The sequence below is a fragment of the Triturus cristatus genome, chromosome 6 (genome assembly GCF_964204655.1).
Source record: "Triturus cristatus chromosome 6, aTriCri1.1, whole genome shotgun sequence".
In the NCBI taxonomy this organism is placed as follows: Eukaryota; Metazoa; Chordata; class Amphibia; order Caudata; family Salamandridae; genus Triturus; species Triturus cristatus.
This window is the reverse complement of record NC_140589.1, coordinates 1,761,279,025-1,761,351,113: the sequence shown is the minus strand read 5'-3', so window position 1 is coordinate 1,761,351,113 and position 72,089 is coordinate 1,761,279,025.

Here is a 72,089-nt window from a genome sequence, read left to right as displayed (position 1 = left end):
TGGCACTGTAGCGCATCTTAACTGTCACTGTGGTAGGCAGTCCATTTTTAAACAAGCTTCAGTATTTGAGAGGAGTTTGAATGTTTGACAGTTAGCACTTGAATTCTAACATCTGCACGTGACAGGGAATCTTTGCGCTTTCACAACTTCACTGCTTGATCGTTGATTAGTTAAAGAAATTAGGCTGAAAATCACAAAGTGAAACTAGTTTATCAACTTTTCACATAGCTGCTCATTGTACTGTGTGACACCTTCAGCCACTCCTAGGCTTTCCATTCACCACAATAGTTCATTCAGCAACATATGTTTTTTTCAATTTATTTTTTTACATTTCCAATACTGTAACTACTTGTATAACGCTGTGATGGCGCTTTAATAAATGCGCATCGCAGCACTATACAAGTATCTTAACTTTTATTGACCGCATTGAGTTATGTCATGGGTTGCCATAACTTAACAAACTATCCAAAAGCAGTGCAGTGTTTTTTTAATCCTCTCAGTTTTATTAAAAATCACAGTTTCCATTTCTTTCCTTTCGTGCATTTATGGCCAGTACTCTTTCACAGTTCGTACCTGCACCCATTGTACCTTGGACTTTCTTTGAAATCTTTGTAAGTGAATGACATTGACTACGTGGAGCTAGGTAGTACACAGTGCACAGTTGTCCTGTCAGAATATGTATTAGAATTACCAGTAGGTAGCAGGGAAAGCTGACTGGAGCCAAGATACCTGACGCCCTATGTCCTGTAGAGATGACCTGTGGACTGGAAAGTAGATCGTGGTCAAGAGACCTAAACATGAGACAGGAGATCTGAACAGGGAGAGCTGACGACGGGCCTCTAGATCACAATGACAGACCCACTGGAAGAGTTCACAGATAAAAGGGTCCTCTGACCACAGTACCTGAAGTGGTAGTACCATAGGAAATCCTGATTTCTTGGCAGCATGGTCAAAGGCCTCTGGACTTTCCCTTGCTGCATGCCTGACACACCTGTATTACTTCAACCCTTTAAATGATTTGAAAACCCTTGCTTCCTTCTCCATCGCTCAACCACAATTCCAGCAGTTCTGCACAGTTCACTAGAAAACAAATTATGAAAACAACCACCAGTTATTCACCTTTAATCTCCGCGCCACACAGGACTTCATTAAGGCTGCAAAAGCTTGTAGACCAGCATGATCACTGGTAGACCCATGTGCAGCTCATATATGTAAGAATATCCTCATTAATAACTCTGCAACTAATCTAGCCAGAATTATCAACAACTCCTTGAATAAAGGCCTCTTCTTAAAATAACTCCCTAAAACAAAGAAGCCTTCAAATAAGGTCTCCTTCTAAGGTCCAGACAATAAAAACAGTGGCAGCTGGTGAACTTTGAAAGTGGTGAGGCAAAAATATATCACTGTATATTATCAAAGGAGTGTGAGAAGGGAGCAAGCCTGACTCCCGGTGGGAATTGGCAGGGAGTTTTAACACTTAGAACATTTTTATATTGTTATATTGATTTACATGTCATCTACTAAATTCTTCTATGTAATTGTTTTATAGCACTACTCATCTAAGTGTAGAGTGTCAGAGTGCTTTCATCACACAGAGAGGCACACTAAATTATACAAGTGTTTAAATCAATGTACAGGAAATGTTACACAAGACATTGAGTCTTACAGGGTGTAGGAATCTTATATCATCCAAACTTCTAGATGTTCTATGTTAAGAGTGAATGGCTGGGAGGACCATATTGTTAGAATATAAAACGCAATGCAGTTGATTGTAATTGTCTGTACTAACAAGTCTTTATAACTTCCCAAAGGAACTCTACTTTATAATCTTAGAATAACAACAGATTGAGAAAAAGTAAGAATGTAAACCCATGACTACAGTTTGCATGCAGCACCTTCATGCCAGTAAATAGATCACTGTGCAATATTAGAATATTTCAACTTACGAACTGGAAGTAACAAAATGGCCTCAGTGTCAGAAACAGTAGCCCACTTACCTAGCTAAATGTTCTGTGATCTGCATGTTATACAGTGTGACCGAACAATGAGTAGAGAATATCTTTGTTAAACGTGCACAGAAGAACGATTGTCATATAAGATTTAAACTTATAGAAAACGTTTTAAATGAAGGATTCCTTTCCATAATTTACTTACCTGCGTGTTTCTGCATGTCTTGAATGACTCCATTCCATCTTTTCATTGCAACGCCAGGAGCATGCTGATCATAGTCTTATCAGTAATCAGGTTAGAGCTGAGTGTTAACCCTCTTTTCACTCCTGCTCCATCCTGACACCTGATAGGGCCTGGGGCGATTTGGTCTCACAGCCCGTGCATGCATCGATTCTTAGACAAGTTGCGCTGCAAAGAGCATACGCAGCATGTCTATGGGTTGCAAATGTGTGAAGAGGGCTGAAATGAAAAGCGCTCTTTACACATGCACCCCCACTGCCCTGTGTTGCTCCTCTGTGCACTTCCGTTGACACCTTCACAGAAATGAAAGCAAAATGAACTGACAAATCTGTCAGTTCATCCGTTTGCATTTTTGGAGGCTGAAAATGCACAAAGTAGCTTTTCTCTCCTCCTGCGTGCTGGTGATGGGAGGTTGTTACCATTGTGCCCCCTATGGACCAGCCGCCACTGAATAACAAACTGTTTCTAGGCAAAAAGATTGAAAGATCGGCGTCAAGACCAATAGCTACATTCATTGAAGTAAGTAACCTTCTCCTAGATTACCAAAACAGATTCTGGTGTGGTACCAAAGCAGCACTGACTTCGCACAGGATGATTTAAACTTTGCAATGGATTTAAATGGAGTACCGGCATGCCTATTACTTGACCTCTCCCTTGCCTTTGATTCTGTCCATCTCTATATGGACTTGGAATTGGACAAATCTTCTTAAAACATAACTTTGTATCTGTAGTTAGCTTGACCTCTGCCATTGAGAATGGCACCTCTGCCCATTATTCTCCCTACAAGTCAACTTTTTTTCTGCTCGTCAATAAGGGCCTGATGCATTCCTACCTGGATGTGGCTCAATATGCTTACATATATGGGAACTGCTCAATGTGGCATGCTAACAATACCCATTGGATTTCTTTTAGTGTAGCACATGTGGTGGGCAGTGCATTTACATACAGTAATATTACCAAGTCAATGGCAGACAATTAACTGCGGAAGAAGGAATGGTATTTGGTGAATTAAACCTGTGACTTACCAGTTACTCACCCCAATGTAACATGTGGTAACCCGCAAAACAGTCCTTAATTCGTAAAATAATAAAGACCAGGGCACAAAGTTTTACTCATGGGCCTGTGCCTGGCAATTTCAAGTGTCAGGAGAGCCGAATACCAAGACTGCCTATATGTGATTCCACTGTGTGCCACTTTCATCCAAAAGCAGGTGCTCCCTGTCCCTTTATCTCACTCATGCAGATTCTTTTTCTTTTTTGGTTTCTACCTTTGTCATAATTTTTCCATCTTTCTCTTTCTCTTTCCCCCTTTTATGTTTTTCTCTCTCTTGTTCTGGATCAAAGCCTGATGAGGAAAAATTAGCGCAGGACACCTGTACATAAGGACTGCCTCATCCATGAATATTTTGACAAATCTAATTGGGTAAACTAAATTGTGCCTACAGTCATTATTGGGGCAGGAGCATATTTCTGGATTTGCAATTATAAATATTTCACAAGCAAATTGTCCTGCACAGAAGGAATCAGGGATTTGGCAAAAAGGGTATTGTCCTGAAATAACTTTGCGAAAACATGTTGTATGTGCGTCGTATTCAAATGTATAAAAGCTGTTTTTTAGTTTGTCAGTGCACTTAGTTTTTCAAAGATCACTGTGAGTAGCCTAAGAACAGTGTCAGATCTACAAAAACATGCTCCTAATAATATCAAGTTTGTCCAATATGTTTAAATTGCACAGTTTGTCACTTGTATTTCTCATATTGGCTATGAGGATAGGTCCAACACTACTTCTGGAGATGCTTGTCCTGCCCCATTGTTGGACATATAAGTCCCCCTCCCGAAGTTTGGCTCTAGTTGCACCCCTGATCCACACCAATTGTCAAATGCTATCAGATCAAATCCTGTCACCACCACATCAGCACCAACAAGGTTTCATCAAACACAGGTAAAGCCCTAATTGCAAACCACTTTAATTGGAGATAAACATTTTGTTCCTCCTATGCATTACCATAGGGAGACACCGTAGTTGGAGCAGAGCTCTCCACATGGTAAAGAATAAGGAAAAGTAAAAAAAGTTTATTTAACTCGAATATAAATATGAAAGTTATTTTTATGTTAATTATTAATGTAAATTCATTTTAGATATTAATCTTAAATGTTAAACAAAGAAAGCGACAGAACTATTAACTTAATTTTGCAATTCATCTTTAATTAATGGAACTGTATCCAATTAAATCAGTGTAATGTTTCTGAAGTTTAAATTAAAAAAACTTAATTCCCACTTAAAGAAAAAGATGTACATTTTTATTATGTACTAATAATTATTTAAAGTGATGTATAAGTATTTAAAACTAATTTAGTAATACTAATATAAGGTATTGTTCCATTAATTTTCTAATTCAAAAATAAGGCATTCAAATAGTTTGGAAATAAGGGGCATATGTATCAAGCCATTTTCCCGTTCACAAACGGGCCGATTCTCAGAATCGGCCCGTTTGTGAACGGGAAAAGGCCTTTTGGGATGTTTCACCCCAAAAGGGCATCTCAAATTGCGATTTCATTGAAAAATGCACTTTTTGCATTTTTCAAAGTGCCATGTGACGCACATATATGCCCTTAGGGCATGTATGTGCGTCACATGTGCACACATACATATTTCAGGGGTTCAACATGGTGTCCTTTTGACACCCTGGCACCCTTGAAATTGCATTCTCATTTTGCGATTCTCAAATTGAGAATCGCAAATTGAGAATGTCTTCCCATTCATTCCTATGGGCCTCCTAGCCCATAGGAATGAATGAGAAGAGAAGGTATTCCTTAATTGTGATTAGCAATTTGCTAATCACAATTAAGGAATGCCAAGGAATCGCAAAACATTTGCGAATGTTTTATTACATCCCATTTGCGATTCTTAAATAGCGATTCCCTAAAAATCGCTATTTGAGAATCGTAATAACGGAATTTGATAAATATGCCCCTAAATGATTAATATGTACTATTGTTATATACTTTTGAAGCATTAAATTATACTTTGATATATTTTTTACTATTTTAAATGTTTTCATTTAATTTAAAAGGATTCCTGTGAGATTTTATTTTAATTCCCTACCTCCATTATTTTCAAAGGGAAGGTGTTGCTATACCAGTGGCTGGCCATTTGTGCTGCTGGACTTGCTACTGTTTTTCTTTTTTTTTAGTAGTAACTTACACTGAGATTTTGTGAATAAAGTGTAATTACTCAAAAGTGTAAGTTACCTTTGTGAATAATCAGGCCTTCCATGTTGATTTGGGGTTCAAGGTTGTAGCATTCAGGACAAGAGTTTTGATGCACAATGAACATCCCTACATAGTTCACAGACTGCATGGTTGAAGGTGCCTAGGAAGAGAGATTCAGAGGTGGAGTAGAAAATCTGGGGTGGGAAAGGGCAAGTTGCATTCAAAGAAAGAGGGAGAGTTTTGTTGCGACTGAAACCAAAAGCAGTCTGGGAAAAAAGTTAAGACCAGCCCTGCACTGCAGGACACTGTGACATTTGGTGGGTGTGTGGAGGGATCATGGGTGGTTGATGGCAACCCACTCAGCTGTGACAGCAGCCCCACACCTGTACTCCGCCGTGGAAAAAAACCCCAGAATAGTTAATGAAAGGTACAACCTGCTAGCATCAATGAGGAGCAGCCGCGTCCCATGTAGGTAAGATCGGTGGGGCTGAGTGGCGGGGGGTGGGAGGGGGATTTCCACAATGGAAAATAAATTATTTATTTAATTTTCCCTCGTGGTTGTCTGTTGAATACCTCCCCTCAACCGGGCCCCAAGGCACTTACCTGCACGGGCCGCTTCTGATGAGGACGAAATAAAAGTATTCAGGGAACAGAAAGAGTTGAGTGTCCCAGGAGGGGGGCAGATCAAAGATTATTTCTCTTAAACCATCATGAGACATTTGACCCAAAACCACTGTTCATTGTCATGTTCTTCCTAAATCCCTTTTTTACTTTCATCCAACTAAACCGCATTTTATGCTCTAACCCTACCTTATATATAAATGCAAGGTATAACTGATTCCTGACATCTGCATTAAAGCAATACAAATACTTTGTTACTCCACTAGTTGGCACTGCATAAGTTAGTTAGGAATGCGGGTGACACCTCCAAATTGTGGGTGACTTGACGGGTCTTTTATTGACAGTGGATTCAGGAGACCAAAGCAAATTGCATCATTTCCAATTGGATACTGTAGGAGATCCTGGAACAGTCAATGTACCATGTTCTGCCTGCGGTTCTATATTTGCCATCATTGGGGATGCTTAGAAACAGTCTAAAGAGTATTATTAGGGAACCAGGATATTTGAATTTTTTATCAAATCCCAGTCTATAAAGCAGAGGGAAAAAAGCGCCTCTCAGATATGCCCTAAATGTTGGTGTTAATAAAGGAACAAATCAGTAGACATTTAAATTACATTTTCAAATATAGGCTGCTCAAAAGGGGACAAAAATGTTTGGTGTTTCCATTTGACATTGGTGTTACATAAGTCAATAAACCAACATTAATTTTAAAGTAGTGGTGTGTTTTCCTTCCTAAAATAATCTGGACATGAAATTGACTCGTTTTTACCAGGGTCTTAGTGACTTGCTGGATGTCTCAGATTGGCAATGCTGTGTCTCTTAAAATGTAGAACCAAATTTAGAGTGCGGCAGACGGGTTACTCCGTCACAAACACAAACATGGGAAAAAAATAAGTAGACAAAAACTTTTGTAAGTTTTTGTCTACTCTTTTTTTTCTGTGACTTTTTTAATGAATTTATTGTAAATTGTCTTGAGCACTTAGTCCTTGTTTAAGTAGGCTTTGCATAGGAACAACATGTCTTGACGAAATACAAAAAATAGCCTCGATATGCATCTAATGGCAATCCAGGGATAAATAAAAAATCCATCTGGTAAGCAAAAGTACGTATTATCCATGGTGTCAGAGGTAACATTTTTTTGATTATATTATTGGGATTCCAACCTCTGTACTCCTTAACAGAATCACTCCCCTGTTTTTTATAGCACATTGAAATGTTTGGCACAAAGTTACTGATTAACTGTACACTCACTGTATCCACTGGTTTCTAATTTACGCACACCTAACTGTTTGGCGCAGATTTACTAGTTACCTATGCACATATCATTCAGATATTGGTTTCATTCAATAGGGACTAGTGATATTGATTTGTCAATTTTTCCTTGAGACTAGAGGTACCTGGGGGGAAATATGCACTGTCTCTTACAGACTATAATTTATTTACTATTTCTAGGAAAGTGCAATTACATAATGCAGAATGTGACTCTACCATCATTTTCCCTGTGTCAGCCAGGGAAACCCACAATTATTTGGGGTAAATGCAAGAAGGTTTTCCTCAACTATACAAGAGCATATGGTACCAGTCTCAGTACTGAGAGGAAGAATTTGGTACTACTCAACAGTCTTGGTGTAAAGCGGATAGAGGTTGTGGAACATTTACCAGAACTGGAACAAGAAGTGGCACATAATTTTATGAATTTGAGATCAACGTTAAACAAGCATTGACACTGCCAATAGGTCTGGCTCATAAACAAAGTCAGTGATGGGCTTAAGCATTAAATTAGTTATCATACATGCATTATGACAACCATACTTACATTACATATGTATTTATCCATCCAGAGACTCATTCTTGCATTCACTCCCTGACACAACCACAATGAAATACACACATACATTCAACAGCATATGCATGATGAGCATATGCTCTGAAAGACAAATCAAATTAAACATAGCAGCGGGTGGCCATCTGGCAACAGTATTGTATATAGTGTACCCTTTTCTTGAAATTCCAGCTTGGCCGCCTGTTGTCCATCTTGGAAGGTAAAACCATAATGTACTATGGACAGTACCGTAACGTGATATTTGACTGGTTTTGAGAGAGTGGCCAGGTTGTATGTGGAGCACTGCAGGTAAAATGAGCAAGTGCCTGTTAGCACTGTCTTGTGATCTGTAGTATACTCAACAAACAATATTTAAAAGGGGACATGGATATAAATGAAATGAGATTTATAAAAGAAGAAAATTAAACACTAAAGGACTGGCCCGTCTTCCCTGGCTCTGGAGTGCAGTTATTTTTAGGTGGATGTGCTCATGATATCAGACAAAATGCTGTCACTCACAGAGCTAGAGAGCAAATGGCTTAAGTGGACTGGCCTATTGCTCCATACTGTATACTGTAATGGACGAAAGCAGAGTGTAAAAGGTTTGAACCAAAGCATCTCCATTTTTATATAGAGAGGCTACATGAGGGGTAACTGTGTAACCTAGTCCTATATTGCCATTGAGAGGTACTGGTATCATTATAAAAGACTCCTGGTGGCCAGCCGCTCTGGGACCTCCCCCCCATAACAATGGACCACGCACGCAACCTCAGCATCCGACTGGACTCATCACTCACCATGAACCGTCAAATCAACCCAGTTTCGTCAGCCTGCTTCTACACTCTCCCCCTGCTTTGAAAGCCATTCAGATGGATCCCCACAGAATCCAGAAAGATGATCACCCATGCACTCTCACCAGCAGACTTGACTACGGTAATGCACTCTACGCTGGCGTCACCCAGAAACAGCTCAAGAAACTACAGAACATCCAAAACACCGCAGTCAGACTGGTATTCGACATCCCCCACCGCACACACATCTCACAACACCTTTGACAACTCCACTGACTCCCAGTCATCAAGAGAATCACTTTCAAGTTCCTCACTCACGCCTACAAAGCTTTACATGACATAGGATCAGCATACCTCAACCACCGCTTCACATTCCACGTACCCACCAGATACCTTCGATCCTCCCAACTCTCCCTTGCCTCCCTCTCGTGGATCTATAAGACCAGAACTGGAGGAAGGTCATTCTCCTATCTCAACGTCAAGACCTGAAACTCCCCGCTGCCCCTCCACCTCAGGCAATCCGCATCACTGACCCAATTCAGGAAGGACCTCAAGACCTGGCTCTTCGAATAATCCTCCACCCAGTCCGACCAGCAGCCTCCCTCCCCAGCACCTTGAGACCCTCACGGGTGAGAAGACACGCTATGCAAAACCCGGATTTATTTATTGATATAAACCACAAACGCATGGTACCCGTTGTATATTTTTTTTATATGATATGATTAATTTCCATAATTAGCTTGACAAAACTGTATTCAGTTAACTTTAAAATTGTTAACTGTGTGCAGTTAACAATGGGCACTGATTGGAATTAGAATGTTTGATTTTTCTTTACCTTTTTTGAATAAAGTATCAATAAACTAATTGAAAAAGTAATTTAGGAATGTCCATCCAATGTTAGCAATGTGCAGGTTTCTTTATTCTTCTTCTTAATTTCAAACAAAGCACCCGGCAGCCAACGCGTTTCGTTCTTTTTACACAAGAACTTCGTCAGGGCGATTATACTGCTACTAGTTGTTTTTGACATGAAGACACAATCTTCAGGATGGCTCAGCTAAGAACTCTCCCTGCGATGTCAAACGCTCTAGTTTGATTCGAAACACCTCCTGCTGCTCGATACGTCACGTCTCCGGCACAACAGCCATTTAATAGAGTATCGCTGCCAGGTCAGAAAGTACACCTGGCAATTCAGTACGATAGGCATAACAGCTTTTATATTCCACCTGTGATCATGGATTTAAGGTGACGTCGCAGGGAGAGTTCTTAGCTGAGCCATCCTGAAGATTGTGTCTTTAGGTCAAAAACAACTAGTTGCAGTATAATCGCCCTGACGAAGTTCTTGTGTAAAAAGAACGAAACACGTTGGCTGCCTGGTGCTTTGTTTCAAATTAAAAACATATATGTGTGTGTTGTACAACAACTTATTTACATTTGATAATGTAACAGCTATGGGGCATAGCCATGGGGGCATGCTTCTCCCCCAGTTATGCATGTTTACATGTGGGCTGGTGGGAGAAGCAGGTCCTCAAGGTGAAGCACCACTTAGGTTGGGCTAATCTTGTGGTACAATGATGGCACTATATAGATGATGTGTTTATAATATGGTGTGGGACACAGACACAAGCAGAAGAATTTGTCACTTAAATCAATATGAACACATTAATTCTCGAGTTCACTGCACATATCAACCCATGTTGCCACCAACTTCTTAGATGTCAACATTTATGTTTCTCCGGGTAAGAATGAAACTTGCTTGTTCCGCAAACCAACAGCGGGCAATTTAATCTTGCATCCGTCCAGCTTTCCTCAGAGACACCTTATCAATAGTATCCCCTATGGGGAATTCCTTAAGATTCGTAGAGTTTGCAGCTCTGATAATGATTTAGACAAATACCAGCAGGAAGCCAAACATAGATTCCTTCTTAGGAGTTATAGTCACAGTATTTTTATAAAAAGCAATAAAAAAGCCAATGGCAAGGATAGAAAGGAATTGCTCAACCCAATTGATATTGTAGGTTTGACTGAATACAACCCCTGAGACAACAGAAAAGATGATAAGGAGATCACTGCTAGGCTTATTACTACTGATAGCAAACAGGCCGACAACATTAAAGCTATCATCAACCAGCAATGGCCTATAGTACTCACACATGCCACACTTAGACAAACTCTACCAGATAAGCCAGAGTTCACTTTTCAGAGAGCCCCATCTATGCGGAGTGAACTAGTTAAGAGTAGTCCTGAAACTGATATTAAGACCAGCTGGTTATCGCCTATGCATGGCTTCTTTTAATGTAGTACCTGCCGTGCTTTCAAATTTGGGATCAACACCACCTCTTACTGCGCAGCTTTCTGCAGTAACCCCGTTGAATTGAAAGGGCATTACACATGCAGAACTGACTATGCAGTATATGTCCATCATTGCACCTGTGGCATATGTTATGTGAGCAGTACCAAACTACAGGTGCATGTCTCAATTTTGCAACACCTGCGAGCTATTGTGAATTCTGACCCGGCGTACCCAGTGGCTAGACACTTTAAATCCACACATAATAACAATTTAAACTGCATTCAATATTTTGTTATGGAGGCAGTACAGGCATGCATAAGAGGAGGGAATCAAGAAAAGACCTTACGTCAACTCAAATCCACATTATGGTACTTGATACCAAATCCCCTATGGGTCGGAACACTAGTGATGATTTACATAATTTTCTTTAATCACTAGGTGTTCTCAACAATCAATTAATTTTTTTATTAATTAATTTGTAATTGTGTTTTGCTGTTCCTGTGCAATATTGAACCCTTATTGAATTCCATCCAGTACCGTAACAACTCCCGAGCTGCTTTGTTCTCTTTATATAATTTTTAAATATTTTTATAGTTCCAATTAGTGAACTTTAGAAACACTTACTATATAGCACTTTACCTAATGGCACTTTAGACATGATAGCACTTTATGTAGGACATCGCTACTGCACCTTAACGAGGGGTTAAGTGCAATAATAGCCGTGGCTATATAATACAGCAATTAGTTTGATATTAGCTAATAGCAACATGGATGTTAAAAAATGCATTATATGGCGGCCTTATCATGGAGAACATGCCTTTATCAACAATGTTTACATACATATGTATTTGTCAGGGTAATGTTGAAACCTACTTAAACTCTTGAAGTATCTGCACATGTTCATAATCAAATCGCACTATGAACTTTATATTATTCATGTTGCTGATAACCCCCTAGGATAGTTATTATGATGATTAAGTATGATATTTTAACTGCCTACATTTTGCATTATTTATCAAGTATTAGAACTTTATATACTAAATAGTTAAAACTTTGCAAATTGAGCCTATTTAGGAACAATAATTATAACAATGTCTAATTTAAAATGCATTTGTTAAAAGATAAGAGAACAACTTTTACTTACATTCAAAGGTTTTAAGCATTGTTGACTATTTATATCAATATCCAAGCCGTTAATTATGCATTTGCACATTCACTTTTTACAAATGAAGACCATGTTCATATTTATCTATATAATTTAATTTTTTCCGTTATTATTTTGAATGCAGGTTGCGTGGTTATCAAAAAATGGTTTGTGGGGCTGAAATCACAATTTTCCCAGCATTTAGGGAATACCAGACTTTTGTCAGAAACCCAACATTTTTTACACAGTTTTGGCATTTTTCTGGGACATAGCCTATTTTTGCTATTTTTTGTGCTTTCAACCTTCTTCCAGTTAATGGTTGAAATGGGTACAAAAGCAATAATGGATCCTGGAAAGCTATACATTTTGGAGAAGTAGACAAAATACTGAATTCAGCAAGGGGTCATTTGTGTAGATCCATCAAGGTTTCTTTATAGAAACTAACAGTTAAATATAGAATAAATTGAAAATTTGTTGAAAAAAAAAGCCTTTTGTGTCAACGTTTTCACCTGTAACCTCTTCTAATTATGACAGCTCTTTGAAAGCAATATACCGTTTCATCCGCTGGACATTACTGGTTGTGGGGATATATAGGACTTGTAGGTTCACCAAGAACCCGACAAACTCGGAGCCAAAAACTGAGCAGCAACTTGCAATGGTTTTTTATTATGTACCGGGTACATAGTAATTATTCTGTAAAAATGTGTACATGGAAAAATCGGTATGAAAGACACCTATGTAGTTCTGAAATGGTAACAAAATATAGAGTTTAGAAACAGTAGATATTTGCACATTTCCGAAATTGGGAATACTCATACTAGCATGAGAATTATCAGTCATTTTTTAGAATGACTTCTTTTTTACACAATGTCTTTCATTTGAAAGGCAGAAATGCATCGAAATTCAATAGGCAATAACAGTTCCTTTACAAATCTGAATTACGCTAAGTCTCCCGATAAAAATGGTACCTCACTTGTATGGGTAGGCATAGTGCCCACGACAGGAAATGGCTCAAAACCCAACATGAACACACCACATTTTCACAATGCAAAATTACCCATTTTTAGCAAAGTGCCTAGCTGTAGTTTTTTTACCCTAGCTTTACCGGCACCTTGGAAAACCTAGCAAACCTATACATTTTAGAAAATTAGACACCCAGGGGAATCCAGGATGAGGTGACTTGACTGCCTCCCACCAGGTTCTGTTACCCAGAATCCCTTGCAAACCTAAAAAATTGCCAAAAAAAACACATTTTCCCCATATTTCTGTGGTGGGAAGTTCTGGAATCTGCGTGGATCCACAAATTTCCACCCACCCCGCGTTCCCCAAAGTCTTCCGAGAAAAATGGTACCTCACTTGTGTTGGTCAGCCTAGTGCACGCAACAGGAAACGGCGCAAAACATAACGTCGACACACCTCAATTTCGTAGCGAAAAATGACCCTTTTTTGGCAAAGTGCCTAGCTGTAGTTTTTGAACCATAGCTCTGCCGGCACATAGGGAAACCTAGCAAACCTATACATTTTTGAAAACTAGACACCCAGGGGAATCCAGGATGGGGTGACTTGACTGCCTCCCACCAGGTTCTGTTACCCAGAATGCCTTGCAAACCTGAAACATCGCCAAAAAAACCACATTTTCCCCACATTTCTGTGGTGGAAAGTTCTGGAATCTGCGTGCATCCACAAATTTCCACACACCTCGTGTTCCCCAAAGTCTTCCGAGAAAAATGGTACCTCACTTGTGTGGGTCGGCCTAGTGCCCGCGACAGGAAACGGCGCAAAACGCAAAGTGGTCACACCTCAATTTCGCAGTGAAAAATGACCCTTTTTTGGCAAAATGTCTAGCAGTAGTTTTTGAACCCTAGCTCTGCGGGCACTTTGGGAAACCTAGCAAACCTATACATTTTTGAAAACTAGACATCCAGGGGAATCCAGGATGGGGTGACTTGACTGCCTCCCACCAGGTTCTGTTACCCAGAATCCCTTGCAAACCTAAAAAATTGCCCAAAAAAACCCATTTTCCCCATATTTCTGTGGTGGAAAGTTCTGGAATCTGCGTGGATCCACAAATTTCCACCCACCCATTGTTCCCCAAGGTCTTCCGAGAAAAATGTTACCTCACTTGTGTGGGTCGGCCTAGTGCCCGCGACAGGAAACGGCGCAAAACGCAATGTCGACACACCTCAATTTCGCAGTGAAAAATGACCCTTTTTTGGCAAAATGTCTAGCAGTAGTTTTTGAACCCTAGCTCTGCGGGCACTTTGGGAAAGCTAGCAAACCTATACATTTTTGAAAACTAGACACCCAGGGGAATCCAGGATGGGGTGACTTGACTGCCTCCCACCAGGTTCTGTTACCCAGAATCCCTTGCAAACCTAAAAAATTGCCCAAAAAAACACATTTTCCCCATATTTCTGTGGTGGAAAGTTCTGGAATCTGCGTGGATCCACAAATTTCCACCCACCCATTGTTCCCCAAGGTCTTCCGAGAAAAATGTTACCTCACTTGTGTGGGTCGGCCTAGTGCCCGCGACAGGAAACGGCGCAAAACGCAATGTCGACACACCTCAATTTCGCAGTGAAAAATGACCCTTTTTTGGCAAAGTGCCTAACTGTAGTTTTTGAATCATAGCTCTGCCGGCACCTAGGGAAACCTAGCAAACCTATACATTTTTGAAAACTAGACATCCATGGGAATCCAGGACGGGGTGACTTGACTGCCTCCCACCAGGTTCTGTTACCCAGAATCCCTTGCAAACCTAAACAATTGCCAATAAAAACACATTTTCCCCACATTTCTCTGGTGGAAAGTTCTGGAATCTGCGTAAATCCACACATTTCCACCCACCCCGCGTTCCCCAAAGTCTTCCAAGAAAAATGGTACCTCACTTGTGTGGGTCGGCCTAGTGCCCGCGACAGGAAACGGTGCAAAACGCAACGTCGACACACCTCAATTTCACAGCGAAAAATGACCCTTTTTTGGCAAAGTGCCTAACAGTAGTTTTTGAACCATAGCTCTGCCGGCACCTAGAGAAACCTAGCAAACCTATACATTTTTGAAAACTAGAAACCCAGGGGAATCCAGGATGGGGTGACTTGACTGCCTCCCACCAGGTTCTGTATCCAGAATCCCATGCAAACCTAAAGAATTGCCCAAAAAACACACATTTTCCCCACATTTCTCTGCTGGAAAGTTCTGGAATCTGCGTGAATCTACAAATTTCCACCCACCTCGTGTTCTCCAAAGTCTTCAGAGAAAAATGGTACCTCACTTGTGTGGGTCGGCCTAGTGCCCGCGACAGGAAACGGCGCAAAACGCAAAGTGGTCACACCTCAATTTCGCAGTGAAAAATGACCCTTTTTTGGCAAAATGTCTAGCAGTAGTTTTTGAACCCTAGCTCTGCGGGCACTTTGGGAAACCTAGCAAACCTATACATTTTTGAAATCTAGACACCCAGGGGAATCCAGGATGGGGTGACTTGACTGCCTCCCACCAGGTTCTGTTACCCAGAATGCCTTGCAAACCTAAAACATTGCCAAAAAAACACATTTTCCCCACATTTCTGTGGTGGAAAGTTCTGGAATCTGCGTGCATCCACAAATTTCCACACACCCCGTGTTCCCCAAAGTCTTCCGAGAAAAATGGTACCTCACTTGTGTGGGTCGGCCTAGTGCCCGCGACAGGTAACGGCGCAAAACGCATCGTGGACACACCTCAATTTCGCAGTGAAAAATGAACTTTTTTTGGCAAAGTGCCTAGCTGTAGTTTTTGAACCCTAGCTCTGCCGGCACCTAGGGAAACCTACTAACCCCACACATTTCTGAAAACTAGACACCCGGTGGATTCCAGGGAGGTATGGCTTGCATGGATCCCCCAACGTTTCCTTACCCAGAATGCCCTGCAAACCTCAAATTTAGCTGAAAAAATCACCTTTTTGACACATTTTTGTGTGGGAAAGTTGTGGCATCACCGGGCTGACACAAATTTCCTACCACCCAGCGTTCCCCCGGGACTCCGGATAAAAACGGTGCCTCCCTCGTGTGGGAGGCCCAAGACGGCGAGGGACAAGAGGCCGAAAGATGGGCGGGGACAGCCTAAGTACCCCTGTCTCCTCCCCCTCCCCGGAAGTGAGGTCGGCCAGACGTCTTCCCTGGACCTGGCCCAGGGAACTAGACTGGCGACTCCAGTGCTTTCCTGTGGCACTAAGGCGGCCGCCCTGTTGAGGGGCTGCTGCGCAACCCCCCGGGCAGCCTTGACAAACTGCATAATTTATAATAAGGTTGGGCTAATGCAGAGGTCTTTAAACTAAAGGCCGGACCCCCCCCCCCCCACCCCCCCCCCTCTTGCATGAATCGATCTCAGGGATCTGGGGAGGCGGTGGGAAGAGGGAGGCGTAAGGCACAGGCCGAGAGGAGCGTCAAGCCAGAAACCACTCTGTAATGAGCCATCAGAAACACCTTTTGTCATTGTGTCCTGGCTGAGACTGTGTGCCAAAGATGTTGGGGGACCCCAAAGAAGACTCAAAGTCCTTCCCCTCCCCCAATTCTGATAAAAGATCCCACAGTGCCTGCTTTTACACTCAGGATGCCCATAGCAGGCTGTCTATCATGCATTGATTGCATTTTTAAAAGGAATGCCTGAACATTCCATGTTTGTCATTCTGGGGGCCCCCGATTATATATTTTTAGGGCTCGCATAGTCTTGTAGTGCAACACGCTGCTTGCTTTGTGAGGCATGCAGTATACAATATAGTGGGGGTAACCTCCGCCGACTTTCCGAGCAACTTTTTAATTGGCTTAAATTGTAAATGCTGCATTCTCATTGCATTCCAGCTTGTTAGTCCCTCCTCCTGACCACCATGTCGCCATGGTGAGCACCTTTTGGAATCAATTCTACGAGGGCTCTCATGCACGCGTCTGCAATGGACAAAGATGGCTGCTCTCGCCATTTGTCCATTGCAAACAGCATGCGCGTGTCCGTGGGACTGTGGACAGTCCACCGCCATCTTGTGCCGATAGCTTCCCGTTGTCCATGGCAACCAAGCTTCTTAATCAGAAGCTTCGTCGTGTTAGTTTCCTGTGATCACCCTCCTCCTGTCATCCCCTCCTGTTGGCCATGTTCTACATCCCCCACCCCCTTGTTCCGTTCCTGCCCCCCTCCCGCTGTTGGTTGTCTCAGGGATTGGGTATCAGAGAAGGGTCTCTCTTCCTCTTCTCTGCTGGTGCTTTCTTACCCCTTTCAGGTTCTCCTGCCCGCTGTGGCCTCCTCACTTCCTTCCTTGTAGCTCTCTCCCTCCTCTCCCTGCCTCCTCTTCGACCCCCTCTTGTCTTCCTCTCTGCCCTTTGAGTCACCTTCCTCCCCCCTTTGACTACTGTGTGTCTTCCTCTCCTTCTTATTTCACTTCCTCCCTCGCGCCACCTCTCCCTTCCTGCCTTTTCTCGCCCACCATCTATCTCCCTCTCCACCGGGAGGTCCTCGCCTTCCTCCCTTCATTCTCGGGCTCGTTACGCCTTCCTCTCTTCTCCTTCCCTCCCCTTCTTTAACTGGCTCCTCTTCCCCGCGTCGCCCCTCACTGCTCGGTGATCCTCAGCAGAGAGCAGCTCGCACGGCCACGAGGATGGAGAACGGGGTGTTCTGTTGCTTTGCTTTCTACGTGGCGGCCTTGCTGCTCAAGATGTTCTGGCTGGCGATCCTTACCGCCCAGCTGCGGCTGCGCAGGAAGGTGGGTGCCCCCAGCAGACACCCTCCCCACCCCCTACTGGCATGTGTGTGTCAGTGTGAACGAGCCTGACACATCCTGCTGGCATGTGTGTCTGAGTGTGACTGTGGCCAGATTGTGCGTGAGGTCGTGGGGTGTCGGGTGTGTGGATGAGTGTGACTGTGGCCAGATTGTGCGTGAGGTCGTGGGGTGTCGGGTGTGTGGTTGTCGTGTGAGACTGTGGCCAGACTGGGTATGAGATCTTGCGGGTGTCAGAGTGTGGTTGACTGTGTGTGTGACTGTACATGTGATTGTGTATGCTTTTCTGTCTGCCTCGTTGTCTGCGGCAGTGCCTTCTATCTGTGTGTCCCCATTTGTTTATGTGTGTGCGTTTGTGTATATTCACCACTGAGGATGTTATCCAGAGTCTTTCTTCTCAGCCTGGAGCTGACTGTTGCCTTCTCCTCTTTGTCGTTCCCGTCTCCACAGTACTCTCTCTGGTTGGTGCAGCCCTTTAACGTGTAGCGCTTTGAAGCCCTATGAGGCGCTGCACAAAGACCGCGTAAAGATAAGAAGCGTGGAGTTTTCCTGCTTTCGTTGCTCCTCGTTGGCTGTGCTGCTTTGTGCAAGCGCCGCGAAGCATCTGTTGTTTTAGTTAACACAAGCCCCTCCCCCACCTAGTACAGTTGGCCTGGTCCCAACAGGAAGGGAGGGAGGGGTTAATTAATTAGGGTGAAAACCTTACTCGGGGTAATGCAATCACCGGTAAGTAATTAAAGCAGTAACTATAGAGCAACATAAGCTGTAACGAGAGATGAAACAATGCAGGCTCCCAGGAGCACAACCTTACACCACACAACCCACACCATACAGTAATTAAACCCCTAGCATTGCGTTATCATGTGAGTACGTCACAACGGGGGTGCAAATATTCATTTCTTTCTTTTCTCCAGCCAGGACCTCTGCACACAACCCTGCACTGCATTTGCTTCTTGATTCACCACCTGCACTTCATCGGATTAAAAAAAGTTTTCCTGCTCAACAAATCTTATTTTATTGGAGCGTGTCGCGTTGGTGACGCTCCTGCCAGACACTTGCAGTAAATGCTCGCTTCAGACTTCCAGGAAGTGCCGGTGTCAGCAGGGCCGTTTCTACCATTAGGCAGGACTAGGCGGCCGACAAGGGCGGCAAAAGGGGGAGGGTGGCAAAATAACCTAGAAACGTCCCTGCGTGAGGTGCAGAAGAGGGCAGGGGTCGTTAAGCCCCTCTCTCAAGGTGCAGGGATCCCCAGTACTGCCAAGGGAGTGTACATGTGAGGCGCGGTAAGGGGCTCACCAATTATGCCACTATCAGATCGCACGCGCTCAGCCCGGGGTCCCTCTTTTGTCTCAGTTATTCGCATTCATTATTAAAAGGCGCCGGAAACAAATGTGTCTGAAATCCGGCTGCAAAAGTTGGTCGGTTGCCGGGAGAGGTGCCATATATCAGACTGGGGACAGACGGGGATGAAAGAGCTCTGCGCCACCCTGGAGCTGCGCGGCGTCAGCCATTCAGTGCGCCAAGAAGATTATACCAGTGGATCAGGAGTGAGGAGCCAGGCGCTTGCTACTGGTGTTTTCTGGTTTCGTGACGCTCTTAATAATGTTAATAACATGCTACTAATTCCCAAATGGTTTTAGCAAGTAAGTGCTTATCCAAACTGAGGCCAAGTATTGTAGTTTTTGCATTTGGTGGAGATTGTTCGTGCTATGATTAAAGTAAAGTAACTTTTGTAGCGTTGTTCTAGGTAGCACACAAAATTAGCAACTGTGTAATTTCCACGTATAATGTGATTGAGCAACAGTGTAAAGGCACCTTCAGAGTGATAAGAAGCAATATATACCCTTAAAAACATGGTAATTAATATAATAAATATTAAATAAAAACGTGTTATGATACTTTTATCATAATATTAATTAAAAAGGAATGCAACAAGTGTACAAACACGTTTTGTTGATTCATTAAAAAAAAAACAGTGTAATAATACTTTATCGAAATGTTTATCACATCCCCAGTACTAAGTAAACTATTACTTTTATTGTAAAAATAGTGTAAAAAAAGGGAAATTAAATATTTTTTTATTGTAAATTATTTGCTAACAAAGATATCAAATTATTTTATTATGACGAAAGTTCTAAAAATAACAACGTGAAAGTACATTCAATTGTAGTAACTTTAACACAAAACCAATGACAAAGTTAGGTAATACTTGTATTGGCATACTATTAAACAGGCGAAAAGAAAATGGGAAGGCAGGATTTTTGTAAGAGCCACAACAAAGTGAAATTCCACTTTCATTGAAAGGAGCTGAAGATATTCTCTGTCAGATACTTGATAATAGGCATTGTGTGTAAATAAATATAATATTCACTGATGCATACACAGCCTGAATTATTAGTAATAATATTAATTAATTATTCATGCTCGCCTTGAATACATCTCTCCTTCCCAACTTGAATATTGAAATTTAATTTTACTGCATCAACCTATTTACCCATTGCATCTTACAGTCGGTGAATTCATAGCTCAAACAGATAGACCTTTAGAAAGCGCCTCATGAAATCCAAGTTCACCCAAAAAGCGCCTGGGGCTCTGCAACCTGGCTTCCCATGCACTAGCACACTGACTGACGCTCTTCTTTCTGGTCACTTGATCAAGCGAAGACTATATCATGTGATGTCACAGAATGCTGTTACCCCCACCCACCCAACCATCCCCCACCCCGTCCTTTTGCCACCCCGCAAACAAAAATAATACAGTTATTTTCATATAGCGCTTTACACAATGCATATACAGTTTCCAAAGGCTGCAAATAACAGGTGTCACGATTGCTCTATTTACCTACCTCGGCAGGATGGAAGACCGAGTATGCTTAGCAAGGATTACGAACTTGTAGCTGATGAGTGATGGTAGTAAAAGAGAGGGGCGGCATTTTTCAATTTTCGCCAAGGGCGCCAAAACACCTAGAAACGGCCCTGAACGCATCAATCTTTGATGTCAGAAGAGCTGCCCAACTAGGGACTGAATTGCACAGTGTGGAGTTGGGAAATGTAAGATCAGTGCATCACTGAACTGTGTTATCTTAGGCAAATTCTTTATTTTACAGAACCTCCTTTTTGTCGTTATCACACATGAAGGCTGTCCTGTTTTCAGTGTGTCCTTTCTGTGGATTTCAATGGTGAAATCATTGCTAATCGGTGTTTATTTGGTTGTCTGAACCTGCAAAATAGAAAACAAGCATTGAAAATGCAATAGGTCTCGCCTTTAATTAACTTAAAGCCATTTGCTTTGCTGATGGTATTGTATAGCAAAGCAAATGGCTTTAACTTAATGAAAGGCGAGACCTATTGCATTTTTAATGCTTGTTAGGACAGGCGATGTGCACGTGTACGGCTCCTTTTTAGGTCTCGCATAGCTATTGCGTAGCAATCGCTATGCGAGACTCTAGTAAGGGGCTCCCAAAAGTGCTCCCAAAAGTGGATTGCATGGCGAGCACGTGCACAATCACGTGCATCGTGCCACCATGAAATCCACTTTTGGGGAAGCGCTTCAGCCCACTGGCGCGTGCACTGGCGACGGGCGTGCGGTTACGTGCACAATGACAAGCAGAGGCGCCATATGGATTTCCTCTCTCGTCATGGTGTGCGCACATCGCACACCACTCGCCAGCCAGCCTGCTTTCACTTTTGCGGGTTTGTGTTTCTAAGTAGTTTCCAGACATGCCAACCCTCCCGATTTAGGCGGTAGTCTACCGATTTCAAGGCTAGTCTCCCGCCTCCCGATTCTTGCAAGCAAAAACCCGATTCCTCGGGGGTTTCAGCTGACAGGGCTTGGTATTGTGTAACGTGCTAATTCTTCCAGGAGTAGTCAGAGTGGGGATGCGGGGGCTCTAGAAGGAGTGAAAACCAACAAATCCCCATTAACAAGCAAATGGTCTTTTAAAGAGCTGTGAAGTACTCGGGCGGCTGTATGTGTGCCCGGAAGCTGTTTCAGCCCGGGCTGCCACACACAGGGGGGGTGTATGCACTGCCAGCAACCTGCCAGGCCAGTGCACAACACTTGCATCACCCTCTCTCTGCCTGCCATTGCGCTCCATGCTTCTGAAATGTAAGAAAAAAACGTGCATTTGCGGTTCAAATGTTCGATCCTGCAGCAGCTCACTTCCAAAGCCCATACATGACAGTAACCTGATTCAAGCCCCCATTCTCCCAATTTTTTTTTTTAAATCTCCCACTTTGCTCTTCTGAAATGTTGGCATGTATGAGTTTCATGTGATTTCCGCACCACTCGCGGGCTTACCTCCTGCTCCCCCTCTCTCTTCACGTGGCCACTCCCCTTCCTGTATGCGAGGCTCGCCGGGGCCGCGCTTGTTATTAAACCCGCCTCTACTGCTGGCTGCTTTTTCAACACACCCATGTTTAAATACAACCACAAATTCCATACAGTGACTGCACCACATACACAATTGCACGGTTTTCTAGCCGGAAAAGGACCTTCAACAAACGCTGGTGCCGTGCACGTAGTTTGCAGTTTATAGGGTTTCATATTATCCCTGCTTGCCTGACTCCGTCAAAAACTCACTGCCTGACATATCCTTCCGCCTCTAGGCAAGCTCTTCCCAACACGCCTCGTCAATCAAGCAAGCAGCCCCGTAATAAAAGTGCACGAGGGACAAAACCAGAACTGCTTTCCGTTACCAGACGCTGTTCTCGGGACAACCATAACTTTTCCTGGCTGCTAACAAAACTGAGTGAAGAACAACGTGACTTCAACAACAAAGGCGGGCCCTAATTATGACCCCTCCCCACTGGATGCCGAACAGGACCCGCCTTTTCAGCCCCTCTCCTAGCGCTGCAACTTTGCTCCTTGCAGCCACCTTTCAACTTCGTTATATCGCGTGAGACAACTTAACAGTGAGCTTTAGAGGCATGATGGCAGGGCTTTAAGTGGGATGAAAAAATGAGGGGGCGGTCTCTCTCAAAGGGGCGTGGCCAATGTAATTAAGGTCGTGGCTTAAAAACACAAACTAAAAGTCTGTGCTTATAATAGTGTGCCGCCCGACTTGTATTTTGCTGTTTCGGTCATTGCATCTAGATATATAACTCAACAAGTAACATCGTACCTACAACAAGTCAGGACTAATGGCTTTGTCAATGGTTGTTAGTTGCATAAGATAAATAAACAGCAACTATGGTTCGTATATAATATTGAAAAAGCTTCCACCGAAACCCGGTGACACCAGGACAATGTTCCTGCTCCCGAGTTTCAAAAAGACAAGGGAAAACCAGAGAGAAAATGACTCTTTAAAGGCATGAAGTAATGCCGTAACTTCTCCACTAGTGAGCAGTGTGTGAGCAGGTGCGCATTCGATGTGCCTTCTGTCACTGCAGTCCGGGGAAAAACGGAACGCCTGTGCCAGGGCACAAAACAGAGCCCGATAGAGACCCGTTTGGAGGCCCCCTTTAAAACAAGCATTGGCATAGCCAATAGGTCTCGCCTTTGGGGCCTTATAAGTGTTTAGCCATGCAACAGTTGCATAACTAAATACTTATAAGGTCCCAAAAGCGAGACCTATTGGCTATGCCAATGCTTGTTCCCGTCGGCTCCAGATCAACTCGGACAGGAGATTTGCACGCGCCTGGACAGGACATGTGCATGGGTATGGTGTGCGGAAACGGCACACTTAGTTATTTCCACAAGCTCTCCGTGCACGCTCTCTCACAACGTGCACTCGCAGGACGTGCTCTTGGAGTGCAAGTTCCCCCCGCGATCCCCGACTCCTTACACAAGAGAGGGAAAGGTGTCTCTTCTGCCTAAGGCACACTCTCTGTAGAGTGGCGGGATGGCGGCTGAAATGGGAACTGCTTGATTGGGAAACAAGGAAACCCTACCCACAAGGAGCCTGGGTATTACGTGCTATAAGGAGACAATGGCTCATGCGGATTAATACTTATCAATATAGTATATAATCTCAAAATAATAATCAAAAAAAGAAATGGGGAATATAAAAGATGTCAGAAGAAAAGGCAAGACCATACACGCTGGTTCTTATTTTGTGAAGAATGATCTTCGTTTATATTACTAGAATTTCGACACAAGAGGTGTACATAGATATACAATACAATTTTGACATTAGACAAACAAATTACAAAATTAGTGTCCCAATAAAGAAAACCTAAACAAACAATTAACATACCATATAACATACAAACAAGGTTTTGATTTCACTTTACAAAGGCAATCACATATAATTAATAATTCAAATTGACAACACTTAATTAATGTAGGTGTTGATTAGTGATTTGCCTATCGCGTCAACGGCGTTTCGACCCTGTTCCAACTTAGAGGGTCTCGTCAGGACTGTCTAATATAGGGACACCTTAACGTCCAGGACTGGTGTGTATACAGTGACACCGTGTTCGAGGTGAAAAGGTTAAAATATACTCACAGGTACCCGGCCGGGTGCCCTGTGAGAGGAAGCTCACACGGAGGCAGTAGCCCACTGTGACTCGATGTGCTCGTGATTGTGCGTGAAGTGAGGATACTTCTATATTCCACACTGGGCAAGGTTCCAAACTTTGGTATAGCTGTCACCTCGTGGAGAAATGGGAACTGCAGCGCAATATGACAAAGGCAAAAGTGGTAATAATTGTAGTGATGGAAAGTTGCTCTTGCACAGTCTGTGGTAACTACAGTTTTTGAAGACATTTTGTGGAGTGTAAAGTAATGCCCAATGTGCACAGCAACCAATCAGATTTAGTCTGGTTAGTACAGTCACAGATCTCCGGAACACTCTATGTGGGTAGGAATCTGTGTTATGCCGGATGAGGTTGACAGCTCTGACATGTTTGTAGCATGTTTATATTAGGTCTTATGGACCAGGAAAACAACTGAGTGAAGGTCACGTTGACATCACCTCCAGTGACAATGTTCACATTGAAACTCCTTGCTGAAAGAGTTGTCTCATACACTGATACCGTATCAGCCACATGTTCTCGCAATGACCAATGGAGAGCAAATGTACTGTTGATTAGCAGAATGTGACCATCAACTTGAACTGCAGATTGCAGCACTGATGGGTCATCAGACCGTTCTCCCAGGTTGTTTTTCACAGCAAGAAACTGCAAAGCTTCACAAGGAAGCAGCTGAAATTGATCAAAGAAAAGTCTGTAGAGTCACTGTGGGACCTTTGTGTTGATTTCAGGAATTGCACTGTGGCGTTTATACTGTTTGTGATTTCTTGGTCTCTCTTATCTAGGAATTTAGAAAACAGCATGCCTTTCTTAGTGATAGTCTGAAACTAAGAAATCTAACAAAATCAGACAGCAGTTCCTTCGGGAATGCAAGGGCAACAGATATAGTGTTAAGTAAACATGCGAAAAACCCTCTGATGAACCGGAGTGGCCATTACAATTACGATTTTAACTGTACATACGTTGATATGATATTTCTGAATACAGTATTAGAGATAATGAGAATCCTCGTCTGTTCATTTTGAAAAAATGTAAGCTTGAAGTACACCAATTTGACGTGTGTCCGAATGGACTGTAGGCCTCGTGCAACACCTCTATGCATGAGGTCTCTAAATGTTGTCTGGTTGTTATTGGTCTCTTGATGAATGACCACGTTCATCTTTCCCAGAAGCCTTTGCAGCGCGTCCAGTGAGGTGATTGCATTTTCATTGGCTGCCACATTCAAGATGGCTAGTCAGAGCATCAGCATATTACAAACTCCTCATTTCACAGTAGTTTAATTCATCAGTGTTTATCGCACCATTCTCACCTAGAACAAAGTTTGATTCGTACAGGAGTCCTTTGGTGGGCCACTTGCATGCACATTTAAGAACACGTCACTGGTAATGAAACGGCATTGTGACAGAGCTTTAACAAAGGAAGAATTGATGAGTTGATAAAAATAGAATAGGGGGGACATACAGCTCTACTTTCAATTACAAACAAGCATTTGCAATTCAATAGGACTCACATTTATGCGAGTTTGAGCTATTGACATTGCAAATAACAATGCCTTTTATTTTTGTTTTCAAAACATAAAAAAAAGGCATTGTCATTTACAATGCCAATAGCTTAAACTTGCGTAAATGCGAGACCTATTGCATTGCAAATGCTTGTTCTCCTTCCATGGCTATCAGCCACTTTACTTTAAAAAACTCTTTTGTTCCCCTGCCTCCCCCCCGTTCCCTCCCGCAGTTTGTAACTTCTCTGCTCACCACCAACCCCCCTCCCACTCCCGTTCGTATGTTCTTGGACGCCTGCACTTTTGTTTACAATGCAATAGGTCTTGCGTAAATACGAGTCCTATTCCATAAGTAGATCCGGGATCCACTATCATCTCTATGCGGACGACACTCAAATCTACCTTAAGGTGGCCTCCACTCACGATCTCTCCATCCTAAGCTCTACTCTCGACTTCATTCAAAACTGGATGTTAACTCATCAACTGATTCTGAATCCCTCCAAAACTGAATTCCTCCTCCTCTCCTCCTCACTTTCTCCTCCCCCGCTTCAATCATGGATGGATCAGATGAATCTACTTAACAATAAACCCATCATTGTCGACAGCGCAAAATCCCTTGGTGTCATACTCGACAAAAAATTCAATCTACTCTCCCACATCAATTCCATTACAAAGTCTGCTCGATACCAACTGCGCCTTCTTTGGGGTATTCGTCGCTTCTTCCCGGAGCAAGACCTTAAAACCCTGGCCCAATCGCTGGTTCTCTGCAGACTGGACTACTGCAATTCTCTTCTTACTGGCCTCCCCAAATCCCACCTGTCCCCCCTTAAATCTGTTCTCCATTCAGCAGCTCGTTTCATATATGGGGCCAAAAGAAGCAACCACATCACACCCATTTTATCCACCCTCCGTTGGCTTCCCATCGAGGCAAAATCTATCTACAAGACTGCCTGTATCACCCACAAAGCCTTGCACTCCTCCTCTCCTCGCTACCTGGCGAATAAACTGAAACTCTATGGAGGCTCTAGACCATTACGTAATGCGGAAAATGTATTGCTTGAACCTCCCACTTTCAAGAAGGAAAGTTCGATGGCCCAATCCTTTTCAGGGAACGCGGTGAGAATCTGGAGCTCGCTTCCGCCTCAGCTCCGGACCACCACCTCTTCCCAGGCCTTCAAAACTGACCTCAAAGTTCTCCTCCTTCAAAGACACTTCCAAATTTAATTCACACCCTCTCTATTATCTGAAGGAAGTCCTTCCATTATAGGAAATTCTGTTCTCCACCACTATAGAAGTGCCTTCCCAGTGTGTTCTTGTGGTTTGAGTGTCTGCCATTTATTGCAGTGTTATACCTCTACTTGTACTTTGTACGCATTTGTAACATGCACACATGTCACTTTTTCCTCTTGTAACGTATCGTTTGCTACCTCTTGTATTTTATTTGCTCTTGATACATGCACAATTGTCACTATTGCCTCATGTAACGTAACGTTTGCTTTTGTAACATGCTCACTTGTAATTTTCTCCTCATGTATCATTACTGTTCTTATTGTGAAGCGCTCTGACACCTTCGGGTAAAGTCCGCGCTATATAAACACGCATAAAATAAATCAATAAATTAAAATTTGTAAGTGCTTGTTTTACTTGGGGGCATGGCATTAAAAAGTTTGAAGACTCCTGTGCTACTGGCATTCTGTACAGTTCAATGGTATTTCGTTGGTATGCCACCAGGTGGCGCACAAGCACAGCTATCTATATATGCAATGACAACTGAATTTCTGAATTCCTTGAGGCAGTTTAAATTTCCACTTGACTTATTCCCTTCCCACTCCTTAGCGGTAGCTCTGTCAGATAAATTCGACGCAGACAGTTTTCCTTGCTGGTGAATTTTTGACACTGCGCGATGTTCGGTTGTGTAACGGTCTAATTATAGGAGATGAGCTACAGGAGATGAGTGCGGCTGCAACTAGAAGTCATAAATGTAAATACATCCTGAGATATGCGCAGCTCTTCTGTAACTTTCAGACTGAATATAAAGGACAATCGTGAGCGGATTAATAAAACAATGAGGTCACACGGGCAGCAAATAATCCATTTGACGATAATGTAAAAATAAAGAGTCTTCTTACATAATATGGAGTGTCACAAAAGCACCTTTTCTGTGGATATATATATTTATCTCCACAATGCATTTTGGGACATGTATTTTAAAGGGGGTTGTCATGTGACTCTAAGTACAAAAAGCACGCACGACGCACTTTGCACTGCAACAATTTCCACCTGTGAACAAGGCAATTAAGCTGAAACGCGTAAGGACACGGAAAAATCTGATGTGCTGCTACGCTTTGAATTAAATGATTTAGTCTCTGGAAATGGGCCTCTATTTGCTCTGTTGTTTGGAAAACTATTGAAGGGCTGCTCCGTGCCCTTGAACTGAGGCCGCCCTGAAGGGTTGGAGGCCCCCTGTGCTCGGAGATGGATTTCGATAACAAATCAGGAGCATGACCCACTCGCAGTCACACACCCAACGTAAGGAAATGCCACTGAAGCAAAAGTTGTGACTGGTTGCAGGAAGGGATTCAGAGTGGTTCAACCGCCACTCTGATCGTTCCAGAGGACGTACATTTTCCAAGGCTACTGTAGTAAGTGAGCACTGGCAAAGACTGCATTTCGTATTTCACATGACTACGTGGGAGGAAAGACCTTAAATAATAATGCATGCAGAAAGTAATACTTTGAAATAACTAAACGAGAAGGATCAATTGTGATTCCATGTATTAAATCACCATTATCTGCACAATGCATTTTGGGACATGTATTTTAAAAGAGTTGTCATGTGACTCTAAGTACAAAAAGCACGCACTTTGCACTTTGCACTGCAACAATTTCCACCTGTGAACAAGGCAATTAAGCTGAAATGCGTAAGGACACGGAAAAATCTGATGTGCTGCTACGCTTTGAATTAAATGATTTTGTCTCTGGAAATGGGCCTCTATTTGCTCTGTTGTTTGGAAAACTATTGAAGGGCTGCACCGTGCCCTTGAACTGAGGCCGCCCTGAAGGGTTGGAGGCTCCCTGTGCTCGGAGATGGATTTCGATATATATATATATATATATATATATATATATATATATATATATAAACATATATATATATATCTCTCTCTCTCTCTCTCTCTCTCTCTCTCTCTGGACGGGGCCACAATTACTCTTTCTGTAGCACTCCTGAAACCTCTTTTTAGTTGATCGCATAAGGTCTGGTCACAGCTGTGCTGTCAAGCCAGACTTAAACATAGGATGGCCATTTTCTGCCACAGGCCATTCCCATTGTCCAGAGGTCTCATTTCGTGGCTTCATGACAGATTTCCGGAAGTTGCTCCTTCATGCAAGTCTGGAAACAAACCAACGAGAGTATTTGATGCCAATTTCTCTTGCAATGTGGAAGTGAAAAAGAATGGAAGGACTATGGTTAAAAAATGACCCTCCATTAAATAAAATGTTGGTGACAGCAAAAAGGGCAGAACATTTGATAATGTGTTCAGGAAGTCAAGAGGGTTGCCATAAGAAGATGTAAGTGAATGAGATTAAATCATATAGAGTGGAGAGCGAGAATGTCAAGGAGTGTAAGTGTAAGGGGCCGTTCTATAGATGTGAAATAACAGGTCACGTGGCCAGTGGTAGGGAGTGTCTTGCCATTTCCGGTAACTGCAAAAGGGGGAAACTTTGCGAAGTGATGTGAGAGTGCCAAGAGAGGGGTTGTACAGAAGGTCACCAATGTGTGTGATTACGCTAAATTGCACCCCTGTCTTTCTCCTTACTCTTAGCGCTCAGGATCTTTTATTTACCTGCTAAACAGTGTTGGAGGGGAAGAACAATTCATAACACAATGACTATATCATACCTGAAAGTACCACAGACTCCGACTTTATGTTTGTCAATTTATTATAAGGCCAAAAATAACAGAATGTACACACATCGTAAGATTAGCATATAAAGATATAAGAAAATCAATACAGAGCCGATTCTACGGATATAAGTAATTCGGCATAACAAGAATAAAATGGTGAATTCGAGGACTAAGATACAACTCAAAATAGTCACAGAGTCTAGGTCTCTTTTCATCATAAATACAACAAATCTGTCCCTACCCTATGCTAAGAGAAGATGCTATCTAATACCCTTCCGTCTATTCCCAAAGGTGTCAGCACGTGTTGACTTCCTGAGAAGTACTCACTTCAAATGGGCTAAAATGCTTAAGGCTAGGAGCGAGTTCTAAGATGCTCCCTTCTCTCCGAAAGCCAGCAGAAGTCTGGGGTCTCTGTCCCTGCGCATCATACAATATAGGATTCGATTCCTCGCTTCATCCTGGTAAAATTTTCCATTGCAACTTTTTCTAAACGGGGAGGTTCACGCCTTTAATTAGGATGGCTTTGTTCGGTGTGGTGACCTTGATACTCAGAGCAGCCAGACACGAAAGATTTCCTCCCTTCTCGCTTCCTTCTCTCTTCAAAGCATTCCTTGTATCTTCTCCCATCTGAAAATAACGAGTTGGCATTCCAATACCTACAGTAGGATGAGAACATTTCTATTCTTTGAAAACAACATGCATTTCATTATTTATTTCTCAAGAAGCCAAAGAGGTGCAAAAACAAATACAGTCTTGGGCCAAGGAAGTCGGACAATTTAACAACGTACTGTTACATTATATGATTATAAACTGTCCTGCTTCGGTATATGCAGGTATGACGATACATACATGGTCATATTATAACATTGCACTATAAAGAATATATGCATAAATCTACTGAGTACATTTTCAGTGATTATAAAACACTGCACACAATGCTAGATTGGGGGTGCATGGCAATTATGACTATAATGCACCCGTATAAAATAGAGTGCTGAAAGCACTCTATCATGTGTGAGGGAGTTACTTTGCAGGGTAATGACATACATTTGAAAAACCTTGCTGAAAATGTGTTGAAAAAAGATTGGAATTATTATAAGAGCCAAGTTTGGTTCATAAACTAAATTAACTTTAGTCCCTGGGGACTTGTGGAAACCTTGTGTTTGTGTGCCCAATTCCAGCAAGTTGCAAGTTTTCAGGAATGAATTGGGGTGTTTGCGGAAACAATTACAAAAAATCGAATTACAAAGAGATACCACACAAAAGAATTATAAACTGAGAAAATTGCCATTAAGTATGGCTGTGAAGAAAGAACTGGATACGTTATGTGAGGTAGGTGTTATAGAACCTGTAGAGGCCACAGAGTGGTTGGTGCCCATTGTAGTGGCACAGAAACATAGTGAGGAAATGATGGTGTGCATCGTTCTGAGGGAACTCAACAAGAAAGACTCAGTGGACAAATTCCCTTGGCCCAATATAACATTATTAATCACACAATTGTCTGGAGTCTGCGTTTTTTCAATGGTAGATCTCACGTCAACCTATCTTTACGTTGGATCCCATAAGCAATTACATGACCTGACTAACTTCATAATACATTTGGAAGCCGTTAACGTTTTGTAGACACTCTTTGGGTTGGTAGCTGCAGCCCGCATTTCTCAGGGGGTAATGTTGCACATGGTGTACTATTTAGAAGGTGTAAAGTGTTCCAGGACAAAGTGTTTGTTTGTGGAGGAACAAAGGAGCAGTAGGATGCAAGAGTCAGGAGTTTGATAAGGGGGTTGGCTTAAAAAGGTGTAAATCTGAGCCCAAGGCAGAATTAAACGAAACAACCCAGGAGGTGCAGGTGTCAGAAAAAACAAAACAAAAAAAAGATCTTCTTTTTTGGGTGTAGTAGAAATGTACTGCAAGTTTGTCAAAACAATTGCCAGCAAAACATTTAGCATGAGGAAACTGTTCAAGAAAGATGTAAAGTTCATATGGTCTAATAAATGCATGACTCAGTTAAAAGTAAGAGTGGGTTACTGGGTGAGAGTTAGAAAACCAGAGGGGAAGTGCTCTGAGACTAAATACTCTAATTGTAAACAAGTGGTGAAAACTTTCAGGAGCACTGTCAAAACAGAGGCTGGCAGGATATGGATCCTCAACAGAGTTTCACATTGAGAGCAATGTAGTGGGTGGGAGGAGATGTTGTCATCAGGAGATTGTTGGGCGTGGTGATTCATGTGTGAGAGATAAGTGTGTAGCCAGAGTGAAGAAAGACCTTAAACAACCCTCCATGTTAGTGATGATCATTTATATTTATATTTTATATTTTCAATCTCACCATCCACGGGAAATTCATATTTAACATTTGTTTACTGTTGACATTTACCACCAGATGTTAGGAATTAGTACTATTTTAGTTTCGGGTAGTAGCTTCTCTGTTGTAGTTCTTTGATATTTTATTTCTGATTATATAGAGTATGAGCTACCAGCATCTGTTTGTTCTCAAGCGTGTGCTCCCAGCTTTGCTGTTTTGTGGGAAAGGGGGGTGTGGAATAGTACTGTACAATCACCGATGCCACCTGACTGTAGGTGGTTAATGGGCTGCCTCAGCCAAACTCGCAGAGAAAAGTGATGACAAATACATGTCCAATTACCCTGACTTTTTTACCTTTCAAACAAGTACAGAGAGAAAGTCTTTTTTTTTTTCAAATGTAGCCATTCCTATTAATTAATTAATTAGTTTTGTAGAGATATGCTATGTTAATTCTGCTTTCCCTTTGAACACAGATTTATTTTGTCATCTCCTGTTTTTATACCACCTTACAATCTACACTGTCATATCTAAGCCACAAAGTCTAGCTTTTATGTTTTTTGTTTACCACTTCAGACCACACCAAACATTTTAAACACGTCATGATAAAAATTAACATGGGTGTGGGAAGTCGGACCAAACCCTTACATTTCCACATCCAATGCAACTTAAAGCAAGGATGGGATAGCAACCCTTGCCTACAGGCTTAAGCGCATAATGTTTAACATTTTCAAATTCTCACATTATGTTTTTAATGGTGGATGTGGACAAACGTGTTTGGGTGCCCTGTAATGATTTGCCCTGACTCTCCTCAACATGAACGTGGTAACAAGTGCCTTGTTCACAGCCGACTCTGCCTCTACACCCCCACCCGCCAGCTTCGCTACGTAGACCGCGCCCTCGCCACGGTCCCCCGCATCCGAAGAGTGACCGCCGACGGCAGATCATTCTCCCACCTCGCCGGCAAGACATGGAACACCCTTCCCATCTGCCTGTGGCAAACCGAAGACCTTCTAACCTTCAGGAGACTTCTCAAGACCTGGCTATAACGAAAAGTAGCAGTCCCCTCCCACCCCACTCCCCAGCTCCTTGAGACCCTCACGGGTATGTAGAGCGCTTTATAAATGCTACGATTGATTGATTGATTGATTGATTGATTGATTGATTGAATGTATTTAGAACCTGGTCCATTTGAGGAGCAATGTATCATGAGATATCGTGAAGGTCTCAGTGATGGAAGAAGTTGGCCTTGTATTATCCGTGAGAAGGAGGCTGACACCAAGTATGACGAGAACTATAGGTATTTATGAGTTCCTACTCGGTGGGAACCTGAAGAATGATGTATCACTTGAATGTTACTTATGTTTTAACTGTGCGAAGCTTGTCAGGTAGACCACTTCTTGTCCACCTTTGCAGACGGATGATTTTCCCTTCTTTTGAGACCAATGATCCTTATTTTCTGGCTCCTAGAGTTACTCTTGAGAACAAGCACCTTACTTTTTATTCTAATCATATCCTTTATTTGGTTCTAATTTAAATGCTATCGTTTGCTGATTATATGCTGCTTCCGAATTCCACTGACCTGCCCACAACTTTAGCTTAGCATTAGGGAGTTTCCTTTATGGAAACAAGACCTCACTTTGATTTGCATGTTTTCTCTAATAATCGCATTTACTAAACTGGATGTACACTGTATTCAGGTAAATTATGATTTATGCTTAATTGACTTGTATTGAAATTGCAACTCTACCCATTTTGTTGATAAACCTTCATGGTTTGCAAACTTAGGGCCAGATGTACGACGGTCACAATGGGAGATCAGCGACTGCAAAAAAGGGTCCTGGCATGTACAAACACTATTTTGTGAGTCACTGACTCGCAAAATAGCGTTTGCGACTCTCACTATTAGGAAGGGGCGTCCCTTCCTAATAGTGAGTGTCAATGCAATGCACTATTGTTTTGCAACCACATTTGTGGCCGCAAAACACTCGCTCTTTACCACCTACTTCGAGTAGGTGGTAAACCACTCGCAAATGGGAAGGGGTCCCCAGGGGACTACTTCTCCTTTGTGAGTGTTTGCAATTTTTTTTCTTTTAAGAGTACGCAGTGGTCCCAGGGACCACTGCCTGTCCTTAAAAAATGAAACTGAAAAGTTCATTTTTCTTTCTTAAATGCATCCCGTTTTCCTTTAAGGAAAACGGACTGCAATAAAAAAAACAGCTTTATTTAAAAAGCAGTCACAGGCATGGTGGTGTGCTGACCCCAGCAGACCACCATCCCTGGGAGTGCTAGCCATTCCCAATGGGGTCGCAAATTACTCTTGCCTCATAAATATATTAATGAGGCATGAAATTTGTGACTGGTAAAAGTGAATGGTTGTACATCTGGACCTTGTTCTTCTCTGTCATTACTGTGGGGCACAATCTGCATCACTGTCATTGCAATGCTATTGAATTTGGGATTTCAGCCCCAGTTCAAAAAATGTGTCTAAACTAGTAGACATTGCGATCTTAATTGTTTACGCTAAGAATGCACGGTGCAAATATTACTAATAAAAGCATACTGCTTTTAAAATACATTGCACGTTGCCCTCTGGGCTGTCCAGGGACTACCCACCGGGCCTTATGTATATTAAAAAGGAAGGTTTGGGCCTGGCAAAAGTCTATATTACCAGGTCAAAATGTCAGTTTACACTGCACACCCAGGCTGTGCAGTGGCAGCCCTGAGATATTGTTAAGGGGCCACTTAAGTGGGTGGCAAAGTCAGTGCTGCAGGCCCACTAGTAGCATTTAATTTACAGGTCCTGGGTACATATAGTAACACTTTACTAAGGACTTATGAGTAAATTAATTATGCCAATGGGGTATAAGCCAATATAACCATATTTGGAGGCGAAAGCACAAGTACTTTAGCACTGGTTAGCGGTGTTAACGTGTGCAGAGTGCTAATACCAGCAACAACGAGGTCAGACAAAGTGGAGGATGAAATCAAAACGTTGGGAGGAAGGCCACCCTAAGGCTGACAGGTCTAACACTGAGAAAGACAGGTATGTTTGTGTTATTGTTAGTATGAGTAGACAAATGATAGCGGGATCGATCTTTTCAGTTTTACATGTCCTGGTAGTTACCAACTCTTAAATTCGTTTTTCACTACTGCAAGGCTTATAGCTCCCATAGAATAGAATAACATTGGGATTACCTTATTGCATTTTTATAAGCTTAATTTCTAGGGGTGGGCGGAACTGGTGGAGTTTCATTCTGCAGAATTACAGTAAAATTCTGTGGAATTCTGCAGGATTCCAAAAAAGCGTAGACTGGGCACCACAATGTTCAGTGCATAACCCTGTGCTCTCACAAAAAATGTATGCAAGTGCACCGAGGAGTATCCACTCCAGTGCATACCCCTCGGTGCCCTTACATGCCAATGTAAGGGCACCAAGGGGGATTTACCTCGGATGGTAAATGGAATGGTAAGGACATACTTCTTACGCATATGGGAACATCTATTTATCTAAAGGGTGTGGAGGTTACAGGGTTAGCCCTGTGCTTTAATTACTTTGCATTTGAACTCGCCTTTCATTATTTTAAATTTTTTCCAAACAGCATGCATTAGGTTGAGGCTATTAATGTCAGTCACACTGGCGCCTGACTATACCTTGGCTACTTCTCATGTCTATATGTGAGCTTCTGCTTTGAGAAATAATTTCCGAAGTCTGTTGGTGTTTCCTCAGCCACACCAGCCCAGTTCCTATGGTTTCTGAATAACAATCTGTCACTGCACCACCAGCCTGATCGTGAATTATGCATCAGCGCGTGCCACCAACAAGCTGGCAGAAATATTCTAAGGATTTAAAGAGTGAATTGGAGAAATGAATATCAAAGAAAGAGGATATCAGTTCCCCTGTGGTATAATGGAGCAGCACACTGCACTGTGTCAAAGCAGCAGAAACAACATTCAGGCTCGGGCTCGGAGTAACTACCCCCGTTGAGCTGCTCCATCTCCTGTTGGATGGTCTGGTACGCAATCTCGTCCTACTGCTGCTTGAGCTGCTGCTTCTTGCCCAGCCCTGCTAGCCCGAACATGGCCACCTAGATCTTCTCCTGGCTGGTCTCACCAAGGTCCTGGAATGACCTCTTCATCTCAGCGCACAGCCAGTCTGTGCTCACTTGCAACACCAGGTGCTGGTACTCGTCCACTGCAGCCCGGACAGCTGGGCTGACATATTGGGATAGAGGCTTCGTTGCCCAGGTGTGAAGGGCAGCCCACAACAGGAGGAGGAGGCACTGCTACCACCTAAAGCCAGGTGAGGGAATGCCATGGTCACTGAGCCTTTTGATGCTCAGCAGTGCGGTGTCCCCTCCCGGTTGTAGCCTGTCATGAACCAGCAGGACCCTCACTGCAGCTCCTCACAGCAGCTTCCGAGCCCCCTTCCTGCTGTTCCACTGCCATCTCACAAGCGTACACTTCTGAGACAGGGACTGTCTTCCAGTGCCAGAGCAGACTGCAGTGAAGTCATTCTAAGTCAATGACAGCCAGTTGCGTGGGGAGCCCTGGGAGATGAGGTCCCTAATGAATGACGCAGCACTGTGTGCGCTGTTCAGAAGACTACATGTCCAATTGTACATGCGGCTGATTTAATGCAAGAGAGACCAGCCCTCTTGAAGGAATGCTCAGAGGGCAAAAAGGATCAGACAGTTCAGCCATGCTGCGGAAGCTGCTAACCTTCCCTGCAAATAGTATTCAGGGGCACTATACACAAAGCTGTTCTAGGTTCGATCTGATCACTTCTCATGTTAAAGTTTAAACATTGTATTTATGAAAAACAAATACCCTCCTTAGGCTTTCATAACGTTGACCGATAGCACCTGAGCTGATTTTTTATTCTGCTGACGGAGCAGCAGAATGCATTAATAATTCCATGCTACATGAGTAAAGCAGAATTACTAAATTAGCTAATTCTGATGGCGGAATTAAAATTCTGCCAACCCCTAGTGATTTCCAAATGGGAAGATATAACTAATTCATGTTTGGTGTCTCTGGGATCCTAATTTCAAATCCTAACTTATGGTGAAGTCAGATTTTAAATGACAATTCTGAAAATGCCATGTTCAGAAAGTTCCCGTTTTCTAGCCTTAGTCATTTGGTGCCTGCAGTCTCTAGTCACATGATTGGATGGATTTGGCATTTGGACTTTGTGTACAACTCCTAGACAGCACACACAATGCAAGCTTAGGTGTGACTGAATGGACCGTCACTGGCAGGATGGAAGGGAGGAGCTGTACCCAACCTCACTTACACCTGAACAGGCTATGTCCTGTCTCCCCCCTGTAGTTAGTCTTAAGCCAGGAAAGGGAAGGCAGGCCATCTGTGCACTTCTAAGGCATGTCTTTAGAAGTCTCCCCCACCTCAAAGGCACTACTGGGTTTAAATACTGGACCTCAGACACCACCACTTCAGTACACTTCTGGATCAGTGAATATGCCAGAAATAAGGACTATTGTGCTGTTGAAGGACTGCCACTCTGCATTACTGCACTCTGCTGGACACCTGCTTTGCTGTGCTGATCTGCTGCCTGCAGCTTTCTTGCCTGGGTGAGAAGGACTGGACCTGCATATCTTGACCCCATAGTGACTGAAAAGGTTAGTTGCCTGGCCACCTGCTCTGAAGCCTCAGGGACAGAACAGGCTTCCAACCTCCTTGCGTCTGCACCTGGACTCTGCCATCTGTGAGTCTACCCTGCTGAGTAGTGTTATCCCAGTCCTGGACTCTTGGAAGTGGGCCTAAGGTACTTGCCTGTGGAACAGACGCATCCTCTCTGCTGTGCGACACCTCTCAAACAGAACCGACGCATTGCCACTGATGCATAAATTGCTATGCTATGCTAGGGGAATTATAAAGTGCATGGTGACCCGAAGGCATCCCAGTGCTGGCGGACACAGAGAACCAGCACACCAAGAACAGAAGTGTCACCTGAGAATCAGTTTCTAAAGAGTCAGGCGGAGGACTAGGGCTGACCAGCCAGTCAAGGGCCCTTTGGGGATAGGAACTACTCCAGAGAATCATAAGCTCTGTCTTGGCTCCATTCAACTTAAGACAAGACTTGTTCATCCAGCTGGTCACCTGTTCCAGACATGGTCCTAAAGTGGTCACTGAATGGTCCACGTCTGGGGCAAGAGAAAGAACCAGCTGGGTATCTCCGAAATCCCAAAGGGAGTTATGATATCTGTCAAGGGTTGCAAGTACATGCTGAACATCGTAGGAAGACCTGGAAGGATCTATCCTTCAGGAAGGAGCCAATCCAACCCAGAGCTTTCCCTTCGACACCAGCCTTATGAATCCTCTCTAGGAGTGTAGGGTAGTCCACGGTGTCAAATGCCACGCCGGGGTCCATAGTCTAACCACTAGAGCACCAACCAGAAAGACAACTCTATGGTTAGGACTCTATGGCTAAAGTGCTCAGTGCTTCGTTTCCCCCAGTTTGCTAAGAACACATTCAAATTCAGTGACAATGCCCCTAACATAGTTAAAATAGTTTTTTTGAAAAAAGCCTGTAATTAAAAAATAGAGATGCAAAGTAAAACAAGGAATTTCACGAGTGCCTCACCCAGCAGTACTATGTCCCATTGCAAATGACTCGATTTAAAGCCACAACCCCAATCTTGGGATCAAGCATTGCATTTGGAATCCCCGCTGCGTGACACTATCCGCTGTGTGGTTCCTCGCATTCCTCATCCACGGCAGCCTCAACACCACCACCAAAACCCTGCATCGCAGATTCCCTGCCACGGAACTGATGCACCACACTGACTGTGCATTGCATCTCCGACAGTGGACTTCACAGCACAACCCCTGTTGATGGGATCCTTAATGACGATGCAGTAGGACCTCACCACAACATCCTCGTCGCAGCTTGGAACTGACAGATCAACTTGGATGCACGACACATCTTCGACACGGATCCTTGCAACGTTCTGCAACCAGGATTTAAGGTACTCTGTTCAGTGGGCCTAATTAGGTCCCTGTAGGTTCCCCATACTCCATCACAGTCAGCCTCAACTTGTGACTTTGTCATGGTCCGGAGTGACCAGATATCCCCAATAGCGCTTTGTGCTTTTTGGCGCTATTTTTCACCATAAACATTGAAATTCAATACCTACCGTTCCACTATTTGGATTTTTGTCACTTTGGTCTTGTTTTCTTTATTAAAGTCTGATCTATTTTTCTAACCTGATGTGGTATCCTTATATGTGGAGTTGTTACTGTTTTACTGCCTGAATCATTGCACACATACATTAGTCATTGACTCTAAGTTAAGCCTGACTGCTCTGTGCCAAGCTACCAGAGGGTGAGCACAGGCTAATTTGGGGTTTGCGTCTGACTTACCCTGACTAGTATTGTGGTTGTTGCTTGAACAGGGCTCACACCCCAGTCAACCAGCAACCCAATTTCTAACACCTGCTTACTCCATTGCAGGTCTTTATCGAATATCTTAACAGCCCCTTATTTGGGTAAATCCCAATTCTCCATCTTCTGTTTATCGGTGTCACTCTCACAAACAATCATCTCTCAGGCTAAGTATGACGATACAAACTGGTGTCCACTTTTGACATGGCTATCATCAGGGCTGGACTGGGAACGCAAACTGGCCCTGGCAATTATGTCGGACCGGCCGATGCAAAACTGGTCCTCTGTACCAAAAACAGCCCTCACCAGTCCAAAACCACCCTTCCGGCCCACCGGGTAAATGCCCAGTGCCTGCCATGGCCAGTCTGGCCCTGGCTATCATGAATGCGCAAGAGAAGGTTGCACTAAACAAAATGTTCTTGAAGTATGTCATGTCGTGCAGACAGGGAGAAGGGCATCCAGGATGTTTTTGAGAGCGTCTGTGGCTGCTAAAGAGTCAGGTATTTTTAGCCTGCTTTAACCGGCCCCTTGAGCACTGCCCACAGTATAAATTCACAGGTAGGGTGGATGTTCCCTGACAACTTATTGAAGTTAGCTTTTACAGCCAACTTTTATAGTTTGACTCATCACTTCTGCTCTTGTCGCTAACCCAAAGCACATACAGCGGTACTCTGCCTTCCAATGGGTGTAACCATTTGCTTCTGAGCCTTTCTAATATAACTGAGGCGGTGTTTTTAAATCTGCGGTACAGAGTCCTGTGTCCACAGTGGACAACAGCTCACCTAAAGCTACCTTACTGGCATCCATCATTCTTCTTAGAAGGGTGTCATCTCCAAGTATGCTGTCGAGTATTGTGCTGGAATTTTGCACATGTGCAACAAGAACGAGCATCTTTATGTTTTTTTAAGTCTGGTACGGTGCACACAAAAGTCTATTTTTCCCAGCAAGTAAGCCCTGACTAATTCTCTAAGCTGGCCAAGCAACACTGGGCCTGTCACTGACTGACAGTTCATGTGTACACCACCGAACAAAAGTCTATTTCCCTCATTTCTAACTAGTGAGGGTACATAGGTTGCAGTGAATGGAGTGACTTGGAACAGACCCCATCTCATCCCTGGCTATCACTGTTGGGATAGAAACATGATGTTATCCAGGAACTTATTGTGAGTATTCATGCAGGGAAGAGGTCACTTTCTTTTATGAGCCATGACAAGAATCTACCAGGGAGTTCTAGCTCCCCATATAAGCTACTTCCCACATGTTGACCCTCATACTTGGCCTTTTTGGTTGAATATTAGAAATGTTCACTTTTGAAGAATGACATCTATGTCATGGTTGCATGATATTCACGCATCACTCTACCTGGATAACTTCCTCACATTAGCAATTCATACCTACAGATATACTATATGAATGCCTCCAAATTGTCTTTTTCTGAGCAAATAGCCCTCCAAATTCTGTGGTGGTTCTAACTAGCTGCATCGTAAAGGCTGAATCAAACAAGATGACTTATCTTGCAGGGGTAGTAACCTAGCATGTGACAGAGCATGTGACAGCATGTGAAACTGGGACAGGATGGAATGCAAATAGACAAGATGGCATGACTGTGATCCATTCTTCTGATTTTGAAGAGTAGATCACAAAACATAAACCTATTTCTCTCTTGAACACCAGGGGCTGTATTACAAATAGGGCACACGGTTCCTGTGTGTGACACAGTACATCTTCAAAATGGTGTGCGGCTTGCCAACTAGGACATTGCACCCTATTACCATCAATGTGCTGCCCCCAGGGCAGCCACAATCTTTCCCAAGGGGAAGAGCATTAGTTTGAAACAGCCTCTCTGTCTTTTCACTGCTCAGGTGGCACCCACCTGCACTTTGTGGAGGACACAGTAAGTGACTGCATGTGTCTGCAGAGGGACCCTCTTTACCGTCTCCAGAGGGCTTCCTTCAGGTAGCGCACTCACAGTGCAGCACCTTTTTGTGGCACACATTCAGCCATGCCTCATGTAAAAGAGGGAAGGTCCTCTTACGATAGTGCTTGCGCTGTATGTGTGCTACTGCTAGCTGTATTACAGAATGGGACACACAATCGTCTTCAGACCCTTTTATAATACTACAGTTCCCCACGTGTGAAAAAAACAGGAGCACATGGCTGTTGCGCCCCAGGGGTCCGAATGTAATGGCCCAAGATGTTATGCATTTCAGGCAACGGAAACCAACCTAGAACAACCCAGTCAAATCCAACGTCATTGTTTATCCCAGAAACCATGGCACAATTCAAACATCTCGAATGATATCTCAAAACCAGTACTACAACTCAATCCTTATCTCACAATCCTTATGGAAGGGGCAATATAGTATATGGGTAGGCACAAATAATAATAAAAACCCTCAGCAGAGCAAAAAGAACTTGGCTTTTTGCCCAAATGGAAAACAATCCAACTCATAGAGCGAGTCACACCCTCAACTTAGAATTCACCCATGGTATGATTATCTCTGATCAGGAAGTTAAACCTCAATTGAGTTTGAACCATGACCTATTCTTTATTTTTCAAACTTTGGTCTTCCTTACTCCAACCTCATGTTGTTCGCAGATTACTCAAGAATAAAACGCATTTCATTTTCCATGACTCCTCCTCCTCCAAAGTAAATCGCTCTACCTCAGGGCTCTGATCAAGAGAGGCAGATAAAAACGCTGAAAGATTATACGTGCATATGTACCATTGAAATTCTTGCCCGTAACTGTCTCAAGAAACTTAACTCTTGTTGCAAAATGTGAAAACTTAGATTCTGCCTCAATTATGGTCATATACTACTATGTAGTACAGTGTTAATCACTATATATATATATATATATGTATATATATACCAAGGCCACTGTGTTGGCCGAAACGCGTCTGTCTGGATTGCACCAAACTTGAAAATAAGGCGCTACACTGGCACTAAGCGTATTTAGTTGTCCGTATTACTCTATGTGTGATCGCTACACGTGGGAGTGGTAATTGGATGTATATATATATATATTCACTGAAAAAACCATAGGTTTCAGGCACGTTATAGTTAGGAATTAGCATTTAAAAAACCTTAGAAATTCACAGAAAAAAACATAGGTTTCAGGAGCGTTATAGTTAGCTGGACTTTTCACTCGTACAAAACCATTGAAATTCCCCCGTTATAGTTAGTTCAGATAACTATAACTCGCGCGCCCGCAATGCACTGCTGATGACGTCACATATTACATCACTCATGACATGGTCAGTGACATCACTCATGACATCACTGATGACATCTCAAATGACATCACCCTAATTTTTTTGTTGAAAAAAATTAATTTGGCCCTCCCAAGGCCTTAATCGGCCCCGGGGACCCCAACCCCCGGGTCATTGCCTTTTTAAAAAAAAAATCTTTAGGAGGGGGGGCTGCGTTGCCCCCCTCCTCAGGCCACTTATGGCCCCAGGGACCCCATCCCCCGGGGCCGGCCTTTGTTTTTTATTATTTAAAAAAAAAATATATTTATAGAAACACCTAGGACATGCTGGACAAACCGTATGTACCTATCACCATGAGGAATTGCGTGATATTCATTAAAATGCATACAATGAATCGACGTGGAATGTATTTACACCGCTAGTGAAGCTCTGACGTGTCTGACGCCCTACCGTGCCTAATCCTGGCACCCCCGCCGGTGGGTACTCTCCAAGTAGACACCCTTGTCGTTTATTTATACAAACATGGGTAGCTATTGATGGGCACATTTAATACACACGCACACCAAGCCATTCAAAGGGGATTTGACAAAAATTCGACCAAACTATGCAAGAAACCCCCCTCACGGTTAATAAAACACAAATCCACCGCCGGATGTGTAATACTTTTTATTTTACTCTCTGGAAAGGAGACGAACCTCACTTGAGAGTCACAGCGTGCTCCTGGCTGAGCCCAATGCTGTGTTACACCCACCAGTGCCCGCCGAGTGCCACACACCTCTGTATTGTATTCCACCAGCTAGTGCGTATGCTATGACACTCTCTAGCCCATGTGCACTGTAACACCACCACGTGAATATGTCATGCCACACTTGCCTTCGCACAGGTTATATTGCCCCATCTAACGTGCCTTCCTCGATGCCTATGTTATAACGCACAGCGCTATGCCATACATATTACAATCTGGGATCCATATCTTTGTCACAGTACATATGCAACGTTACAGTCCCCAGCACATATTTTAAATTACACCTTTAGAGACTAGTTAGGTTACACAACACTGCCCTGTGCATGTTACACTCCAAGGCGCATATCGCATAGCACGCACTAGTGCCTGTGCTATCTCGCGCTCTCCAATAAATCTGTCATTGCGCACAATGTATTGCATATTATATTTCACGCCCAGGTTCATCTTATATCACACTTTTTGGTGCATAGTTTATACCATATACTATATCTAGTTTTCATTTTCAATCGTGCTCTCTGGACTATGTTCTATATAACACTGCGTCCACCTACCCTTTTCACGGGCATTACATTTTGCGATGGGGGGTGGAGGGTCAGGGGGTGTTTCTGCCAAGTGAGCCCGAAGTCACAGTCACAAACGTCCTCTTCTTCCTGAATAAAAGTGAGATTCTGCTGCATACTTGTTCTAAGTAGTAGTTTTAAGTAGTTCGCACAGACACAGATTTTAAAAACAATAAAGTTCCTAATACCCACCTTCTCTGAACAGTTAGCCTGCTGCCCCATCCACCTCCTCCCTATCCTCTGTTGTCTGAATCCATGGACTAGCCTCCTCCCTCCTGCCATGCATGGTCTGATGTGCTGCCACTGCCCTCCATTTAGCATGATGTACCAGTCCACTCCTCCTGCCCTCCATTGCCCAATTCTATGGCCCATCATTGACCTCCTGCTTAGCCTCTGTGCTTAGCCTGCTGCCCCTATTCTCCTTCCCCCTGCCCTCCGATGTCTTTGTGCATACCCCTGCTCCATCCTTTTTGCCCACCATGTTCCATGGACCTGCCACTCCTATCTAATCTGAGTGTTCTATTGAGCTGCCACTCCCCTCCCACCTGCCTAGCATTGTCAGATGACTGTAACCTGTCCCTGCCACCTCCACCCTGCCTGTCCACATGCCATGCCCCTATCCCCTTCCTCCTGTCCTCCATGGTCCATTTTACTGCCACACCCTTCTTCCCTCCCTGGTCTGTTGTGCTGCAACTGCTCCTCCTGCCTGCCCCGCGCGGTCAGTTGTGAGGCCCCTTCCCCTGAACTCTCTTGTCTGTGCCCAGGTCCTGACCCTCCCTTCTATCCTCCATGGTCCTTTGTGCATGCCCCTGCACCCTCCTTCTTGCCCATCATAGCCATTGTGCTGCCACTAACCCTCCCGCTTTCCATGCATGGTCTTCTGTGCTGCCATGGCCCCTCCCACCTTCCCTGTGTGGTCAGCTAGCTGCCCCCTCCCCCCTCCCACCTTCCCTCCATGGTCTGTGTGTATGCATCATAGTCTCACTGTTGCTCTCCATGCGTCTCCCACCCTGTCATAGCAAACTTATTTTGGAAGCGAGAGCAGGAAACCTGCTCTCTCTTCCAAAATCCAAAGCCGATTGCTTTTCCACACGGGGAGCTGCATGTTAACATCTCCCTGTGTGGAAAAGCAATGCCTGCTCCCGCAGGAGGCGGTGAGTCGGTAGGGACCATGGGGGCATTGGGGCTCCCCGCACGGTTACTAACTATGAGGCCATGCCCCGGGGGATGGAGTCCCTAGGGCGAATGTAAATTAATAAAAGTGGACGGTTTAAAAAATAAATACATTTGGAGTTGTGACCCATTTGAGATGTCATCAGTGATGCAATCAGTGATGTCACTGACTATGTCATGAATTATGTAATATGTGACGTCATCAGCAGTGCATTGCGGGGGCGCGAGTTATAGTTAGCTGAACTAACTATAACAGCAACATTTCTATGGTTTTGTAGGAGTGAAATGTCCAACTAACTATAACGTCCCTGAAACCTATGTTTTTTTTCAGTGAATTTCTAAGGTTTTTTAAATGCTAATTTCTAACTATAACGTCCCTGAAACCTATGGTTTTTCAGTGAATATATATATGCAACCAAGAACATATTAATATTTTATGTTCAAATATGGCTGTTGTTTTAAGCTTCACGTGGCACTGAATATATTTGTTAATTTTCATGGCTCAAGAAGGCCCTGAAGCGAGAAGACTTAAGGTTGCACAATTCAAAGTTTCCTAGAGGCACCACTTCACTTTCGAACTTGCCAAGTGGAAGCGAGTTTAGTAGAACCAACAGCCTAGTATTGAATGCATGAATTATATCTTCTATGTTTTCTTCCCATGGACGTCTAGCCCTCCATTGAGGAGAAGATCCTGCACCTGCTTGTTAGCTACATTTGCACTGACAGTAACAAGCTTCTGTCACGTGATTAAGCTCCATTAGCTTGTATTGATAGAAAACATGTAAATAATGGCTTAATTGTTGTGTGTTTCTAGCTCCATGCTCCAACAGACTGCTATCTAGCGAGAGCGCTGGTCAGCTGAAATTACAACTGTCTCTATTAATTTGCTGTGCTCCCTTCTGTTTTGCGTTAAACACTAGTTGGACTTTAGGCTCCCAGAGTTTTTGTGTTTAATTTTTAACAGCAGTTAACAAGAAATGGTACAACATAGAATTGGCAGAACTCCAAAAACTGGGTCATGAACTCAAACGTTGCTGGAACAAAATGAAATAAACAAAGAGGCAACCTTAGTTGCAAAATTCATAGAGAACTCTTTACAATTTAGATTGAGATATCTCACCCAGACTTTATCAAAACACTGCTACCACCACTCCTGAATTCTGTGAAGCTCTTGATTACTTTAAATCTAACCCCAATATAATCCAACACTCTCTTAGAGATTTACATGCCAGTACTTCTTTCATTCCCATCAGACGGTCCCCCATTCCCAATCTTATTGCTTTTCTAGACTCATTCACATCCTTCAGGTATCTGTCCAATCAGGGGCACCAAAACCACACTGGCAGCTATTAGAGAGAACGCTTTGTCTTTGCTGGACACCAGTTGACCTAAAATGCTCCGCCCCCCCGGAGCGTTTACTTGTATACAATACATTTAATCACAAAGTTTTACTCCAAAGACTACACAAATAGGGGCCTGAGTCACAAAGGTAAACTTACATTTTTGGATAAGTTTACTACTTTTCAGTATTTACAAAGGTAATCTTAGAACAAAAGTCTAACTTTCCTACTTTCAGTATTCACAAAGGTAAACTTAGACCAAAAGTCTAACCTTACAACATTTTAGTATTCACAAAGGTAAGTTACTTCTAGTAAAGTTGGACTTTTGATGAAAGTTTACCTTTGTGAATACCAAAAAGAAGTAAAGTTAGACTTTTGGTCTAAGTTTACCTTTGCGAATACTGAAAAGTAGTAAATTTACACCAATGTGTCAGTTTACCTTTATGAATCGGGCCCTGGGCTGGGGTCACAAGCTCTGGCCTATGCTGATTTCTTTTCTTCATGACTAGAGCCAACAAGTGAGGATCCGCAAAGTTACTTTACCAACTCAATCTGTCTCCTGTGGTTTGCTCCCAGCATTTGCCCCTTCTGCACTGCTCGATAGTATTTATATGGGACCCCTAGCAGAGGTGATTTCCCAGCACTAGCTACAATTTCAAATGCACTCTAGTGGCATGAAAATTCATATCCAATTTGAAAGCAACCAGGGGCACTCCATTAGATTGCAGAGAGCCTCAGACATATATTCACCTGGACGAAAGACAATTTTCTGTGCATTGATGGTTCAAAAACTGATGTCATGATCTTGGGTGGGTCATTGAAATGTGAGGTAAAGAGGTGGAAATGTTACTTTTGCTGCCTTATTGGGACTTTATTACAGAATCACAATATTGGAAGCGTGTTCTTCCTATTTCGGTCTGAAGGGCAACCACTTGATGGTGGAATGAAGTTGCCCATGCTTAAACGCTATGCAAACTCTGTGGTTGCTTTGTCTAACATCTTGAGGATGTTGTTTTCGTTTGCCTGCCATTACTATCTCCATAAGTTGTTTCTGGATAATATAACCACATCTAAGATAGCACTTGATGGGGCACATGCATCAAGCTTTTTACCGGTCGCAAACGGCCCGTTTGCGACCGGTAAAAAGCCATTTCCGATGCATCAAACCTAAATGCATTCTCAAAATAGGTAATCGCAATTTTTGCGATTACCTATTTTGAGAATGCATTTAGGAAATCGCAATTTGTGATTCCCTAAATGCAATGCATGAAGCATTTTAAAAATGCGAGTATGCTTTAAGGATTCACAAATTACCATCAACTTCAAGTTGATGTTAATTTGCGAATCCTTCGAAAAATGCACAAACTTACATTTTTCAAAGTGCCATGTGGCGCATATACATGCCCTTAGGGCTTGTGTGTGCGCCACATGTGCACACTTACCTTTTTTGGGGGTGCATCAGGGGGGCCTTAGGCCCCCTAGCACCCTTGCAATTGCATTCACAATTTGTGATTACCTATTTGGTAATTGCAAATTGCGAATGCTTTCCCATTCATTCCTATGGGCCTATTTATTTTGAGATTCCTCCGTTCATTCCTATGGGCCTCTAGGCCCATAGGAATGAATGGGAATGCATTCCCTAATAGCGAATCGCAAATTGCTATTCGTTATTAGGGAATGTGTAGGAATCGCTATTTACTTTGCCGAAACCTTAAAAATCGCTATTAAGGAATTGCAATTCCTTATCTTGATTAAGGGTGGGCGTAGTTGGCAGAGTACCACTACACCAAAAACGCTGTGAACTCCGCTCTGTCTCATCCCCATTAATAAAACAGAAACCTCACATACCTTTGATAAAACAGCAAGTAATGCAGCAAGCAGTGAGAGAGGTGATGATTTTGGGGTCCTCCCTAACCTAGGGAGAGAACCAAGCAGATGCTTTGAACACAAAGAGCAGATCATGCTGAACAATTCGGTGGTGGTCCCATTCTCCTAGGACCACCCCAAGCACAGTTATGGGCAAAAATACAATCCCAACCAAAGGCCCTGCAAAGCATTATGGGACGAGATTCTAGAGTGCAGTGAATATAACAGTATCCAATATCAAAACATTCCTCAAGGGGCAGGCTCTCTTGGCTCATCTGAGAGCTAATACTATAATATTCACTGCACTCTAGAATCTCGCCCCATAATGTTTTACTGGGCCTTTGGTTGACATTGTATTTTTGCCCATAACTTTGCTTGGGGTGGTCCTAGGAGGATGGGACAACCACCGAATTGTTCAGCATGATATGCTCTTTGTGTTCAAAGCATCTGCTTGGTCCTCCCCCTAGGTTAGGGGTGACCCCAAAATCATCACCTCTCTCATTGGCTGATATTTTTCAAAGTTCATTTTTGTGAATTGGTTATGTGCTTTTTAGCATGTAAAGGTTAAGTTGTTTTATCAAATGGTTGTGGGCGCAGTAGTTTACTCTGCTACGTGGTGGAGTCGGAATTTTTGCATGAATTCTGTGTTTTCAATGTGATGCGTAGTTAACAAACCTCCGCTAGCGGTGTGGAGTTCATGATGCATGTGGAGTTCATGATGCATGTGCCCCGATATTCTTTATCTACTAAGATCTTTGTCAGATGCATGTAGGACTTTTCCTTTTTAAATGTGTTCATTAAAATTTGGTACAAGTCATTACAACCACAACAAGCAAGCTGTTCGGCATACATGAGCATGTACGTTGATCAAATGATATATTGCCAGACTTTGGCCGGAATTATACATTGAGAACACAACAACAGCAAAACGGGATTATACATTGAGAAGACAACATCAGCAAATACTTACCCAATGTGTCTCAACTAAAAGAGAAATGACAAGGTGCTAAAAAAAAAATGGAAGAGGAAAACCAAAAAATGAGAGCTCTGGAAATGTGACAAATGGTAAAGGTGTGCGTCTGGTGAGTGAGGAAGAAGCCAGTGCATATGAACGTTAGGAACACCCTGCAAGCAATCATCCCTGGCCGACCCACTGAGAATGGGGGTGCGTTCGCCATGACTATGCTATCTATGTCATTGGGTCGGGAGGGTGCGGACCTAATGTGGCAGGTAGGGCATGCGATGTGCTGGCACTGTGGTCGTGGGTCCACGTACGCCCCGCAGGCATATGGTGGGGGTGTCATCATGGTTGTTGATTTTGACCTCAAAATTGAGTAAAAAGGACTCCCAACATTCCCCGTCTGTGCGGGGGGAGTCCCCTTTCATGTGGAACAGCTTAAGCATGTGGGCTTCCGCTCTGGTCCACGTCAACAGCACAGTGAGCCAGTGCCGCAGTTTAGGGGAGGCGGGGGCCTTTCACGCCATAGCTATTTGGCGTTTGAACAGTACAAAGGCCAGATCAATGAATCAGATGCATGTAGGACTTTTAAAGATTTTTGTTGCTTTATGAAGATTTATTTAATTCACTGATTGCTTGCTAAAATGAAAGGCTGCTGGAGTGATGAACCTATGTATTTTATTATTTTGCTGACATTCTATGAAGATCTTTTATCAAAAACTTAAAAAGCTGAATTGAATTGAACTGAGTTGCACTCTGACTTAATAACACCAGTAAGAAGAACAGCCGAAATATAATTATCTTTTCTTAACACAACCGATCAGCAGCCCATTTACAAACCAATGCTATTTTTAAATATAACATATGCTACAAAGAGAACTGGTATTCCTTTAAAGCAAATTAATGAATGTCTCAAGCTTATTCATCAGGAAATTCTCGCCCTCTTAATTTCCTGACGAGTGTGGCTAACATAGTCCATAACCAGGGTAGTGATGTTATCAAATGTGGCAACACTGTCTACATTGCTCCAACTAAACTACCTGCATCCCAACAGGAAGCATTAAACAGGACATACAACACACAGGCATCCATATATGCTATACGGCGGGGATTCGCATTGCTCACAATAAGGGCAACCACTAAGAATCAACCAAAACTTCAAACTCTGTAGCTCACTGACATATCAATGATTAAGATGTAATTACTGGAAGCAGTAACAGAACCACAAATACAGTGCCACTGATGCAAGCTCACAAAGCAAATCCGCCTCTGGCCTGCAGTGGAATTCTTGAATTCCAGGTTGGAAAAGGCCTGACTTTGTTAGCTTTGCAAGGCCATCCTAATGCCAGAATGTGTCATAGAAACGTCTCTAACATGACATAACACAACCCATGGCATAACATAGCATGCCAATTACATAATGGAAAATATACCTGCCTGCGATGTTTAAGCATGTGGGTTTTTGATGTGCTGCAGTTTTCTACCTCAATCTTATTGTGAGATGAAGTAAAAGTTCCTAAAATGTTAATATTTCACTTAGGATACAGTAGTTAGAGCGGTACAAGATGTTATTCCCGCCTTATTCTCAACAACAACAAAGGGAATAAAGAGGATAGGAATATCAAAATAACTCTCCACTGACTAATTACTAACTCACATATTAACCTCCTTAGAGACTGCTGAAGTTTTTAAAACTACATTTATAAAATAATGACCCCCACTTCCTGGGAGTTTGCTTCCAGCGGGAGCGGGTTATCCATTTTTTCATGTCGCTCTCCGCTGAGTGTTTCCTTGCAGTGATGGACAGGAAAAAAAGAAATGATACCGTCTTAATAGAGTGGGTGGTGAAATGTCCTTCCTCAGGTGCAAGAAGTCCATCGATGGTGTGAACCGGGGCTCCTTTGGTGGAATACTTAATGTTCGCCTGTGTCGCAAAGAGCAGATTGAGAGCTTGGCAGACAGGGTACTCCGTCGCGTTTACGGCAGACTACACTGCCACACTCCTAACCAGGCCCTACATAAAACAGAACCTCTCTACCATAATGGTGATGAAAGCTAAATAGGAGAGATCCGAAGACCTATAGGGACAGAGCAAAGCCCGCGATGAAAGCACTAAGAGGTAAGTATGTGAAGACAATGTATGAGGAGCAGAAAAGACAAACCACCAGTTAGAACATGCTTGTGGTGACCTGTCTGGAGAGTGGAAAGTAATTCTGTTTTACGTTATGATATAGTCACCCAACAACTCTGTAGCTAAATAGTATTTGAGCTCCATGTGCTCCTGTTTAGAGCTTCCCAATAATGAGCAGGAGTTGTAGGTTGTTGTAATTCCTTGTGATGTTTTCTGTATACACAGTGCACGCCCTATGACTGTACACTGTCACAGGTAGATTTATCAATATTTGACACAGCGCACCGCAGCAAGGCAACTTTCTGTGCTGTGTCACATTGAGAGGGAAGGAATGCACCATGTATACAAATACATGGCACATTCCAAATACGCCTAATTCTAATATAGTGTGCTGGCACACACTATGTGCTGCCTAGCACCAATTCAGGCACCCTTGCACCACAGTGCAAGGGTGCCTGCTTTGCAGGCAGGATTGTTTTTTTGCAGGAAGAGACACCTGCCTGCACAAAAGCAATCCTTGAAGGCGTTTTCCTCTCTGAAAGCGTGCTGCTGAATGCAGCACACTTAGAAAGAGACAAACACGAGCACAAGTAAATATATTTTTCCTGGTTGCATCACTGTCAGTTAGGCGTACAATTTTGATGCATTCTCAGGTTTACATGTCTTTGTAAATCCGAACACCCACTCTCCACCCATGTAGCGGTTTCCCGGCACAGAGTAACGCAAGGCAGTGACTTGTGCTTCCTTGCCTTACTTGTGATTTAGCAAGCCATGCAGGGCCATGCAAGGTGGCCTTGTGTGGCTTGGTGAATCTGACTTACGGGTTGCATTGACTTTGCGGCACCCTGTGTGACTGACGCAAGGGCAATACAATCTTTTGATAAATCTGGGCCTGCTAGTGCGATGGTGGGACACAGTGGATGGCCAAAGGCAATGTGTTGTGGTGACCACCGATGGATCAGTATCCGAGTTTGGTGTACTGCTTGTACACACAGTTAATAGTTCAAGGCCTTGTGGTCCTGTACTCGTGTGTGACTCACTTACACCAAGCCTGGACAGCAGCCTTTGAACTTGGGTTGTTTTAGGTATATTTGCCTGGTAAACTTAGTATGAATGCGTAGCTAGTGGTGATAGGAACTCAGTGGTGTAGCAACGGGGGTGCGGGAGGCGGGCCGCCCTGGGCGACACGAGTTTTGGGGGCAGTGATTCCCCCCGCTTTTACCTAACAGGGCATCAAAGCAGAGATCGCCAGCACCAACCACCCCCCCTGCTCTTACCTGCGGCCCATGGGGTGGCAAAAGCAGGGACCGCCACAGGTGGCCACAGGTCTTGTCACGTCACTGGAGGAACAATGTGTACCCCGACTAATAATTGTTTCTGCACTTTGCCACCCAGGAGCAAACTCCAAACACTTTTATGTTCATGGCAGAGACAAGTCTGCTCTGCCTTGCTGTAATTAGGAAGCAGAGCATTAAAAATGATGAGATATTTGCACTTGATTCGACTGCATGTCACTCAATCATCTGCTCTTTGACAATCATGTCTAATTAGAACGTTCTTAGATATAAACAAACATTAAAATTGCAGTAAGTAAATATAGTGTGTCAGGGCTGATGCTTCCAAGAGGCCTGTACTGACCTTACAAGTTCTCAGGAACATAAGGCGAGGCCACTTGTGTGACTAAGCACAGCTGCAGTGAAGCAATGTGCTGTGACTACACCCATCTTACTTGTTATGCTGTCTTGATGCAGCACAAGGGCACGCATTCGAGAGCAGGTTGGCTCGCCATGCCGGTGCAGAGATATGGAGGGCACCACTGGCCCAAGGCCACATTTCATGCATCTCACTGTGAAGTTTTGGTCCTGGAGCTCTGGTGTGGCCTCTGACTTGAAGTTCCTGGTTCACCTGTGATGTTGCATTAGAGCTGTGCCCATGCACAGACCACTTCTGCATTGAGATGAATCCAATTAGCCATTATTCAGTAGGCCCTGCTAGCCATAGGCTCACAAACAAATAGAGGGAGGCATTTTCCCCTTCAGTGGTCCTACACTGTGTAATGCTTCATCTTCTCATGGTTTGTCTGGAGAGACAAGGCAGGGGTGGTGTAAGCATCTCTTGAGGACAAGGGAGGAGTCAGGGAAATAACATACTCCCACCTTGCAAATTACACTTAATAATCCAAAGTGGGTGAAAACTGGTGTAATTGTTCTTCAGAGGAAAATTTGCAAAAAATGATGAGAAATTACGCATTTTACAACATTATTTTAAAAGAATTTGACCCAAACTGAGCTTATCAGTATTAACATGTTTCTTTCTTTCATTCTTTCCTGTTTCCATCTTCTTTCTCTCCTTTTTCTTCCTTAATCTAGTTCCATATTTTGTACTTTCTATGCTTTCTTTACTTCTTTCCATCTTTCGTTCCTTCTGTCCCTGATTTATGCTTTCCATCTCTCATTCGTTCTATCTTTTGTCCTTTGTTTCTTTTTTCTATTCCTTTTTCATTTTCTGTCCTTTCCATCTCTCCTTCCTTTCTTATCATCCTCTTGTCCTTCCGTTTCCCATTCATTGGATCCTTCTTTCTTTTTCTATTTTTTTCCTTCCTTCATTCGTTCTGTTCTTTCTTTGCATAATATTTCGTTCTATCTCACTATTCTTCTTTTCATTATTTAAATGGCATTTAAAGCCCAGAACCTCCACTTTCATGGTCACCGACCGCGCCGGGACACTCTTGAGTATCTGTGCGTGCTACAAATATATTAAAACATAACATAACAATATTTCATTATACTTTCTTGCTCTCCTAATTTTTGTTCTCCCTTGATATTTTTTTCTTTTTGCACGTTTTTCCATCTGTCATTATTTCTTCCTTGCTTCTTCCTTTTGTCTCTTTCTTTCCTTTCTTTTATTCTGTGCCTTCTTTCGATCCTGCTTACTGTTTTCTTTCCATCTTTCTTTCCCAATTTGCTTTCCCCTTCCTTCCTGCCCTTTCACTTCAGTTCATTCTCACTTATTTTTCTATGACTTTTAAATAATTATCTTTCTCTTTGACACCGTTTTTGGTTTTTTTCCCCCCCACCACACATTTTGTGATGACCTCAGAGCCACAGAATAAAGTTAGGGAGGGCCATAAAACAATGTAATCTGCCCCCGTGCCCCCCCCCCCCTCCGGTTAAGGGGATGTAGGGTCATTTAAACTCCATTGCTTGAGGATACTGTCACTGTTTGAACATTTCCCACGGTCTGTTACTGCCCTTTCTTCTTCCAAGAAATAGAGGTGGCTCCAAGTCTCGGTAACAAGAAGATGTAATGCATGCACACCACCCACAGCCTACCAAGAACCAAGTGTCAATGGAGCAGGCAACAACAGCTGCCATCTGCACCGCTCCAGGAGAAAACCATCACGTGCTTCACCAGGATTACACACTAAGGGCTCGATTAGAATTGTGGCAGTCTTCCTGGAGGACCGCAACAGCGGTGGTCCCAGGAAGACCGCCAAGCTGTCGGCATTCCACCCGCTGGATTACAACTGTAATCCAGGGCTGGCGGTATGGCGGCGGCGATAGGCGGCATCCCATATACAGGTCTTGCAAGGCACACCACAGCAGTTCAGCGCCTTCTGCACGTCAGGTGGACTGTGTGGCATGCACCATGTTCTGCTTGCCAATGAGTGCACCGACTACAGTGTAGGAATTGGAAGGGACATCATGGGCCCCCAGACAAATGTGAAAATGGGCTATAATGCCCGGAGGCACTGTTTGGGCAATCTTCCTTGCTGCCTTGCCAACCTTTTCATGGCAGAATCCCCGCCATGAAAAGTTCTGCGGGACAGCAGATCACAATTTGGACTGTGGTGCCGACATCTTCACTGCCGTCATAGGCCGCAGCTTTGCCCACCGCCGCCACAGTGGGATCAGACGGAGGTCATGTGGCTGTCCCACTGACATCGTACAAATTGGGCGGTCGAACCACCACTGTGAACACGATGGTCCCAGGACCGCCGTACTCGGAATCAGGCCCTAAGTTTAAAGAAAGAGGTGTGTACTCCTGCACATCTACTCCTGCTGATGGTTTCCAGTAGACCTGGGCTAAAATTCCATTCCGCTCGCGGATATTGCGATAATTTGACATTTTCGCGTTCCGCGGAGAGGGCGAAAATGTCAAAATGTCCGCAATCCGCATCTTACCGGAATTTTTTTCTTGCTCGCGCTATAAAAAAATACATTCTCGCGTGCGCGCGATCGCCTTACCTGAATCCCCGCGTTCGCCAACAAGTTTTCCCGATCCGGTCGCGTTCTCCATGAGATGTTGGATTGTTGGTAGCCATTTGCGCTGTCTCGCGACAGTTCGCGCCCGCATTAACGTCATTTGTCACGTGATCACGTCATTCGTTGCGCGATCACATCTCTCTCCCCGCGATCATGCACCGCGAGAGTATGAGATGATTGAGATCTCGCGCCCGTGAGCAACCGCATGGGTAAGTTGGCGAGCCACGATCACGCAGAAAATACCGCGAACGGACGGGAAAAAAACGTCCGTGTCTTCGCGATATTTCCGCGTGTTTGGGGAGATTTTTAACATATTCGCGATAGTTAGCGAAAGTGAATTTCGCAAATTCCGCCCAACCCTAGTTTCCAGGAGAACTTATGGAATTTTTTATGAATCCCAAAAATGTGATAAATCTACTTTAAATACATGGATAAATGTGCATGAATATATTTCAGATGGTTTTTGTCAGGCTTTGCGAATTGGACCTAGTGTCAATAGATTGAACAATAGAAGGAAAGTATGACTCGAAATCAAGGATAATCTACAATTATTATTTTGGGTAAAATAGTTACAAAGTATATATGGTAAAATGTCCTATGTGCATATAGTATTCAGTGGCAACAGCATTTAAAGTGGATGACAGCACATAGAAAAGCCAAAATCCCTGCGCTGATTCACCTGTGGCTCGCGCCTATAACTCGGGGTTCAGGGCCTTTAACAACCGATATAGGCTTTGGCAGCGGGCTGCAAAGCTTCAATATACGGCCAGCTCAATCATCATCCTCGTCACAGTCCTTTCTCTAAGAGGCTAGTCCTCCCAACTGGAGATAGGTGAGCATTTATCCCCTCCAACTAGATTGTTTTTTTCTTGACAGCGAAGAACGGTGACTGTAGTGAAGAGACACTTGTATATAAATACGGTCTGCTCTGCAGTAGGTAGCAGTAAGGGCAAGATGACCAAGGCCTTTCATCCACCCATGGTCCTGTGTTCGGCCCTGAGCGTGCCTAACTGAAGCATGCACAGACCTTGTGATGCCCATTTAGCTGTGGTGACCCAGCTTTACTCACTGGCACCAGACCCTATCATAGTGCATTGGTTCCAGCTTGCTATATTCCAGAGTAGGAGAATGTGCGGAGTTTATAGGTAATTTAATGTTTTAAGCAATGCATGTGCTTTGAATTGGTTTATATTGGCCCTCTCTGAAGTGTGGGAGAGCGAGTAGAAAACATGAAGCTGCAGAAAGGCTCTTTCTATTCAGCACCATGTTCATTCAGCCTTGCAAGAGCAGAAAGAAGCAGGGCTTAATTTGTCTGGTGTTTGCCGGTGCTTTGGATAGTACCAAACACGATGGGATCCAAAGAAATACCTTGTAAATTGTAAATGTAAATTGATACTTGTATAGCACACTACTCACCCACAAGGGTCTCAAGGCGCTTGTACAAATACCACTGTGGAACCCATCCTGGCTTTCCCTGTGAGGTGTCCACTCCTGGGCACCTCCAAGGTGGAGGCCAGGCATCCTTAGCGTTGTGGGGGCCGTTGTGGAGATTAAGCAAGCTATTGCCCAGAGTTGCAGAGTGGGACTCCATGATTGGAATGGCACCAAGGTGAGAATTATCAGGTCCGTGGAATTTTTGAGCCCAAGAGCTGCCAAGGCAGGGAATTGAACCCTGGTCCCGGGCTAGATCTCTGCATCAGGGTCTGCCGCTCTAACCATTGAGCCACACTTCTCCACCTTGGGCTCTGGTACTTAAATGTTTTCAAATTAAGCACTGGGATGAAGGTGTTCATTTGTTAGCCCTCTCCCTGGCAGTGCTTCTGCTATGATGAACAGGGCAGTGGGATGCAACTAGAAACATGGATAGGCCTCCTGCCCATCGACAGATAATTGCCGGGGAAGGCAGAGGTCAATATCATTCATGGACGTCATTTAAGGGTCGCAGCTACGACCCTTGGTTTCTCCTTTGCGACCTCTGGCACTATCCTTGCGACCCCTGCCACAGATTTCCTCAGGAACAAAGATTAAAGAGGGCTCTATATGAGCCTTGTTTTCTCTCCTTTGTCCCTGCCCTTTGGCTCTGTCAATTTTCCACTTTCAATTTGCAGGTGCATTTCATTTGCAATTTTAAAAGCCTCCACGTGAGAAACTTTCAAAATTAACAAAAAATACACACCTGCAATATGAATATGAAAACTGACAGAGGTAAGAGGACCTTCAGCAATCGCATTAGATGCTTCATAAGGCGTTTTAAGTTTAACATTTTCAAACATCTAGGTGAGAAGCACAGTTTGTACAATGTATTTCGGTATTGATGATCCAACAACAGCTCTTCTGTGCAGATTTCAGCATTTTTCCAGCCAGTCAAAACAAGCCCTCAGATTTATTTGCAGAATTTTGCAAAGTGTATTCTCAATGCTTTAACGTAAACGGCCAATCAGTGAAAAGAAGAAAAACGCTTCTCTCTTTCTCTGCTCTCTATCACTAACATTAATCAACAATACGCGTTCTAGAATGTTACTTTGATGACATCTCTGGGGGTTTTCAGATTTGATGAGACACCATCAGGTACATCTTTATGATTTTGTGGCCCTGGACCAGACGCATTTTGGGGCCCCCTGTTAGGAACATCTTTGAATTTATGATCCAGTCTCAGCTCTTTCATGCCCTCTTAGACCAGCCCAATGACAGTGCACAGACAGACGGGTCCACATTTTAAATTTGTTTACATCTAATATTCAGGGATAGTGATGTTTTCAATATTGTAACACAGCAGCAGCTCACTCATGTTACTGTAAATAATCTCTGGGACACCCTCCCATTTCTCATATGTGAGGTCCTGTTTTGAACTAAAAGAAACTTTTTATGGATGTTGCATGAAACATAAACACAACATTTCTCTCTCTTACACAAATAAAAAATAAAAAAGGGTATGTAAAACAATCTGTTGAAGATTTATTCAAAGACATCAGGGCAAGACTCTGCAGAACAGAGCTGGCTCTATCAGGGGGGTCCCCAAAAGGCTGGGGCCCTGGGTCACAGCACACTTTAGCCATGCTATAAAATGCATCTGGGCACCATTCACTGGAAGCCCCCTGTGATGTTCATGAGGGTCAGTGTACCGATGACTGCACAAGAAAAAGTTCACTGCAGAGACACAGAACATGTGGCATCATTTTCTGTAATGTCTCCAACGTTAAACGTTCCTGTGAACTCGTTCAGATCTAAGGTAATGTTATTTCGCTTATTTAATGTAATCTGGGGTCATGTGACCGGAGATGTCACTTCCACTACCCTTGGCATTTTGGTGAATTGACGTGCGTGGCCAATATATGCATTGAAAACAGCCATCTTAAGTGGCGGCCCAATTTCGGCAAGTGCAGGGTTTTAAAGAATCAGGACGGGCTCGGAGGGCTGCACCTCCACAGTGCATTCATGTCCGCTGAGTCGAATGCTGGCTTTTCGTTTTGGCGCCAGTAACAGCCTTATTTTTCTATGGAAGCATATAGTCACATGATGAATTCAATGTTTATACCCAAAAGGTAGGTACTAGGAAACGTTTTGTAGCGGAAATCACACCCATTTAAAAGGTGAACACATCGTTATCCAATATTTGGAAATGTCAGCTAGTGACGTCATAAGATGCTCCCTCAACAGACCTGGTCAATCAATCATCAAACGCAAGGATTGGTAGTGTTTATTCACTGATATGATAATGACATTTGTTTATCGAGTCAGGTTCTCAAAGGCAGGCCATACAATATACAAAAAAAAATACATAATTCAATATTTGATTATTTAATGATTGCAAAATAATGACATTCCTAAAAAGCAAGAACAGGCTACATTACTTCTAAATCCATTCTAGGTAATAAGCGACCAGGAAAGTTCAAGTGCATAGCCATTGGCCGGCTCTAAAGTGCTAGTACCTAAGTAAAAGCATTAGGTAATCTAATCAAATTGGGGAGAGGATGTGGCCTAACGGCTAGAGCGGTCTACCTAAGATGCTGAGGAATGGGGTTCCAGTCTCGGCAGGGATGCTCAACATCCTGTGATTCTGGACAAACCACTTCATCTCCCAGTGCCAAACCAATGAATGTGTCCGTCTGTAACGCAACTGGTGCTCATGTATAGCGCTCTGATATGGCCGGGTCAGGTTCAGGCTATGTAGCACTGCAGAAAAAAAACATGACTGTAGTAATAATTTAAAAATCTAAGATACATTCAGTCATTAATAAAGTGCATTTCAAAATTACCCATCAACTGCCATTGGCAGGCGCTGGTAACTTTAATGCATACAATTGGTATATATAGATAAAAATGAGTAGGTTAAAAACTACACTATGAGTCCTTTAAATACATAGTCAATATGTTAGACCTGTCAGCCCTTTGGGTGGTCCCTCCTCATCATTATTTATTTTGTCCCACTTTTGCCTCAAACCCTGTTTGAATTTTTCCTTTTTGGGAACCACCAGACTTTTTCGTGTTGCTGCAGATTCAGGGAGCCATTTTAGCTACCCCTGAAACTTCTGTCTGAGGGCCTGAAGCACAAAATGGTGGCCACCTGTGACATCACCAGCATCCACTGGAACCTACCAGCACCTTCCAGAACATTCCAGAACCCTGTGACAGTTGGAGGCGGTTTAGAATGTTGGGAAGCTAAGACAGAGAGTTGGCAGTTGGAGCTGGCAGTTGGCACCTGACTGGTGAGGAGTGAGCAGCAAAAACGTGAAGGAGGAAGGAGTGAAGCAGCAGGGGTGGAAACTTGTGCCTGGAGTGGGGTCCATAAACCCACCCTTGATACTAGTCCCTACTGATGGATCCCAGCCTGTAGCCCTGTGTGGGAAGAAGCCAGAAAAACTCATCCTAAGGACCTGGACAGCAGGAACAGGCCTTAGAAGCGGAAAGCAGCAAGATCCTGACCTGGAAACTGGTTTCCCTGGAGTCCGGCGTCGAGTAGCCTAAGACCTGGAGCCCGAGGTGGAGAAGCGGCGCTGACTGAAGAAGCAGACGTCGTACCCGGAGCCGCCTGAGGTCGTGAGAGGGCGCCGACGGAGGTCGTGAGGAATACCAAAGGTCGAGGAGGAAGTTAACCGAGGTCGAGTGAGCGGTGACATCGGAGGAGTGAAGTCCGCCCTCCGGAGTCGTCGGAGACCGAGGTGAAGTGTACCGGAGGTCGGGAGTGAGGATCGCACTCCGGAGTCGCCCGGAACCTGAGAGGAGGAGCACCGGAGGTCGGGGGTGAGGATCGCACCCCGGAGTCGCCGGAAGTCGACATCGAGGCCAGGCCGGCCGACGTCATCGAAGCCGAGAGCGCCATCGGACCGGAGCCGCCCGAAGTCGACATCGAGTAGAGACTGCCCGACGCCGTCGAATTGGAGGTCGAGATCGAACCGAGGCCGCCGACATCGGACCGGAACCGCCTACCGGCGTCGTCTAGAACTGACATTGTGCCGAGGCCGCCGAGACCGAACCGGAACCGCCTCACGGCATCGACACGACTCCAGCGGCGTCGGAACATCAGAAAAAGGGCAGTAAGTGGAGTAGAGGGCGCCTAAGGCCCTGTGGAGACCTGAGAGACTGCTCTAAGGGGCTAGGGAGGTGCTGGAACCAACCTGACTGTGCCAGGGGTGAATTGGGACTAACCTAGAGAGGTTGTGTGGAGAGAGAAAGCCAGGGCACTGGTATTCCCCCCTTGATCTACCTCAGTTTAGGCCTCAGCCTTGTCCCAGCCAGGGAGTAGAACCCCTCAAGCTTTCCACAACCCTACAAGCTGTGCCTGGGCCAAATCAGCCCTTAGGAATTGAAAAGTGATCTGATTACATGAGTGTTGCTGTATACTCTTAATTATTTATTGGGGGGCCCTGTATTTATTGTGGTTAACCTAATTATTGCTTCACTATATTTATTGGTCCACAGGACTTGTTGGTGTACAATATTTATTGGTGACAGTATTTATTGCCTCAGAATATTTAATTGCCTGTATTACCTGCACTGATATTTATGTCCTTTATATTTATGATCACCCCTATTTATTGAATCTCCAGACAGTATTTATTTGACCTGCACTATTTAAAATTTGTATATTGTGATTGACTTATTTATTTTCCCAATCAGCAACTAAGAGAAAAAGATAAAGAAAGTTATTTTCATAATTTTTACGGTGTAGAGTCGTTTTTGGAACGGATGCACGCATGGTTATTGTTTGGGTATGTTGTATGCTTAGCACGGAGCCTGATTCCTGACCACTCGAGCCAAGCTACCACAGTGTGTCCGGAAGACCACCTCCATCCTTTCAGAGTGGGAGTGTGGTTTTCCAACATTAATTGGTGTTCAGTGGTGGGATAGAGCTGTGCCTACGTATACTCAACAATAACTGTGGGTAGTCCATAGGCCTACACCGGGAGTTTTCTCAAAGCGGCCTTCCTAATTGTGGGTTTTTGTTTTTTCCAAATTTACTCTGGTGGTGGGAGGAGGTATTATTAAAGGTACCCCCCTGCATTGTTACTGCACAAAACCTGTCCTCTAACCTGAGTGGGCAAGATGGAGTTTGTACTAGAAAATCTAGAAACGTACACTGTGGCCCAACTCAGGGAGTTTTGCCAGCGGGAGGGGGTGTACTGCCCCCCAGGAGCAAAGAAGGGTGCACTCCAAACCAGCTTAAGGGCTTGGGGGGAGGCACGCCGAGAAAGCAAGGCTGAGGAGGAAGACAGGGATGGAGAGCCTGACCCTGAGGGGGCTGAGATGTACCAACCTGAGGTGGGGAACCTGTCAGCAGGGCCCAGAACCATTTCTAGGAAGGGCAGCAGTGCCTCTAGCGGTGGCTTGTCTGAAGTGGAGCTAACAGACCGGAGGGAGAAAAGACAGCTCACATGGGACTTAGCAAGGCTGGAAAAGGAGAAGGAGGAGCAGAGGATGGCCCATGAATTGCGACTGAAAGAAATAGATCTTCAGATCTTGAGAATCGGGGCACAACCTGTTCCTAATGGTGGCAGCCAAATCCAAGAGGTCACCAGGGAACCCAAACCTTACCTGCCAAAGGACATAGTGGCTAGCTATGGGGTGGGTGATGATATCGCCAAGTGGCTAGCAGCCTATGAGGTCTCGTTGAGGGCCCATGGGGTTCCAGAGAAGTACTGGGGAGGGGGATTGTATAAGTACATGCCTCCAGCTGGTAGGGATGCTTTATTGGCCCTCGAGGAGGATGAGCAGACCCACTACCCCACCATGAAACTGGCGCTCATCAGAAAGTTTGGACTAACACCTGAAAAGTACAGACAGAAGTTCAGGGGTAGTCACAAGCTGGGCACGCAGAATTGGGTGGACTTCCTGGACTATGCGAAGAAGGCAATGGAAGGTTGGATTCAGGGCAGTGAAGTGAGGAACTACGAGGAGTTGTTTGACCTAGTACTGAAGGAACACCTGCTCGAGAAATGTTTCCCTGAACTGCGGCAACACCTGGTGGATAGCAAGCTGACCAGTCCCCGGAAGCTTGCTGAGGAGGCGGACATTTGGGCTAGTACCCGGGTGTCCACAAGGGGGACTGGAGGGGATACTCAAAAGGCCGGACAGGGCGCCCCCCAGAAGAAAGAGGGAGGGGAAAAGAAAAAGGAGTTCTCCAAAGGCCCCCAAAATAACTTCCAAGGGAAGGGAACAGGATTCACCTCTAAGGCTAACCCACCCAGAAACCCTAATCCTGGCCAGAGTCAGCAGCCAAGCGTTGTCCATTGCTACGAGTGCGGTGGCGTTGGACACTATAAAGGAGATCCGAAGTGCCAGAAACGACCACCCCCTCCCACTGGAGGAAAGACCCCCGGAGTAGCTAGTGCAGTGCTCGGGGAGGAGATGCCCTTAACTAAGGGAAGGGAGTGGGCGGGTGTCACTTTAGTGTCCCTGGGAGAACGGGAGATGGTTCCCAAGATCCAGGTGCCCGCAAATACCGCAAAGTATGGGCAGTGGGTCACCATCAACGGCCAAAGAGGGGAGGCTCTGAGAGACACAGGAGCCAGTATGACTATGGTACGTAGTCAACTGGTGTCTCCAGAGCAGGTAATTCCCGATGTACTCCATCCAGCCGCGATGGCTGACGGCAGAACAGGCCACTATCCAGTGGCCGAGGTTCCCTTTGAATGGGGGGGGGGTTGCAGGTTCACTTCGAGTTGCCGTAAGCCCTGCCGTGCCAGTCGATTGCCTGCTGGGGAATGACATGGAGCACAACGCTTGGAAGGAGGTGGAATACCGGACTCACACCGAGATGCTGGGTACACCTGACTGGGCCTGTGTTAGCACAAGGTCCACGACTACCCGAAGAGGGAGTTCATTTCGGCTGGAGCCTGGAACAAAGGCCCAGCCAGCTGCCAGTCAAGGGAAGAACCGAGGACAGGAGGAGCCTGCCTCGGCGTCCCCACCCCGTAGGACGGATAGGCCACCGGAGGTGGTGGACCAGGAGTCTGCGGTGGGGGACGTTACCAACCTGGAGGACCTACCCGTCCCGGCCGAGTGGCACGTGGAGGGAGGCCCGTCCAGGGAGGAATTCTGCCAGGGCCAGAGGGAGTGCCCTACCCTTGAGGGGCTGAGGCGACAGGCCGAAGCCCAGGCAGCAGGGAACGTTGAAGGGAACTACAGTGTTTACTGGGAGGATGGCCTCCTCTACAGTGAACCCAAGGCACCCCTACACGGATCATCACGAGCCTTGGTAGTTCCTCAACGTTATCGAGCCTTCCTTCTGGAGTTGGCTCACGAGATACCATTGGCAGGACACCTGGGGCAAGACAAGACCTTCGCCCGTCTTGTCCCACACTTTTATTGGCCTCAGATGAAAGTGTCGTCCAATACCTACTGCCGGACATGTGTGTCTTGCCAAGCCAGTGGGAAAACAGGGGTGAAGCTGAAAGCTCCCCTGGAACCACTTCCTGTCGTTAGCACCCCCTTTGAAAGGGTGGGCATCGACATTGTGGGTCCGTTAGATCCACCGACTACAGCTGGTCACAGGTTTATCCTGGTTCTGGTGGATAATGCCACACGGTACCCAGAGGCAATACCTCTGAGGACCATAACAGCACCTGTTGTGGCTAGGGCCCTGATGGGAATCTTTACCCGAGTGGGTTTTCCCAAGGAAGTTGTGTCCGACAGGGGGACCAACTTCATGTCAGCGTATATGCGGGCGATGTGGAAGGAGTGTGGAGTGACATACCGGTTCACCACTCCTTACCACCCCCAGACCAATGGTCTGGTGGAGAGGTTTAACAAAACCTTGAAGGGCATGATCAGAAGTCTGCCTGAAAGCCTGCGGAGGAAATGGGACGTCCTCCTACCCTGTTTACTTTTTTCCTACAGGGAAGTGCCACAGAAGGGAGTGGGCTTCAGCCCCTTCGAGCTTCTGTATGGGCACCCTGTACGTGGACCTCTCAACCTGGTGAGAGACGGATGGAAAAGAACTCCCAGAAAGCTTCCCCAGGATGTGGTGAGCTACATGCTGGCCTTCCGGAGCCAAATGGCTAAGTTGTGGAAGCAAGCTTCTGACAACTTGGAAGCCAGCCAAGCAGTAATGAAGGCGTGGTATGACCACAATGCTCACCCGGTGGAGTTGGAGCCTGGCCAGAAGGTGTGGGTGATCGAACCCGGAGAGCTTAGCGCCCTCCAGGATCGCTGGTCAGGACCCTTTGAGGTGTTGGAGAAGAAGGGTAAGGCTACCTACTTGGTGGACCTGAAGACCCCTCGTCAGCCCCTGCGGGTGCTGCATGCCAACCGCCTCAAACCCCACCACGAGAGGCCCGAAGTCATCTTGATGATGGTGACTGACGGATGAGAGGACGTGGAAAGCGAGCCTCTCCCTGATCTGTTTGCGTCTCAAGAAAAGGATGGGTCGGTGGAGGGAGTGATTCTCTCCCCATCTCTAACTCCTGAACAGCAGGAGGACTGTCGCCAGGTCCTGGGGCAGTACTCTTCGTTGTTCTCCCTTGTCCCGGGTAGGACTCACCTGTGCGTCCATGACGTGGACACAGGAGACAGCCCACCTGTGAAGTCCAAGATCTACCGGATGTCAGACAAGGTGAAGGCCAGCATTCATAGTGAAGTCACTAAGATGCTGGAGCTAGGAGTGATTGAACCTTCTAGCAGCCCCTGGTCTAGTCCGGTGGTGTTAGTACCGAAAGCTGCACCACCGGGTGCCCAACCAGAACTGAGGTTCTGTGTGGACTACCGGGGACTGAATTCAGTGACAAAAACTGATGCTCATCCGATCCCTAGGGCGGATGAATTGATTGACCGGCTGGGAGCTGCCCAATATCTAAGTACCTTTGACCTTACTTCAGGGTACTGGCAGATCTCGTTGACTGATGGAGCAAGGGAAAGGTCAGCCTTCTCCACGCCCAATGGCCACTACCAGTTCTGTGTGATGCCCTTTGGGCTCAAGAACGCACCTGCCACGTTTCAGCGCCTGGTAAACCAGATCCTCACCGGAATGGAGAGTTTCTCTGCTGCTTATCTGGATGACATAGCCGTCTTCAGTAACAGCTGGGAGGATCACTTGCGTCACCTGCAAGCTGTTCTCCAGGCCCTGAGACAAGCTGGATTGACGATCAAGGCCAGCAAGTGCCAGATCGGGCAGGGGTCGGTAGTGTACCTTGGACACTTGGTGGGTAGGGGAGCGGTGCAACCCCTCCAGGCGAAGATCGAGGCCATCATGGCCTGGGAACCCCCCAAGACACAGACTGAGGTCCGAGCATTTTTGGGCCTCACGGGATATTACCGCCGCTTCGTGAAGGGGTACGGTACCATCGTAGCCCCCCTCACGGAGCTCACGTCCAAGAAACAACCTCGACGGGTAGTCTGGACGGAGGCTTGTCAGCAAGCCTTTGAGAGATTGAAGAAAGCCATGTGCGAGGCCCCGGTCTTACGGGCCCCAGACTTTTCCAAGGAGTTCATTGTCCAGACAGATGCATCAGAACATGGCATTGGGGCAGTGTTATCGCAACTCAACGAAGAGGGTCTGGATCAACCCGTGGTCTTCCTATCCCGGAGACTACTTCCCAGGGAGCAGAAGTGGAGTGCAATAGAGCGTGAAGCCTTTGCAGTGGTATGGGCTCTGAAGAAGTGCGGCCATACCTGTTTGGCTCGCACTTCCTGGTTCAGACCGACCACAGACCCCTTCGTTGGCTGATGCAAATGAAGGGGGAGAATCCCAAGTTGTTGAGGTGGTCTATTTCCCTACAGGGAATGGACTTTCAGGTGGAACATCGGCCTGGAGTGGACCACGCCAATGCAGACGGTCTCTCAAGGTATTTCCGCCTTAGTGATGAGAACTCCCAAGGGGTTGGGTAGCTCTCCCCACTTTCAGCTGGGGGGGACGCGTGTTAGACCTGTCAGCCCTTTGGGTGGTCCCTCCTCATCATTATTTATTTTGTCCCACTTTTGCCTCAAACCCTGTTTGAATTTTTCCTTTTTGGGAACCACCAGACTTTTTCGTGTTGCTGCAGATTCAGGGAGCCATTTTAGCTACCCCTGAAACTTCTGTCTGAGGGCCTGAAGCACAAAATGGTGGCCACCTGTGACATCACCAGCATCCACTGGAACCTACCAGCACCTTCCAGAACATTCCAGAACCCTGTGACAGTTGGAGGCGGTTTAGAATGTTGGGAAGCTAAGACAGAGAGTTGGCAGTTGGAGCTGGCAGTTGGCACCTGACTGGTGAGGAGTGAGCAGCAAAAACGTGAAGGAGGAAGGAGTGAAGCAGCAGGGGTGGAAACTTGTGCCTGGAGTGGGGTCCATAAACCCACCCTTGATACTAGTCCCTACTGATGGATCCCAGCCTGTAGCCCTGTGTGGGAAGAAGCCAGAAAAACTCATCCTAAGGACCTGGACAGCAGGAACAGGCCTTAGAAGCGGAAAGCAGCAAGATCCTGACCTGGAAACTGGTTTCCCTGGAGTCCGGCGTCGAGTAGCCTAAGACCTGGAGCCCGAGGTGGAGAAGCGGCGCTGACTGAAGAAGCAGACGTCGTACCCGGAGCCGCCTGAGGTCGTGAGAGGGCGCCGACGGAGGTCGTGAGGAATACCAAAGGTCGAGGAGGAAGTTAACCGAGGTCGAGTGAGCGGCGTCATCGGAGGAGTGAAGTCCGCCCTCCGGAGTCGTCGGAGACCGAGGTGAAGTGTACCGGAGGTCGGGAGTGAGGATCGCACTCCGGAGTCGCCCGGAACCTGAGAGGAGGAGCACCGGAGGTCGGGGGTGAGGATCGCACCCCGGAGTCGCCGGAAGTCGACATCGAGGCCAGGCCGGCCGACGTCATCGAAGCCGAGAGCGCCATCGGACCGGAGCCGCCCGAAGTCGACATCGAGTAGAGACTGCCCGACGCCGTCGAATTGGAGGTCGAGATCGAACCGAGGCCGCCGACATCGGACCGGAACCGCCTACCGGCGTCGTCTAGAACTGACATTGTGCCGAGGCCGCCGAGACCGAACCGGAACCGCCTCACGGCATCGACACGACTCCAGCGGCGTCGGAACATCAGAAAAACGGCAGTAAGTGGAGTAGAGGGCGCCTAAGGCCCTGTGGAGACCTGAGAGACTGCTCTAAGGGGCTAGGGAGGTGCTGGAACCAACCTGACTGTGCCAGGGGTGAATTGGGACTAACCTAGAGAGGTTGTGTGGAGAGAGAAAGCCAGGGCACTGGTATTCCCCCCTTGATCTACCTCAGTTTAGGCCTCAGCCTTGTCCCAGCCAGGGAGTAGAACCCCTCAAGCTTTCCACAACCCTACAAGCTGTGCCTGGGCCAAATCAGCCCTTAGGAATTGAAAAGTGATCTGATTACATGAGTGTTGCTGTATACTCTTAATTATTTATTGGGGGGCCCTGTATTTATTGTGGTTAACCTAATTATTGCTTCACTATATTTATTGGTCCACAGGACTTGTTGGTGTACAATATTTATTGGTGACAGTATTTATTGCCTCAGAATATTTAATTGCCTGTATTACCTGCACTGATATTTATGTCCTTTATATTTATGATCACCCCTATTTATTGAATCTCCAGACAGTATTTATTTGACCTGCACTATTTAAAATTTGTATATTGTGGTTGACTTATTTATTTTCCCAATCAGCAACTAAGAGAAAAAGATAAAGAAAGTTATTTTCATAATTTTTACGGTGTAGAGTCGTTTTTGGAACGGATGCACGCATGGTTATTGTTTGGGTATGTTGTATGCTTAGCACGGAGCCTGATTCCTGACCACTCGAGCCAAGCTACCACAGTGTGTCCGGAAGACCACCTCCATCCTTTCAGAGTGGGAGTGTGGTTTTCCAACACAATATATCTGTCTACATGCTGTCCAAGCCACATGTATGTCCGAGGAAACCTGCTCTGAATCAGTATGTATACGGAAAGCTGTCGTGTCCTTGTAGTTTCTTATCGCATGAGCATTAAAGAGCAGACAGTCAGTCTCTTCTAGCTTTCCGAATAAAAGTGCAAAACAACATAAAGTGTGTTACAGATTCGGAACCCCCGAAACTCACACCCACAAATGGGTGGGCAACTTCCACTCTTTTTCCGTGAACCCGTATACTCTTATACCTGCAGAGTGCCTCGTCTAAAATGAATGTGCAGGGATCCTTTCAGGGGTGGACAGAGCAGATCCAAGCATAGATTAAAGGTAGAGATGAGCTTGAAAGACCGAAGCTCGTTTGTCTTCTTCCCTGTCTGATTGTTGGAATATATAGCCAAAACCTTTCCTTTATAACCTTCCTGGTGTCCGAAGTCACCCTTTTTGGTTCAAGCCAACAATCCACACATCCTGTGGTTTGCAAGGTAGTGGCCACATGATTCAACCAAGGTAGTTTTACTTGCTTAACATACAGCCAAACCTCTGGCATAATGTCCAGGTAAGATCTCGGCTCAGGTTTTGTCCCTATTCGTACCCAGTATAATATGGGACATGGTGCTGCATACTATTATAAAATAAAAATAGATTATTTCCCTTTTGCAGATTAATGATTTCTGTGTCTGGATACTTTAACAGGTTTTTCCTTTACATACATTTGAAGACTTTAGAGGGTGAGTTCAGGCCTCACATTTATGTGGCAGCCTTATACAATTTAGGATGCATTTATACACATCTACCACTTGTCATGGGTTCTAAGACACTAGTGGTGAGCTTGCACTTGCACAAGTTATTTTGGAAGACTCTGGCACTTTATTTCTTCTCCACTCTTCCACCTCCTATTCGTTTCCCAACACACGCTTCTTGTACTCCAGCATTTGAAAAATCATCTGGATTGTATTAGGCAACAATTGGGTGATGGACCCTGGTGATGGGGCTGGATATACTATAATATCCGTCCTTACGCTGATTTACCTGACCTTTCACCATTCCTTATGATGTAGTTATCTTTGTGTTTCAGCCCTGATGAAGTCTGCTTTTATAATTTAAAGTAACAGACGAAACGTGTTGGCAAGGAACATAACACACAAACGGCAATGTCAAGTGTTTGGATTTCAAATAAAGGACAGTGGATACCGTAACCATTACACTAACATTGATTTATTGAGTGCTCGGAGATCTCTTTTCATAGTGCTGCATACTGCTTGACAAATTTAACACTTAGGACGAGCCTTAGTGCATCAATCGTGGTCCCTAGGCCTGGAAGGAGTAGGCGGAGTAGAAAGTTGTTCTCTGTCCCCATTGGTCTTCTTATAATCCCACAACTGTGCTCCATATAGGCCTGCCGCAAGGGCTTGTGCTCTTTACGCTTCAAGGGGAGGAGCAATACATTTCCTTCCCTGGCTTTTAGTAAAACTAGGAATGCCTCTGGCATAGTGACTAAGTGTCACCTCTCCTTTTAGTATTTGTGCTGACCAAGTCAATTTGGAGTCAAACCTTACTCCTATGGGGGCCACATGCATCAAGCTTTTTTCCCGTTGTAAGTGGGTCGATTCACAGAATTGGCCCGTTTGCGACCGGAAAAATGCATTTTCCAATGCATCAAAGGCTTTGAATTCCCAAATCATGTAATCGCAATTTATTGCGATTACCTTAATTGCGAATGCATTTAGGGAATCGCAATTTGCGATTCCCTAATTGCAATTCATCAAGCCTTTCCTAAATGCAAACTGTGCATTTAGGAAACACTAATTACCATCAACTTGAAGTTGATGGTAATTTGCGCATGATTTGAAAAATGCACAAAAGTGCATACTTACCTTTTTTGGGGGGTGCATCAGGGGGACCATAGGACCCCTGGCACCCTTGGAATTGCATCCGCAATTTGCGATTTCCAATCTGGTAATCACAATTTGCAAATGCATTCCCATTCATTCCTATGGGCCTACACGCCCATAGGAATGAATGGAGTGACATTACCTAATAGCGATTCGCAAATTGCGAATTGCTATTAGGTAATGTTTGGGATCGCAATTTATTTTACGATTCCTACATGCATAAGGAATTGCAATTCCTAAATAGCGATTCCTTAACAATTGCTATTTCAAAATCGCAATTCCTTCTGTTGATGCATGTGGCAGATAGTGTTTGATACCATCTAGGGGTATTTGGTAACTTTTAAAGGAGCTCCTCAGTCTACCCTTTAGAATCATATATTTAGTTTTTGCGGTATTGATCTGTAATTTCTATAGCTTTCAAATGACTGCAGAAGCTTGTGCATGGCTAATTCTGTGCACCACAAAGCACTGCATCAGCAAATAGCCAAGTTGCTGTTTGGCCCCTGTTGATCAGTTCATTGAAATTAAAGGCCTCGACCTAAGGATTGACAAAGTTGAAGGATAAGTTGATCTGTGGATAACATTGTTGCACAGTACACCTACATTAACCAATATGTCATCGGGTTTCGTGTTAAAGTCCCCGTAGACCAAAATAATATGTTGCCTTACTCGTAGGTGGGTGAGGTTAAAAGATGACATAATATTTTGTGGGGCAATTCCAATTTGCTTCTCTAGCTCATTCAGTTGCATATAGTGTTAGGATTGTAATCTCAGCAGGAAATATACATTCATTATGGTTAGCTCCCAAAAATCGCTGGAAAACTCTAGCATTTGGAGATTTTTTTTATTGATTTCAGAAAATGCTTGCCCAGCTGTTCCTAACTGGGTAGATATCTAGAAGGTTAATCCACCTCATGGTCTTCCTTTTGTTTCCTTTGTGGCTTTTGTCGTATAGGGAGTAAAGCCATCCTTAATGATGTCATCCATGGCCGTGTCCCCTGGAAACAGCAAATTTGTTTTTCATTAAACAAATGTTGCCCAGTCCTTATCTTCTAATTTTGGTTGCAGGCCAGCAACATTCCAGCTAAGCATGTTTAACCTGGTCGTATAGTCTGGGCCAATGTCTGACTCCTATGGGTGGTGAGCTGCATATGTTGGCAATCCTGAGATGGTTGCATCTGTAGTCCCTGGCCATCCGCTTTGTAGAACCTCAAGTAGTGTGTGAATGGTAT